At 33.5% G+C, this 65,970-nt stretch overlaps 2 long non-coding RNA genes across 2 annotated transcripts; one reads left to right on the forward strand and one right to left on the reverse strand.

Moving 5' to 3' along the window:
• The first annotated feature begins 46,659 nt into the window (after positions 1–46,659).
• On the forward strand, positions 46,660–58,126 carry LOC110006440 (uncharacterized). Its single transcript, XR_016055414.1, has 3 exons — positions 46,660–46,762; positions 46,850–47,444; positions 57,154–58,126. It is a non-coding gene; the product is annotated as an uncharacterized LOC110006440 (long non-coding RNA).
• Positions 56,803–57,933, reverse strand: LOC148782104 (uncharacterized). Its single transcript, XR_016055415.1, has 2 exons — positions 57,849–57,933; positions 56,803–57,780 (listed from the first exon to the last, which is right to left on the reverse strand). It is a non-coding gene; the product is annotated as an uncharacterized LOC148782104 (long non-coding RNA).
• Positions 58,127–65,970: the final 7,844 nt, after the last annotated feature.

Below are 65,970 nucleotides of genomic sequence, written 5' to 3' on the forward strand. Positions count from 1 at the left end.
ATTTGTGCTTATGAGCTGGTTATGATAGAGGATGAATTTTTTATTGTGGTTGTGATAAAACATATTGAGGCCTTTCATTAGTGGTCGTGTTCTCCCTTGATTTTTTGCCTTGACCAGTTCTTAACACCTGAATCCCAATAAAATAAGGAAAAATTTCGCACTCCAATAAAGAGGACATATGACTCATCTTCCCTTAACTCTCTAGATATTGTATAGACCAGACTATCCACGATTAATAAGGTGGTTAGGTGTGCGCCATAAAGTTTAGAGTTTCTTTTAAATTTGAGCACAAGTTGATTGCCCTCAATCTTATGGTTTCAAAACAGATTGTGACCTTTTCGTACAAATTAATTATATTTAATAGTTTAGAAATGGAGACTGGAATCATATACCTTTATTGATGTCTCCTTTGCCATACGAACTTCTTTCCTCTTTCGTAGTTCTCTTTAGACTCACGAAAATTTTCTATTTGTCTCCACAATTTTCTCTTGAATGTGTTAGATAAGTTCTCAATAAAGAGATTTAAATAGTTTGATTGGTAGAAATCAGGAGTTAAGGGAGGGTGAGTGAGCTATTTTTAGTTTGAACGTGTATATTATGCTCCTGCCAGAACAGGCCTAGAGGAAAAATTGAATTAACTTTTCTAATACGTAGATCTAACCTCTCAAAAAAATTAGCCATTCTTTATTCGATCTCGAGACATTATTTTTTTCAAGTGCATAGAGAGCATGATTTGAAAAAAATAAAATAAAAATAAAAAATAAAATTGTTGAGATGGTCTATGGGTTGAAGAACTTACGTCCTCAAAAATTCAGTCTTAAAATTGCTCCTCGACTGGGTTTTAACTGTGGTAGTAAATGGACAGTTTACTCCTATGGCAGTATGAAATACTTTGGCTAATGTTTTTTCAAAGAAAAGAAAGACAATGCTCATCATTTTCATATGAAATTTTGAATACTACCCAAGAATCATAGATGATTATTTTTAAAAGACAAAAAAAGTGGAAATCTTAAATTTTCTAGCACTTCAATCTCACCATCCAAAAGTTAGAATGTCTCTTTTGAATCTTGACATTATCTTTTAAGTGTACAAAGACTTCAACTTGGATTTTGGGACCTCTTTGTATCTAAAGTAAATGGTATACAATCTGTTTTTCTTTTTTATTTTATATACAAGCGTTGTTAATAGATTGAAGAGTTTCAACCCCAAAAAATCTCTGTGAGCAAAAACAAACAGCAATTCTAAAAACTTGTACAAATAATCCAATAATTTTAGTCAATTGAATCCAAACCCTAATACAAAACCATGGCATAGAGAGAAATACCATTCTCTTTAGAGAGAGAAACAAAGAGGTTCTCTAGAGAGAGAAAAAGGCATTGCTGAGATATGGCTTTCAGCAAGCGGGGACTCGGCAAAGGCGGTGGAGGATGCTTTTGGGGCATACACGTCACGTGAGATGGAGACTCCGCATCTTAAAGATGCAGAGAGGATGGGAACCACGAGTGCATTTTACAACATATTATTCACACCGTTAATTTTTAAGACTTTCGTAAGTTTATAGATCTATTTGATTTTAACTATTTTTGAAATTTAAAATTTTATAAGTAGATATAAAAATAGATTTTGAGATAAACCTAGGAACATTTTACATTAAAAGTATATACCATGATAAAATTTGAAGGTGCACCTTACCTCTACACCTACAGATGTATCTGTATGCCAACTGCACCCTTTAAAAATTGGGGTCAAACAAATAATAATAACATGATTTTTTAAAATTGTTTTATGATATTACTACAAAACCACTACATGAAACACACACATGCACATGTGTGTGCATATATATATATATATGGAATACACTACAAAACACCTATAGGCGAAAATGAACAGTGATTTCTTCTATCCTCATCACCGTCGAAAGTTAATCGCACTGCCACGATTGTCCGGTAGTGTTTATTTTTTAGTGTTTTTTTTAGTGTTTTTTTTAGAAATTGGAATGACCTGAATTTTGGAGAATGTGTTAACAAAAACTTGGAGAATCTATGAAAAATATCAAAAAAATATTTTATATGAAATAAATTGGCCAAAATACCCCTGAAATGTTTTGGAGTATTTAAAGAATTTATTTTTAGTAAATTATTTTTTTATATTTTTATTAGGTGTGCCTCCTTAAGATATATACACGTTCCGAATTTTAGATCATTTTGATTTGTAAAAATAAAATAAAAAATAAAACATTATCTAACAATCGTGACGATGTGATGAACTTTGGACGGTGATGAGAGTAGGCGAAATCAGTGTTCATTTTTTCCTATAGGCGTTGGGAAGACATTTATATATATATATGAATAATCTAAACTTCACAACCCCTCAAATTACAAAGGTTAAAGATAGAGAGAGTTGTGAAGGGTGGATTTACTAATTTTGTAGTATATTTTTTTAAAAAAATTACTTTTTGTGATATCTTCATCATGAAGTAAGGGCAATTTTGTAAATAATACTACAAGATAATAAGTACTTTTATCATCTCTATAAAGGATAAGGTTGAAACTTTTACTAAAAGACATGGGCACTCTATAAATAACATTCCAGGACAATAACTTCCAAAATACTATTGTACTTTTTGTGAAAATTTCAAATTTGCGCTTGTTTAATAATTAAGTTATTTATTAAAATAATAGAAAAATTTCCCTTTATCCCTTATTTTTAAGTTTCATATCTCATGAGACCCAAGAATTGAAAATATTACTTGTAAGAAAAAGGTCTTCATCTTTTCTATCTTACAACCCCTAGACCCCTTTCATTATAAAGTTTTGACCCAAATAAACAATAAAATGACACCCTATATAAACTCTATCCCCATCTCACATCACTGTCTCTCTTTCTCTCAAAACTCCATTTCTCTCTCTAAAACCCAAACTCTATCTGTCTCTAAAACTCAATCTCTCTCTCACATCATCATGTCTCTCTCTCTCAACTCCATATCTCTCTAAAACCCAACTCCATCTCACTCAAAAACTCCATCTCTCTCTCTCTCACATCACAGTTTCTCTCTCTCTCTCTCAAAACTCCATCTCTCTCTCTAAAACGCAAACTCCATCTTTCTCTCTTTAAAATCAAGTCTCTCCCTGCATCTCTCTGGTTTTCTACGCTTTCTTGGCCCTGAACTCACCATCCGAAAAAATATTACTGCTCTGGTTTGCAACGATTTCTTAGCCCTGAACTCACTACTCAGTTTTCTTATCCATTGATAATGGTATCAAATGTGACAAAATCAAGAGAACAAGCAAAGTCCTTCAAATTTGTTAAGAAACATCCATGCCTCACAAGCACTACAAGCCCACACAACTGGCCACTCTTGGCCACAGCTCAACAAGGAACAAAGCTCCCACTTTCTCGTTCTACATTTTGCCTCTCATGCCCCCTCACCTTTTTGCCATTACAAAATGTTGACCATTCCAGATCCAGTCCATCTACCAAGAGAATCTCATACTTGAAATCCTTGAAGTAAATCGCAGTTCTTTGCCTCTTTCGTCACCATATCAAGCACTCAATCAATGAGCCCTGCCCCCTCTGTGTAGTGGGCTTTGGCTCAGTTGTTTCTAGCACCATCAGACTTGAAGATCTGGCCGTAAGGACCAGTACGCACACTATCCATGGTTTCGGGATCAAGATCCATGAAAATGGTTCTGGGAACCAACTTTCCAAAATTTCAGTTCTTTTTCGTCGAGCCAGGAACCAAACTAGAAGAGGTTTCCAAAATTTCAATTCAAAAATTTTGTAATTTTCCAAAATTTCAGTTCTTTTCGGTTTGTTCATTGGTTTTTGTGGAATAGGTTTGGTAAACATGTATCAGCGATCTGGTCTGCACTATAATTTACAGCAAATTTTAATGTAATATAGAGAAAACACAAACACTTTGAGCAATATGCCAGATTTTTTATTATTTAATGGACCAGAATTTATTAGAGTATTTCCTAGTTTAACGACTCTAATTTTACCATGACATTCCAAATACTTTCAAGAATGTGTAAATATCATGTGATTATGAGGGCGGTAATATTATCTGCTTATATTTGAGTTATTAGAGAGGCAGTTTGCAAATTTCTTCAGTAGTTTATTCATGAGAATTGTGAAAGTCAGAGACAAAATTTGAATGATGTGTATCCAACTTCCCCAATTGGGGAAACTTGTGGCTGCAACAATAGAAAACTAGAGAGATGCAGAGAGAGACTTCATTTTAGAGAGAGCGATGGAGTTTTGAGAGAGAGAGGGAGACGGTGATGTGTGAGAGAGATGGAGTTTGCGTTTTAGAGAGAGATGAAGTTTTGAGAGAAAGACGGTGATGTGAGAGAGAGATGGAGTTTAGGTTTTAGAGAGATAAATGGAGTTTTGAGAGAGAGACAGTGATGTGAGAGAGGGATGGAGCTTTAGAGATAGAGATGGAGTTTAAATAGGGTGTCATTTTAGTGTTTGTTTGGGTCAAAACTTTATGGTCAAAATTGTCTAGGGGGTTGTAAGATAGAAAAGATGGAGACCTTTTTCTTACAACTAATATTTTCAATTTTTGTTTCTTATGAGATATGGAAGTTAAAAATAGGGGATAAAGGGATATTTTTCTTAAAATAATTTTTTAAACAAAAAATAATCATCTTTTTGATATATACACCCATCACAACCCCTTATAACTTTAACATTTGTAATTTTAGGGGTTCTTTACTCTAGACAAACCTATATATATATATATATATATATATATATATATATATATATATATATTTGTATAAAAATATATAAAATTTCAAATACGAAATACAATTGTGACCTTCAAATCAGCCCAGATTGAATTTGGAAAATTGGGCTTACACTATTCCATTTTAAAAAAAAATCTTCGCTATTTTGAAATATGTTTAAATCTCCGAGTTTTTCAAAAGATCTTCACAAAATTTCATTTGTTAGTGGAACAGATTTACATCCATATTTTATCCTTTTTCAAAGAAAACCTCTTCACTATAAAACTATTTCTTAATCAACTTAATATTATTGAAATTTGGTTTAAAGGTAAGTACATTAATCGTGGGAGTACATTAATAATCTTGATTTAACAAAATATTCCACCACAAATTTCACCAATGAGTTCCCTTTATAAAAGTGTACAAAAATATATAGAAGCAAAATATTTCTAATAAAAAAGTAATTAAAACAATCATATATCTTAAAATAATAGGTAGAATTAGAAGAAGAGTAACCTAATAAATTTTTTTCTTCTTTAAATCCACAACGTCCTTATAAAGAGCAAAAGAGATACTCAATTATAATAAAGATTTAGATAGCTAGGAATTCAGTGTAAGATTCAAATTTTCTTAAGCATTTGGTTGTTTCTTTATGTATAGAGAAGTTTGATTAATTTCATAGTTTATTTTTATTTTTATATTTTATTGGTGTATACAACATAGCATTTTGGATGGATCACTATTTCACATATTTGGGTTGTTCTTCTAGTTAGCTGCAATCCTATATTGAGGATGTTGTTTGTTTTCTTTGAAAATTAACCCTATGTCTTGGTTCACAATTCTTATTATTTGTAAATTACTTATTGCATTTAGTAATGTTGCTGTTATTTCATTTTGTGCTCCCAATAGATCTACGATATTGGAATGTGACAATAGAGTACGAGTTGTTGCAAGATTTATGGAAGAACAATTGTTTCATATGGGCTGGATTGCATTTCTACATTATGTGGTCCAGAGTTATAAAGCATGCATCTTTTAGATGGATGCAAATAGGTGGTCCATCTCTATCTAAAAACAATTGTAACTAACAGCCCAATGTTTTCTTAATATGATCTCCATGTTAAAGATTATATGCTCTAAAAATTAGGCTTAAATTATATTTAAAAAGTATATTTAGTGCCAAGTCAGCATTTCTACAATATACGGGCTAGCTGCATGCTAAGCGCGTCTTTTTTTGAAAGCCTCAACAAAAAGTTCTAACAATATCGCAAATAACCTTAAATATAGAGGGATGGTTTGAAACACCTTAGATTAAAGGCTGTAGATCTATGAGGCCTAGGCTTTATGAAAACAAAGTAAGGCCCCGCCTCGAATCTTCGTTCGGAATAAGTTTGGGCATAAAAAATTTCTATGATTGCCCAAAATCAATTTCTAGCACGACTATGAAATTCAATACTAAAAAAATACATAAGCCTTGCCGATCTATAAAACACTTATATTTTAAGATGAGGTTTTACTTATTTTAATAGAGCTACAACCTAGTCAAAGTATTCTCCTAGATTAAATGTGTACCAATTCACACCAAAGTTTGAGCTTGTGTCATCCCGAGGTCCAAAGCTCTTGATTTTTGGTAGGGAAGTCTCTATTCGAGAGTGTTTGATAACAAGAAGTTAGAAGAAGAAGGAATTTTACGTATTACTGTTCATGTTATATGTTTGATAAAAAATAGAAGATAATTTGAGAACTCTCCTTTACTGTTGAAGTTCCCACCTTTTAGGCTTGAGTAAAGTTCCATGCTAAACCATGGAACTTGAAAATGGACCTTTTTATTTTGTCCATGATATATATATATTATATTATATTTATATAATAGATATTTATAATATTATATAATAAAAATATATACAATGTATAATATATTATTTTATTTTATTTAAATATTTATATATATTATAGTAAAATAAGTAAAAAGTACAATATTATGTTATATATATATTAAAATAAAAATAAAATACAGTATATCATATATTATAGTATGTTATAAATATTATATATTTCTATTTAACTTATTATCTATGTAATTATAAATATAAGATATTTACCATATATCCCAAGAGTTATCAAACACAGAAAATATGAACTTCTTAACTTCTCAGAGAGGTTATCAAACACAAAAACTATGAACTTTTTAAGCAACTTCTAATTTACAGTTTTTCAGTAACTTCCAATTTCCAGTTCATGTTCTTATTTTTCTTATTTTGAGATTGTTTGAGGGGCCCACTGTATGTTTTTTCTATATGTTTGGAAACTCAGCTTGTAGTCAGTACCTTTACTTTAGAGAATGGGGCTAGGGTCAGGTAGTAGTACTATTTGAGCCCCAATTAAAAAGTTACAACCTCCATTCTAATACTTTAAAAAACATTTGACTCTCTCTAAAATCGGTAGGGGTGTGTAATCCCCCACTGATTTCTCAAAAAAAAAAGCCTTGCTTTGTAAATCTTGCGTCACTAAAATTCAATTCCCATTGCAATCCCTACCTTTTGGGCTTGTTGGGTTGGAGTCGGACCGGATCTACGGAATCGGTCCCCTGGCAATTCAAGCTTGATTATTATTCTAAAGTATATAGAACTGTCCCACAAATTAGTAACTAAATTAGATGGCTCAATTATGTGTCACCAGTTAGATTGGCGGCAACCTACTAAATTTATTATATTCAAATTCATGATTTTGGTAGTCGACATTATCAACCTTCAAAACTTTAGTTCCAAAATTCATAGGAAAATTCCGTTGGACAGGAGAATTGGCTGATGCTTCAAAACTAGTAAAATTTATCTTGACCAGGCATTTCGACTTGCACAACTCTATCCTTATTTCCGGTCATCTCCAACCATTTTCTCAAATCTCTTGTGATGTTTCCATGTTCATTCATTATCGCTTTGATTCTTTTTGGACAAATAGGAGTTGAAAAACTGGGATGTTCTAATATCTAGAAGCAGGAAAGATTTATATGGTATTGTGCCGTATAGCTTGACTGAAATTCTAATGGACTATGGAAACATGTGTCTAATAAAACTGGAAGTCTTCAAACATGGAGTACTCTGGTTTTGAGAGCTGAGTATTCAATTTTATTTTTATTTTTTAAATATCGGACTGAGCTAAAATTTCTATCAATACTTCTCACAATATACACCTGTAAAAAGTATATAAATAAGTCATAAATAATGTGACCAAAATACTTGCATTCTGATCATTTTCTTTTTTTAAAATTATTTTTGTCTTTTTTTAGTAGATGTGCTCCTATGAGGCGAACTCACCAAAATTTGTCTCAAATTTATTTTTATTTCTTTTAAAAATGGAGCATTGATCATCCTCCAATAAGAAGTGTGCTCTTCTTAAGAAGCTCAAGCTTTCAGGGGGCTTTTTTGGCTTCTAGTCTTGAAACTTCCAATTGATGTGCGTGGAAGCTCTAAACCCGACAGGTTAATATTGTTGCAAATAAAGTATGAGAAATAAATCATAAAACACATACAACAAGAACATGTTTATGTCCAAAGGAAGCTGAACTTTGAGAGCAAACGATACTTATTCTTACTAAAAAGGAAACCACCCAAAATCCTAATGGGAACCGCATCACCACAAGAAACAAATCTCTCAATCTTCGGGAGTCCAAAAGAGGTACCGTCACAATGTTTATGTCCAAATGAAGCTCTCTTCTCTAAGAGGAAATCGCATCTTATGCGCAGGGAGCTCTACCTCCTTCTCTCTCTAGAGGAACCCCCAATCTCATATAATGACCCAATGAGATAAAGGAGAAGCCACCCAAAATCTCAATAGCAATCGCTTCTCTACAAGAAACAAGCCTTTCAATCTTCGGGAGTCCAAAAGAGGCACCATCACCATGTTTCTATCCAAAGGAAGCTCTCTTCTCTAGGAGGAAATCATATCTTATACACAAGAGGCTCTACCTCCCTCTTTCTCTATAGGAACCACCATTCCCATATGGTGACCCAAATTGGGCACACAAAATTCTCTACACTTTCATCCCACATTTATAATTAGGAATCCACACAAAATAGGAAATTTTCTATTGATATAACATATATATCAAAAGACTAAGAGATAAATCCAAGAGTCTTAATCTTTTTGGATTGTTATTTCCTTTAGAAAACTTATCAATATAAATGTCAATCCCATAAAATATGGAAAAATCTCAATCCCACAAAATATGATAATATCTATATCAATCCCAAAAAATATGAGATTTCCATATGTGTCATCAATCCCACCAAAAATGGGATTTCCATATGTGGGTGATTTTGGATAGCACAAAATCCAACACTCCCCACCTTGATATCAAAATCACTTGTTTACCATGCCAACATCCATTGGATAGCTTCATAGATTCTTCATCTTTTCCCAAATAAATTTATTCATCATTCTTACTAAAAAATAGTGTTTCCATCAAATTTCTCCACCTTGAACTTTACATTCGAAACCTCTACTGTCATACTGACAATCCCAAGCCGGGCTCTACCGAAAACCCCAGGCTCTACCGAAATCCCCAAACCAGGCGCTGATACCACTTGTTGTGCACAGAAACTCTAAACTCGATAGGTTAATATTTTGGCAAATAAAATATGAGAAATAAATCATAAAACATATACAATAATAACTCAAATATTTATATGGTTCATCCCAAAAGGGCTACATCCACGGACATGGCAATCTGAAATCACCTATACCAATGAAAGTTAAATCAAATATCTTGGAACAAACTTCAGCAAAAACACAAGTCGCGCTAACCATTTTAAACCTGCTCTCCCAAACGACACCACTACCGATCTCTCATCTCTATTTCATAACCAGACCATTGTTAAGGAAGAGAACTTTGAGAGCAAACGAGACTTCATCTAACTAAAAGGGAAACCACCCAAAATCTCAATGGGGACCGTTTCTCTACAAAAAACAAGTCTCTCAATCTTCGGGAGTCCTTACAAATAAAAATCAAACTCAAAGGTGATTTTTAATTTGTACGACTTGTCGGAAAAGGATTGTTGGTGTGAGCATTGTAGACTTAGGAGGTGTTAAACCCAAAGAAGTAACATCTTCGTTATCTATATTTTTTGTGATCAACCAGCCTTGTAGTGGACATAAAGATTGATTGTTCACTAACCAGAGACCATTAGCTTGTCATATTCTCCACCCAAAGGACGGGTTGTGATAATGCATCGGTTTACTAAAGGTACTTAATTTAAAAGTAATGAAATGTTACTTACTCAATTTCAAGAGTAAATACAGTTTTGTAAGCATAATAAATTTAAAATCATGGAAGCTTTAAATCCCTCTCCACTTACTGGATACTTAGTCGCAATTGAAACTCTGAACGGGTCGAACTTTTTTGATTGGAAACTAAAGATTGAGATCACTCTAAGTATTTTGGATCTTGATTTAGCCTTGCGTGAAGATGAACCTCTCAAACCTAACAATGAGAGCACTACTGAATATAAAGGTAAATATGAGAAATAGGAAAGGTCTAAGAGGCTGAGCCTCAAGATTATGAAGAGGTCTCTAGGTAAGACTATATCTAGTGCTATTCCTGATAAGGAAAATGCTGAGAGTTTCATGGTACATGAACAATTTGTAGGTCCCACTAAAGCCCTGGCAATCACCTTTATGACAAAGTTACTGACCCTGAGGTATGATGATAACAGTTCTATTAGAGACCTTATTATGCAAATGATTGATATCACAAATAAGTTGAAATCTCTGTACATGGAGATTTCAGATGGTTTGCTAGTGCTATTCATTCTCAACTCTTTACCTGCGTAGTATGATAAGTTCAAGCTTACTTCTAATAATGGAAAAGTAGAGTTTGAATGAAATTCAAATTATGTGTGTTCAAGAAGAAGAAAGATTAAATCAAAATAAGGTAGAAGTTGCCCATTTAACTCAGACAGAAAAAGAACTTTTAGAGCATCATAAAATAAAGGTTATAAGACCTGTGCAAATTATCAATCAAAAGGGGCAACTCACCAGATTTAGAAACAAAATGACTAGAAGGAAAGAAACTGCAACTTTTTTAGGAAGAAAGGGTATTTGAAGAGAAATTACCTCAAATATAAGAAGTGGTTGGAAAATAAAGGTATCCAACAACAGTCAGAGTCTCATTGATGGAGAATGGATGCTTGTGATGGCAAATGGAGTTGAAGAAGCAATAAACACGATATGAGTAGTTATGTAATTCTAGATGGTAGTTTTGTAGTTGACTTGAGAGATACTCTTTATGTGCCAACTGTTGGGCATAATCTTATGTTAAGATGTTATGGAATCTTAATATCTTAATAAGGGCGTGGTTTATATAAGGTGTCAAGCTTTTTTTATTTTCTTTTTTGACAAAATTATGTAATTTTATGAAAACAAGCTAGTTATAACATTAAATCAGGGAAAACAACTCAATTTGTACATACTGTCTTGTGATTGGCTTTCCTATAAGGTGTCATCTTGTACAATCAAAGTAACACACCTCGAAATCTTGCTAGAAGAAGCGGCTTTGATGTAGTAAATCCTTATGATGACTCAAAAAACTATTTTTATCTATAATTACAAAATTCGAAGCTCTAAAAATAGTGCAAATCAAGCATATCTATAAATTCTTAAAAGTTTTCAAAATAGGCATTCCAAATAATATATTATATGATGCACTATTTTTAGGAGTTTCAAAATACTTTATATTTTCGGTTCTATAGGTTGAGTAGATCAATTGGGGGTTTTCAAAGATGACCTTTTCGGGTAGATTTTGAGTTGCACCTTACTTCTATAACATAAAGTTAGCACCTTATATGTACTTTTTAGATACTTAAATTGTCATATCACGAGATAAAATATTTAAAAAGTGCATCCCTTCGTCTCTTTTTTTTGGTAATTTAGGGGGGAAGACATGCCTCTACCCGTTTTTTCAAGTAGATTAGGAGTTGGCTTTCTTTTAAAGTATTAGCAGGATGGTGTTAGCTGAGAATGAAAACCATAACATGATAACTAGGGTGTAGGTATTTCAATTTGTTGGTAGTCAACTTTAGAATTATACAAGAAAAATCCTTTTCTATCCATATATATGTTTCTAAATCCTTCTCGAAGTAACTTATCTCTTGATTTGCAAGTAGCATATTGTTGCTTCTTCCTGGTCGACTGCATTCATTTTGGAATATATAATTTTTTTCCTTTTCATTTCTATCCTGCTGTTCTAGAGCACGAAAACAACTATTTTATGGAAAACTGGTAAGTAAAAGTATATCATAATAATATATGGAAGTATTACGTGTATTGGCTTTCGTCGTTCCCAAATAAATAAGGTATTATTTTAAAAATTCATTATCATATTATATTTGGGAATTATATATAATGAGACCATTTACCTTTGATACAAGGTTACAACCATCTGATGTGAAATTTAATAGTTTCCGCATGTCACAAAGTTCGAGAAATTTGTTTTTGAAGTTTGAGCTAGGTCAATAGAATAAATGAAGCCACCGAATTTCACATACAATGGTCTAGATTAATTGTGACCACTTTGAACCAAAGGTAAACGATTTCAATCTATATTTTTCCTTATATTTTATGTTAATAACTTTTACTAATACTTTTTTCCCAAAATTCCTCTACAGCGAAGTGTCACGATCGGAAGTAGTGACTAATGCGATGAATTCTGATCTGAAATGTCCAAATAATTTCCTTGGAGAGAAAGTTTTCTATGCTTCCCCTACAGTATAGAAGTTCTATCCTCTCTTAGCATCCAACCGTCTAATTTTGATCAAGAGAGCCAATCACCGTTTGATCGTAGATCCGTCGTCTTAAAGTATTTTATTCTTAGTTTTTTTTATACAAATTGTATGAATATGAAATTGGGTAGGTGTCATCTTCTCAATAGGGTGCACCTATAAAGAAAGAAAAAGTTTATATAAGATTGCAACCTTAAAATGTAGAATTACAAATGCACCTAAAATATCCATCAAAAAAAATTGTTTTAATGTTGAAAAACCTTCTAATTGATCATCTTAATATCGAGATATAAAAATATGAAAAAAAAAAAAGATTTTTAATGCAAGAAATAGTGTATCTTGCAACACATTATCTAGACCATCCATTTTCAAGGTTTTCATATGTTTACTTGATTTTAATGATTTTTGGAGTTTAAAATTTTATAATTAGATATGAAAATAGATTTTGAGATAATCCTAAAAAAATTTTATACCAAAATTATATATTATGGTAAATTTTAAAAGTGCGTCTTAATTGGATTGTTTAAAGTTGAAACCTTATAGAAACCACACCCCATAAAGAATGAGATTCAATTTTTTTTTTTCGTTCTTTTCTTTTTGTGGGGTGGGTGGTTGTTAGGTTCCCTAGGTTAAATCACCAAAATTTGGCATCCAATTAGTACTCCTAGCTTGAGGTTTACCCAAGGGAGCAAAATTCACAGTAAACTCATGAGGCAGTAGCAAATCTTTTGGCTTTAAATGAACCCTGTCTTTTGTTTTGTTGGGAATTTTGACCTCATGAATAATATTTCCCCCTCTAAGTCATAAAACCTACGTACATGACAGAGAGTTTACGCCCCCTCTTTCTCTCATCACATATGACAATCATCCTTCATTAAGGCTCCTTTTTTTTCCTGGTGAGACCGAGAGAGAAAAGACGACGGGCGACAATGCATGCCACGTCTCAACCTGGATTAAGAAATTAATCATATAAATATAAAAATAAGATAATGATTTTAAAATAAAAATAAATGTTTTGATTTCTTTTTAGTGCCGGCCATTTTAGATTTTGGTGGGGCCATAATCTTCCCTTTCATGATCAGGGGACGCCGATGGGTTCCCTAACGCATCAGATACGTGTTCCCCAACGCATGAGAAACGTTTCCTTCTCTAATTGACCATCCAATGAGAGTGAGGAGAATAAAATTCAAGATAAGCAAGTGCTGGCATAGTATTTTTAAAACCAAATGAAAGAGAATCATAATTATCAAATTACATAATCGGGTAAAACACTCAAACTATCCAATTTCTTAAGGACGAAACATTTACTAAATAAAAAATCTCAAAGAATTCCAAAACTGCTTACACAAGAAAATTCCCTTCCCTAGTATACAAAGTATCCATTTTCAACGGATCATCCCACGACTACTTCATAATAATAAGGCAACCAATCTCATGACCACATAAGGTTATCCAAAAAAAAAAAACAAGAAAACCAATCTTAGGAGGAGATTTATTGTTCCAGATTGAAATAGAAAAAGGAAATCTAGCATTAACTTCTGTTAGCAAACAAAGGAGTACCAGTACAATAAATTTCCAAGGGATACAAATAATGTAAAACTCATGAAGAAATGTGATAGATGGTGAATATTAATTCGATTGGATGGTGATGGAGGAAGAGCAAGATCGACCATCAAAGTCGCAACATCTTGTGGCAGGTCCTACTCTCACCATCACAATCCATCACCCATTTATTACACGGTGATGACCTTCATGACATTATATCCCATTTTAAAAGCTAGTTCCAATGCTTCTTTTTGGATATATCCCGGAGGTGTCATCCGAGGAACATAACATTTCACTCCTACGTTTGATGTGGGTGATTTTAAATGTTTTTTTTTTTTTTTTTTTGGGGGTAATTCAATCGAGAGGACAAGTTTCTATTCGTTTTTTCAGATAGATTAGGGAGAGCTTTTTTTTAAGGTAACATTAGGTGGTGTCAGTAGTATTGAAAACCACAATGTGGTAACTAAGCACAGGGGTGCTACCACCACGATCCAGCCCTTTCCCCAATGCATATCATGATATGATTTACAAAGGCTATCTTTTGATAATTTTACTATTTTCAACATCAAATTTAGTTGTAAATTTTAGTCATCAAAATAGTAACTTACTTTTGGAGCGCTTAAAGTTTTTGGTATTTACTAGTCTTTAAGGATATTTTAGGGGTTATGTTGCTTAGTTCTTAAGTTAGGATTTTTTTATGTCTACATAAATTTGTGCTTATGAGCTGGTTATGATAGAGGATAAATTCTTTATTGTGATTGTGATAAAACATATTGAGGCCTTTCATTAGTGGTTGTGTTCTCCCTTGATATATTTACTTGACCAGTTCTTACCACCTTATCCCCAATAAAATAAAGAAAAATTCGCACTCCAATAAAGAGGACAGATGATTCATCTTCCTTTTAACTTTCTGGATATTGTATGGACTGGAATATCCACGATTAATGAAAGGGTGCAGATTGCATACGGATACATCCGTGTAGAGGTAAGGTGCACCTTCAAATATTATCATGGTATATAGTTTTGATGTAAAATGTTTTTAGGATTATCTCAAAATTTATATCTAATTACAGAATTTTAAATTTAAAAAATGGTTAAAATCAAGTAGATCTATAAACATATGACAATCTTGAAAATGGACGGTGTAGATAATATGTGGTAAAATGCATTATTTCTGAGACTTAAAATCTTTTTTATTTTTCATAGTCATACATCTCGATGTCAAGATGATCAATCAAAGGGCTTTTCAACATTAAAACTACTTTTTTCTGATGGATTTTTTAAGGGTAACCGTAGGTCTACATTATAAGGTAGCATCCTTATATAAATGTTTTCCTTAATAACATGAGGTCATGATCATTGATTGTGCAATTTGTGAAATAAGGTGACTAGGTGTGTGCCATAAAGTTTTGGAGTTTCTTTTTAAATTTGAGCGCAAGTAGATTGCTCCTAGATTGGGTTTTAACGACCGATTCGACCCCAAACCAGCCAGTTTTGGACCCGATATTTTTTTGAGAGATGGGTCTAGGTATTGGTACCCCAAAACCGGCCTAACCGGAGTCGGAACCATGGCGGTTCTGATCTAACCGGCCAATTATGGTTCAAACCAGCTGGTTTTGCGAGCACTAGGTCAAACAAATGATAATAACATGATTTTTTAATATTGTTTTATTATATTACTATAAAACCATTGCATGAATCACACACATACACATGTGTGTGCCAGTGGACTCACAAGAAAAAATGAGCCCAACATTTCCAATTTATTTGAATTTTTAGACTTGTGTTCATCAAAAATAGCTGAATGTTTTAAAAATATCAAAAAAATATTTTACATGAAATAAATTGACCAAATCTGGGCCGTTGGGCTTTATCACCGCAAAAATACCTCATCTGTGGCTTTATCACCGTTCAAAGTTTATCACATGATCACAGATGTCTAATGGTGTTTGAAGCGGGTGCAAGTGACAATCTTGCATTCACTGATTGTCATTGTCGAAATCACATTGCACAAAGTCCGCAAAAGAGATTTGAAAAATGAGATATCCAAGTTGTCCTTGAATACTTTAGAAATATGCAATTTGAGAATCCTGCATTTCTCTATGCAATGCAAGTAGATGAGAATAGACATTTGACTAGAATATTTTTGGCCGATGCTAGATCAAGGATGAACTATCAATGTCTTCGTAATGTTGTTGTGTTTAACACAAAGTATTTGACAAACAAGTATCGAATGCCTTTTGCGCCATTTACAGGAGTAAACCACCATCGTCAATATGTGCTACTTTGTTGTGCTTTACGAATTGATGAAAGTGAAGAGTCCTTTGTTTGGCTTTTTAAGACATGGCTTCAAGCAATGTCTGGCGCTCATCCAACTTCAATAGTCACTGATCAAGATCTTGCTATAGGAGCAGCCATCGGACAAGCATTTCCAAATACTCTCCATCGCCTTTGCTTATGACACATTTTGATGAAAGTACCAAAGAAGTTGTCTCATGTCTATGCAGAACATGGAAAAAGTTTTAGTGATGGTTTTCACCAATGCATCCATAACTCGGAGACAATACAAGAGTTTGAATCACGTTGGCAAACAATCATTGATCGCTACAATTTAAGAGAGAATAAATGACTAATCAGAGTGTATGATTTTCTAATCTATTTAGAGAAGAAATAAGAAAGAGATCCAAGAAAAGAGATCGTAGGTCTTTGATTTTAGGGTTCCATCTCTTTTCGCTGCAATTTTCCCCTATCTCAAGATCTCTTTCTTTCACTAAATTTTATCTCCGTAGCTCCTTAATTTTCTCATTATCTCCCATCTTCTTCTTCCTAAATACGTTTACTCTTATCCCTAGATATACATCTATGACTCTCTCTCTCTATATAAGTTAGGAGATTCTCTCAATACTCTCTCTCTCCCACATATCTCTCTTGATAATAAAATATCCTAATCGTGTTTTCTTGTAACTATAGTTTGCAAGTCTCCGTTTAAAAGACTATTTTAAAAAAAAAATCTTCGCTTTTTTTAAATATGTTTAAATGTCTGAGTTTTTCAAAAGATCTTCACAAAATTACATTTTTTAATGGAACCGATTTACGTCCATATTTTATCTTTTTTCAAAGAAAACCTCTTCCCTATAAAACTATTTCTTAATCAACTTAATATTATTGAAATTTGGTTTAAAGGTAAGTACATTAACCGTGGGAGTACATTAATAATCTTGATTTAACAAAATATTCTATCAAAAATTTCACCAATGAGTTCCCTTTATAAAAGTGTACAAAAATATATAGAAGCAAAATATTTCTAATAAAAAAGTAATTAAAACAATCATATATCTTAAAATAATAGGCAGAATCAGAAGAAGAGTAACCTAATAAATTTTTTTCTTCTTTAAATCCACAACGTCCTTATAAAGAGCAAGAGGGATATTCAATTATGCTAAAGATTTAGATAGCTAGGAATTCAGTGTAAGATTCAAATTTTCTTAAGCATTTTGTTGTTTTTTTTATGTATAAGTTTGATTAATTTCATAGTTTATTTTTTATTTTTATATTTTATTGGTGTATGCAAGATAGCATTTTGGATGAATCACTATTTCACATATTTGGGTTTTTCTTCTAATTAGCTGCAATCCTATATTTAGGATGTTGTTTTTTTTCTTTGAAAAATAACCCTATGCCTTGGTTCACGATTCTTATTATTTGTAAATTAGTTATAATATTTAATATTGTCGCTGATGTGACAATAGAGTACGAGTTGTTGCAGGATTTATGGAAGAACAATTGTTTCATATGGGCTGGATTTCATTTCTACATTATGTGGTCTAGAGTTATAAAGCATCCATCTTTTAGATGGATGCAAATAGGTGGTCCATCTCTATCTAATAACACTTGTAACTAACAGTCCAATGTTTTCTTAATATATTAGTATTTCTAGTTTTTTCTTTAAAAAATTCATATTCATGATCACCATGTTAAAGATTATATATACTCTAACAATTAGGCTTAAATTATATTTAAAATGTGTATTTAGTGCCAAGCCCGCATTTCTACAGGCTAGCTGCATGCTAAGCGCGTCTTTTTTTGAAAGCCTCAACAAAAAATTCAAACAATATCACAAATGACCTTAAATATGGAGGGATGGTTTGAAACACCTTAGATTAAACGCTGCAGATCTATAAGGCCTAGGCTTTATGAAACAAAGTAAAGCCTCACCTCGAATCTTCGTCTGGAAATAAGTTTGGGCATAAAAAATTTCTATAATGGCCCAAAATCAAGTTTTAACACCGACTATGAAATACAATACTAAAAAATACATAAACCTTGCCGATCTATAAAACACTTATATTTTGAGATGAGGTTTTACTTATTTTAATAGAGCTACAACCCTGTCAAAGTATTCTCCTAGATTAAATGTGTACCAATTCACACCAAGTTTTGAGCTTGTGTCATCCCAAGGTCCAAAGCTCTTCATTTTTGGTAGGGAAGTCTCTAGTAGAGCATGTTTGATAACAAGAAGTTAGAAGAGGAAGAAGGAACTTTACCTATTACTGTTCATGTTATGTGTTTGATAAAAAATAGAAGATAATTTGAGAACTCTCCTTTACTGTTGAAGTTCCCACCTTTTAGGCTTGAGTAAAGTTCCATGCTAAACCATGGAACTTGAAAATGGACGTTTTTATTTACTTCATGATATATATATATATTATATTTTAATTTATATAATAGATATTTATAATATTATATAACAAAAATATATACAATGTATAATATAATATTTTGTTTAATTTAAATATTTATATATATTATAATAAAATAAGGAAAAAGTACAATAGTATGTGTTTTATATATATATATATTAAAATAATTATAAAATACAGTACATCATATACTATAGTATGTTATAAATATTATATATTTCTATATAAATTATTATCTATGTAAATATAAATATAAGATATTTACCATATATCCCAAGAGTTATCCAACACAAACTATGAACTTCTTAACTTCTTAGGGAAGTTATCAAGCACAAAAACTGTGAACTTTTTAAGTAAATTCTAATTTACAGTTCTTCAGTAACTTCCAATTTTCAATTCATGTTCTTGCTTCTTATTTTCAAACACGCCCTTAACGTATCTTGAAGACTCTTCCAAATTTGTCTTATTTTGAGATTGTTTGAGGGGCCCTACGTATGTTTTTTCTATATGTTTGGCAACTCAGCTTGTACCAGTTGCTAATTGCTTGTAGTAAGTACCTTTACTTTAGAGAATAGGGCTAGGGTTTGGTAGTAGTACTATTTGAGCCTCAATTAAAAAGTTACAGCCTCCATTCTAATACTTTAAAAAACATTTGACTCTCTCCAAAATCGGTAGGGGTGTGTAATCCCCCACTGATTTATCAAAAAAAAACCGCCTTGCTTTGTAAATCTTGCGTCACTAAAATTCAATTCCCATTGCAATCCCTATCTTTAGGGCTTGTTGGGTCTGAGTCGGACCAGATCTACGGAATCGGTCCCCTGGCAATTCAAGCTTGATTGTTATTCTAAAGTATGTAGAACTGTCTCACAAATTAGTTACTAAATTAGATGGCTCAATTATGTGTCACCAGTTAGATTGGCGGCAACCTACTAAATTTATTATATTCAAATTCATGATTTTGGCAGTCGACATTATCAACCTTCAAAACTTTAGTTCCAAAATTCATAGGAAAATTCCGTTGGACAGGAGAATTGGCCGATGCTTCAAAACTAGTAAAATTTATCTTGACCAGGCATTTCGACTTGCACAACTCTATCCTTATTTCCGGTCATCTCCAACCATTTTCTCAAATCTCTTGTGATGTTTCCATGTTCATTCATTATCGCTTTGATTCTTTTTGGACAACTAGGAGTTGAAAAACTGAGATGTTCTAGTATCTAGAAGCAGGAAAGATTTATATGGTATCGTGCCGTATGACTTGACTGAAATTCTAGGGGACTATAGAAACATGTGTCTAATAAAACTGGAAGTCTTCAAACATGGAGTACTCTGCTTTTGAGAGCTAAGCATTCAAATTTTTTTTTTTTTTTAAATATCGGACTGAGCTAAAATTTCTATCAATACTTCTCACAATATACACCTGTAAAAAGTATATAAAAGGTCATAAATAATGCGCCAAAATACTTGCATTTTGATCATTTTATTTTTTAAAATTAGTTTTGTGTATTTTTAGTAGATGTGCTCCTACGAGGCGAACTCACCAAAATTTTGTCTCAAATTTATTTTATTTCTTTTAAAAATGGAGCATTGATCATCCTCCAATAAGAAGTGTGATCTTCTTAAGAAGCTCAAGCTTTCATGGGGCTTTTTTGGCTTCTTGTCTTGAAACTTCCAATTGATGTGCGTGGAAGCTCTAAACCCGATGGGTTAATATTGTGGTAAATAAAGTATAAGAAATAAATCATAAAATACATACAACAAGAACATGTAAATAACAATAACACAAATATTTACGTAGTTGACCCCGGAAGGGCTACATCCACGGGCATGACAAACTGAAATCCACTATACCAAGGAAATTACATCAAAGATTTTGGAACAAACGTCGACAAAAACACAAGTCGATCAAACCTTTTTAAACATGCTATCACAAACGGCACCACTGTCGATATCTCATCTCTATTCCATAATTAGGCCATTGTCAAGGAAGTGAACTTTGAGAGCAAACGAGACTTTATCTCATTAAAAGGGAAACCACCCAAAATCTCAATGGGAACTGCTTCTCTACAAGAAACAAGCCTCTCAATATTCGAGAATAAAAAAGAGGCACCATTACAATGTTTATGTCCAAAGGAAGCTGAACTTTGAGAGCGAACGATACTTTATCTCACTAAAAGGGAAACCGCCCAAACTCAATGGGAACCACCTCTCCATAAGAAACAAGCTTCTCAATCTTTGGGAGTCCAAAAGAGGCACCCTCACAATGTTTCTATCCAAATGAAACTCTCTTCTCTAAGAGGAAATCGCATCTTATGCACAGGAGGCTCTACCTCCTTCTCTCTCTAGAGGATCCACCATTCTCATATAATGACCCATTGAGATAAAGGAGAAGACACCCAAAATCTCAATGGGAGCCGTTTCTCTACAAGAAACAAACCCTTCGATCTTCAGGAGTCCAAAAGAGGCACCATCATCATGTTTCGATCCAAATGAAGCTCTCTTCTCTAGGAGGAAATCATATCTTATGCACAAGAGGCTCTACCTCCCTCATTTCTCTATAGGAACCACCATTCCCATATGGTGACCCAAATTGGGCACACAAAAATTCTCTACACTTTCATCCCACATTTATAATTAGGAATCCACAAGAAATCGGAAATTTCCTATTGATATAATATATATCTCAATCAATCCCACAAAATATGAGATTTCCATATGTGTCATCAATCCCACCAAAAATGGGATTTCCATATGTGGGTGATTTTGGATAGCACAAAATCCAACATTCTCCACCTTGATATCAAAATCATTTGTTTACCATGCCAACATCCATTGGATAGCTTCATAGATTCTTCATCTTTTGCCAAATAAATTTATTCATCATTCTTACTGAAAAATAGTGTTTCCATCAACTCCACCTCGAACTTTACATTCGAAACCTCTACTGTCATACCGACAATCTCAAACCGGGCTCTACCAAAATCCCTAAACCAGGCTCTGATACCACCTGTTGTGCACAGAAACTCTAAACCCGATGAGTTAATATTTTAGCAAATAAAATATGAGAAATAAATCATAAAACATATACAATAATAACACAAATATTTATATGGTTCACCCCAAAAAGGCTACTTCTACGGGCCTGGCAATCTGAAATCCTCTATACCAATGAAAGCTAAATCAAATATTTTGGATCAAACTTCAGCAAAAACCCAGGTCCAGCAAACCATTTTAAACCTGCTCTCCCAAACGACACCACTACGGATCTCTCATCTCTATTTCATAACTAGACCATTGTCAAGGAAGAGACCTTTGAGAGCAAACGAGACTTTATCTCACTAAAAGGGCAACCACTCAAAATCTCAATTGGAACTCGTTTCTCTATAAGAAACAAGTCTCTCAATCTTCGAGAGTCCTTACAAATAAAAATCAAACTCAAGGTGGTTTTTTATTTGTACGACTTGTCGGAATAGGATGGTTGGTGTGAGTACTGTAGACTTAGGAGGCGTTAAACCCAAAGAAGTAACGTCTTCATTATCTATATTTTTTGTGATCAACCAGCCTTGTAGTAGACATAAAGATTGATTGTTCACTAACAAGAGACCATTAGCCTGTCATATTCTCAACCCAAAGGAGGGGTTGTGATAATGCATCGGTTTACTAAAGGTACTTAATTTAAAAATAATGAAATGTTACTTACTCAATTTTATGAGTAAATACAGTTTTGTAAGCATAATAAATTTAAAATCGTGGAAGCTTTAAATCCCTCTCCACTTACTGGATACTTAGCCGCAATTGAAACTCAGAACGGGTCTAACTTTTCTAATTGGAAGCTAAAGATTGAGATCATTCTAAGTATTTTGGATCTTGATTTGGCCTTGTGTGAAAATGAACCTCTCAAACCTAACAATGGAGCACTACTGAACATAAAGCTAAATATGAGAAATAGGAAAGGTCTAACAGGATGAGCCTCAAGATTATGAAGAGGTCTCTGGGTAAGACTATATTTAGTGCTATTCCTGATAAGGAAAATACTGAGAGTTTCATGATACGTGAACAATTTGTAGGTCCCATTAAAGCCCTGACAAACACCTTTATGACAAAGTTACTAACCATGAAGTACGATGATCACAATTCTAGTAGGGACCATATTATGCAAATGATTGATATCACAAATAAGTCGAAATCTATGTACATGGAGATTTCAGATGGTTTTCTGGTGCTATCCATTCTCAACTCTTTACCATCATAGTATGATAAGTTCAAGCTTGCTTATAACAATGGAAAAGTAGAGTTTGAATGAAATTCAAATTATGTGTGTTCAAGAAGAAGAAAGATTAAATCAAAATAAGCTAGAAGTTGCCCATTTAACTTAAACAGAAAAAGAACTTTTAGAGCATCATAAAATAAAGGTTATGAGACCTATGCAAATTATCAATCAAAAGGGACAACTCATCAGATTTAGAAACAAAATGAATAGAAGGAAAGAAACTGCAACTTTTGTAAGAAGAAAGGGCATTTGAAGAGAAATTACCTCAAATATAAGAAGTGGTTGGAAAATAAAGGTATCCAACAACAGTCAGAGTCTCATTGATGGAGAATGGATGCTTGTGATGGCAAATGGGGTTGAAGCAGAAATAAACACGATATGAGTAGTTATGTAATTTTAGATGGTAGTTTTGTAGTTCACTTGGGAGATACTCTTTATGTTCCAACTGTTGGGTATAATCTTATATTAATATAAAAATTAGATATTTATAGTTTTAATTTAATTTTGGCAATGAAAATTACTTCTTATTTCATTATAAGTGTGTTGTGCGTTCTGGAAAGTTATATGATGGTCTCTATAAATTGAATTTGGATTCTATTCTTTGTTGAATCTCTTTTATCCCGTCATATTGAAACGTGAAACATGCAAGTGTGAATGAGAATTGTTCTACCTTGTGGCATGGGAGGCTAGGGCATATTTCAAGAGAAATGCCTAACATATTAGTCAAATAAGGAGCATAGTTTGTAACTCAAATTTCAATATTTCTATACCAGGAGCCATGAAGACTGTTGTTTATATAGTGAATCATGTTTTTAGTAATAATAAAAAAAAGGGCTATACTAAAGGCCTTGTTTGAATTATGGATTGGTAGGAAGCATACTTCAAGACATTTGCATCTATGGGGATGCCTTGCAGAAGCCAGATTTGATAAGCCGTGTTTTAAAGGAAATTAGATTTAAGGTCTATAAGTTGTTACTTTTTAGGTCTTCTAGATTTGTGGAGAATCTTGTGGACAAATGCATTTACATCAAGTTTAGTGGGAATATATTCACTATTTTTGTTCTATATGTGGATAACATTCTACTGCCCTTCAGTGACTTTCATATGTTGCATGAAATGAATATTTTAAGATATTTAATATGAAGGACTTGGGTGTAGCTTAATTGGTTATTAGCCCAAGTGGGAGAATGTTAGAAAATATACCCAATTTGTGGTCTAAATGATCAAATTAGAGACTACCTTCAAATAGTGTTTAGAAATGTTATTTTAATATTAAAAATCTTTGTGATAGCCTTAAAATATATTTTCATTTTTGTTTATAAACTTTAAAGCTTAAAAAATAGTGTAGATCGATAGGTCAATGAAAACATGAAAATCTAGAAAATTGACGGTCCAAAAATGCATTACAAAATATATTATTTCCAAAACTTGAAATCAATTTTTTCTCATAGGATATTTGCGCATTAAAACAACCTCTTCTAGTGACAATTTTGAGGTAGGCTCTAATTTGATTGTTTAGAGCCTCAGCACTATATAAACGTTTCTCTTATTTTCTAATATGTTTAGAGAGGAAATAAGAAGAGATCCAAGAAAAGAGATCGTAGGCCTTTGATTTTAGGGTTCCATCTCTCCAGTAATTTTCCCATATCTCAAGATCTCTTTCTTTCATTAAATTTTATCTCCATATTTCCTTAATTTTCTCATTATTTCCCATCTTCTTGTTCCTAAATACGTATACTCTTATCCCTAGATATACATCTACGATCTGTCTCTATAAATAAATTAGGAGACTCTCTCAATCTTTATCCTCCACATGGAATTCTCTCTCCCTCTCCCGCATATCTCTCTAGATAATAAAATATCTTAATCGTGTTTTCTCATGGTGCAAATTATAGTTAGCAAGTCTCCGTTTAAAACACAATTTTTTTAAAATTTTTTTAAATCTTTTGAAATACTTTTACATTACTAAGTTTTTCAAAAGATCTTCAAAAAATTGCATTTTTTAATGGAACCGATATACATCAGTATTTTATCTTTTTTCAAAGAAAGCCTCTTCCCTATGACTCTATTTCTTAATTAACCTAATATTATTGAATTTTGGTTTAAGGATAAGCACATTAATCGTGGGAGTAAATTAATAATCTTGATTTAACAAAATAGTCTATCAAAAATTTCACCAGTGCGATCCCTTTATAAAAGTGTAAAAGAAAAATAGAAACAATATATTTCTAATAAAAAAGTAATTAAAACAATTATATATCTTAAAATAATAGGTAGGATTAGAAGAAGAGTAACGTAATAAATTGTTTTCTTCTTTAAATCCACAACGTCCTTATAAAGAGCAAGAGAGAGATTCAATGATACTAAATATTTAGGTAGCTAGGAATTCAGTGTGAGATTCAAATTTTCTTAAGCATTTTGTTTTTTTTTTATGTATAGAGAAGTTTGATTAATTTCATATTTTATTTTTTATTTTTATATTTTATTGGTATGTACTAGATAGCATTTTGGATGGACCACTATTTTATATATTTGGGTTTTTCTTCTGATTAGCTGCAATCCTATATTGAGGGCGTTTTTTTTTTCTTTGAAAAATAACCCTATGCCTTGGTTCACGGTTCTTATTATTTGTAAATTAGTTCTTGTATTTAGTAATGTTGTTGTTATTTCATTTTGTGTACCCAATAGATCTACGATATCTTTTGCAATGCGACAATAGAGTACGATTTGTTGCAAGATTTATTGAAGAACAATTGTTTCATGTGGGCTGGATTGTATTTCTACATTATTCTGTCCAGAGTTATAAAGCATCCATCTTTTAGATGCATGCAAATAGGTGGTCCATCTCCATCTAAAAATAACTGTAACTGACAGTCCAAATGTTTTCTTAATATATTATTATTTTTATTTTTTATTTTTTAAAATTCATGTTCATGATCCCCATGTTAAAGATTTTATATTCTCTAAAAATTAGGCTCAAATTATATTTAAAAAATATATTTAGTGCCAAGCCCGTATTTCTATAATATTCAGGCTGGTCGCATGCTAACTGCATCCTTTATTGAAAACCTCAACAAAAAGTTCAAACAATCTCGCAAAGGACCTTAAATCTGGAGGGATGGTTTGAAACACCTTAGATTAGTGGCTGCAGATCTATAAGATCTAGGATTTATGAAAACAAAGTAAAGCCTCCCCTCAATTCTTCGTCTAGAAAGAACTTTGAGTATAAAAAATTTCCATGATGGCCCTAAATCAATTTTTACCACCAATTATGAAATTTAATGCTAAAAAATTATATAAACCTTGCATATCTATTAAACAATTATATTTTGAGATGAATTTTACTTATTTTGATAGAGTTATAACCCTGTCAAAGCATTCTCCTAGATTTGAATGTCTACCAATTCACACCAAGTTTTGAGCTTGCGTCATCCAGAGGTCCACAGCTTTTGATTTTTGATAGGGAGGTCTCTTTAACATTTCTCGAAGACTCTTCCAAATTTGTCTTATTTTGAGATTGTTTAGGGGCCCACTGTATGTTTTTTCTATATGTTTGGCACATCAGCTTGTACCAGATGCTAATTATTTGTAGTCAGTACCTTTTGTTTAGAGGATGGGTTAGGGTCGCGTTAGTAGTGCTACCTGAGCCCCAATTAAAAGGTCACATCCTCTTTTCTTATTGATACTTCAAAGACATTTGACTCTCTCCAAAACAGGTGGGGGTATGTACTCCCCCACTGATCTACCAAAGAAAAAAAAAAAAAAAACACCTTGCTTTGAGGCTCAATTATATGTCATCAATTATTCTAAGGTATGTAGAACTGTCCAACAAATTAGTTACTAAATTAGATAGCTCAATTGTATGTCACCAATTAGATTGGTGCAACCTATTAAATTTATTATATTCAAATTCTTGATTTTGGTAGTCGAGATTAACAACCTTAAAAACTTATAGTTCCAAAATTCATCTTTAGGGTAGATATTTGAAGGAAAATTCATTTGGACAGGACACAGGAGAATTGGCTGATGCATCAAAACTACTAAAATTTATGTTGATCAGGCATTTCAACTTCCACAACTCTATCCTTATTTCTAGTCATGTCCAACCATTTTCTCAAATCTCTTGTGATGTTTCCATGTCCATTCATTATCGCTTGGATTCTTTTTGGACAACTAGGAGTTGAAAAACTTGGAAGTTCTAGTATCTAGAAGCAGGAAAGATTTATATGGTATTGTGCCGTATAGCTTGATTGAAATTCTAAGGGAAAACATGTGTCTAATAAAACTGGAAGTCTTCAAACATGGAGTACTCTGGTTTTGAGAGCACGTCTGAGTATTCAATTTTATTTTTATTTTTTAAATATCGGACTGAGCTAACCATATACACCTGTAAAAAGTATATAAATAAGTCATAAATAATGTGACCAATATACTTCTTGAAATATTATGTCTGATCATTTTATTTATTTTAAATTATTTTTGTATAATTTTAGTAGATGTGTTCCTATGAGGCGAACTCATCCTCAAAATTTGTCTCAAATTTATTTTTATTTTTTTTAAAAAAAGAGCATTGATCATCCTCCAATAAGAAGTGTGCTCTTCTTAAGAAGCTCAACCTTCCATGGGGCTTTTTTGGCTCTAACACATTCTTATAACTTAGAAATGGGCTGAGGCTGCAGTGGTATTACCTTCGATGATCCAGAAAGAGTTACCTGACTCCATTCCTATATGGGTAGGGCCCCCAATCCCCACTGGAATACACCTCAAAAAAAAACAAAAACAAGAAAGAAAAAGAAAAATGAGGTTCTTATAACTATCTGAGTTCATAGATTACACACTTTTAAAATATATATAATCTGTTTCTTTCAGCCTACCTTTGTAAACACCAAACTTTTGCATCAAATGCAAGTGAAATTACTCGAATTTGTTCTTCATAAGAAATGTTTTTTTTTTTTTTTTCTTGCCACATTCTAAGAAGTGTCTTTTCCCTTGAAAAAGCGGTTTTCTTAGTGGATGGGGTTTCCCACTAAAATTAATTTGAGAAGATTTTTCTAATTTGTTTTTGGAAATTCATCATCTAGGCCAAGATGATCATAAATATGAAAAGAAAAATAAACTTTTAAAATTAAAAATATATAATTTTTAGTATTTTTATATACACCTTCTATTTTTTATTTATGGACAATACACTTTAGATAACGTCCATAGGATAGACGTTTGTAAGTCAGTAGGCTCTTGCGCCCTAAAAATGGACATTTGTAAGTCAGCGTGCTCTAGCGCGACTCATGAAACAATTTTCCTTTCTTAATTTTCTGTTGCAACAACTTAGATATAATTGGGACATTAGGTTCAGACCCTTGCTGTGTGCTCTACTCATAAAAAAAGTGGTTTTCATCATAGCCATCACAGCGATCTTATCAATTTCACAGCGGTGTGGATTATATAAGCCAGAGACCCTAAATAATCAACGTAAGTTGCACCTTCAAGCAGTGTCGAAAGATGTTATTTTAATATTGAAAATTTTTGAGACGATTTGAAATTCTATTTTTATCTCTAATCATAAAATGTAAAGCTTTAAATAGGGTAAAGTTTATATAAAGCTTAGGCTCTAAACAATCAAATTAGAGCCTATGTCAAAATTTTCCCTAGAAGAGGTCGTTTTGATGCCCAAGTACCCTCAAATTGATTATCTCGACATCAAGATACATGGACTTGAGAAAAAACGAATTTTAAGTTTTGGAAATAGTGCATCTTGTGACATATTTTTGGACCATCAATTTTTAATTTATTCAAGCTTTCATAGATCTGCTTGATCTACACTATTTTTAAAGTTTCAAATTTTATAATTAAAGATGAAAATGTATTTTAAGGCTAGTCAAATATTTCCAATATTGAAACCACATTTCTTGACACTATTTGAAGGTGGGCTCTATTTTGATTTTTTAGAGCCTCGGTTCTTGTGGGTGTTATTCTTTCTCTTGTGTTTATAGTCCCGTGTCGGAATACTTGTATTCGCACGTTTTGTTCTTTCTTTTTGTCATTTCTTTCATATTTTTTTATTTCTCTCTCTTAAATGCAGTTGTCTTTATCGATTTTTTATTTCTCTCCCTTAAATGCAGTTGTTTTTGTCGATTTTTATTTCTCTCTCATAAATGGAGTTGTCTTTGCCGGTGTTATTTGCCAATAAATTTTATATTGCGTTACCCTGCCTCTCACGCACACAGATATATGCACATGAGCACTCTATTTTCTCTCACAAATATGCAACCAAACATATAACGACGTAGTACATTTCTTGTGTGAGAAGCATCTTCTAATGAATATTTATATTAGCAAGTGCCACACCAGAATAAATTGAGTTTTAGCTAAACTAATCTACTCCAATCAACTAATGATAAGAGAACTAAACATTTAAACCATTTATTGGAAGAGATCCAAGGATTTGTGATGATGTTTGGTATGTTGTTTAGCATCCCCCACCTCAATTTCTCTCTCAGAAGAAAGACCCAATGCGTGGAGAGATTGGTATAACCATTTATGTGCTTTAATGCAAATATGAGAGAGAGAGAGTCCAATTGATGGATATCACTTTTTTTACAATTGATCGATATTTTTTTGGGAAATTCTAAGAGTCAAGTTTTGCAATTAGTGTATTTTATAACGTATTTTTTGACCATCAATTTTCAAAATTTTTAAGTCTTCATAGATCTGTCGATCTACACTATTATTTAAGCTTTGAACTTTATAAATAAAGATAAAAAAATATTTTAAGGTTATCACTAGGATTTCCAGTATTGAAACAACATTTCTCCATACTATTTGAAGGTAGGCTTTAATTTGATCTTTTAGAGCTAGGCTCTATACAAACCGCACCCTTTCATTAATAAAGGAAGTAACTTTTGGGTTTATGTTGCCTTTAATGGCCTTATGAGAGACTGTATAAAACACATTTAATAGATGAAACATAAACTCAGTAGGAGTGTGGTCCTTTTGTGGACCATACTAGGCAAATGATATTTGTTGATACTCGGACTAGGCTCGAGCTAGGTCAGCTGAGGTTTGGAAAAAACCAATATACCTGGGCATAGGGATCTGCCAAAAAGGGTTTAGTGGGTTATCCCTTGATGTGGTCGGAGTATGCTCAGATCAGAGCCAAGGGACTGCGTGGCCCTTGCGTGTGATGAATAGCTTTTAGAGACAGGGCTAAAACCTCATCGTTATATCATCACACGACATGTATATAGATAGCCATTTTGATATTCGCCAATGAGGGTGAAGCGTGTACATGTACGAAAGATTACCCCTATCCACCATAAAGTCATGGTTGCATCATGGTCTGGAGGACCATGATTTTTGTCTCTAGGGGAGAACCTGAAATTTATAAACTGGGATTGTATCCCCTAGTTTATTGGCTGACTTTGGTGGTCCAATCATGAACCCCTGCAGTGGACTGTGGGTCATGGGAACTGCTGGGTCAGTTTGAGAAAGCTAGCCGGATTGTGATTCGCAGTTGAAGGTTGAGCGCTCCTATGTATTACTAATTTCCTAAATCTAACAGATCCGATTTCCATCAAAATTAATTAATTTTATATTATGTGAGTTTTAGAACGTTTATTTGAATTTTTAGGAATCTTCTGATATTTTATTTTTGTTATTTGAATTTATAAATTAAGAGAAATTAATTTTTTAATGTTTTAAATAAAATATAATATTTAAAAAATTCTAAATATGAAATAAAATATTTTCTAAAAAATATTTGAGATCTATATAAAATATGTGGACCAAAATTTTTAAAAATGTGGATTAGGTGGGCCCACACGTGGCCACTCAAAGGGTGTCACGCCCCCACCCATTCACGTAACATAATTGGGAAGTTTATCCTCGTGGTTGACTTATCTTTTTAGGTATAGCCAACTTATGTGATAACGTTGAATATTTGAGATATTTACTAATTTTTTAGATATTTACTAATTTTTTGAATCCGATTGATCAAATAATTAAGGACTGGATATATTAAAATATAAATTTTTCTTATTTGATGGGAATAGATTTAAGAAATAGAGGATAAGACTCTAGCTCATCTCTTTGAATCTTGATGGTGAATCAAGGAGATGGATGACTCAAGTCTCTCTTCCCATAAGTCTCCCTAGATCGACGGTTGAGATTTGATCCTACGAATTGAGGCAAAATATATGGCATAGAAAATTTATAAAAAGAGGTCTCTCCCTTCATAAAATTACGTATGTATTGTCTCTGTCCCTACCCAGAATTTCGCTCTCTTTGGAAAGGGCTTTAGATTACCGAAGGGAGGCAAGCCCAAATTTTGAGACTCTCTCCCTCTTCAAGTTGAAAGTTGTTTTGGGTGTCCTTTTCTCTTTCGGGAATTCTCTTAGACAAGCCCCAATTTTATATATCTCTCTCTCCAAGTTGAAAGTTGTTTTGGGTGTCTTTTTCTCTTTCGGGAATTCTGTTTGGGTGGCACGCCAAAGCCTAGGTGGTGTTTTTATTTGTGGGTGACAAAGGGGTGGAACCCCTTGCTTGTAGATCTCTCCCTCTCTCTTGATATCCATCTCTCATCTCTAAAATCAAGCTAAGAGGCATGATGAAGATTAAGCCATTCAGTGGATTTTTACCATAGTAGGGAAATCAACATATTGATCATAGATCTCGAGCACCATCAGAAGGAGAAGACTCGACTTGAGGTGTACTAAGTCTGGTTAAGGTAATATCCTACAATTTTACCTTTTTAAATACTTAGTTATGTTTTGATCATCTTTTCCCATAAAGCAATAAAAGTCTAGTTTTGTTTGTTGAATAAAGAATTGTATTTGAAGAGGTAGCAATTGTGAACCGCTTTTTTGTTTTTTTTTTAAGAGTTGTTTGATTGTAATTGGACATTGTAAGTGATCTTGCCTGTGTAGGAATAATTTTTTTTTAAATATATACACCGTGCTTTACCATAAAGCCCTTTTAGTAACCTTCAGATTACAATTACAAAGAAGAAGAAAATGAGCAAGAAAGGGCTGGCCAACACTCCCAAAACACAACCAGAACCTCGATGACCCGGCACTATCAATAAATTTAGGATCCCCATTGACCACTTGAAGCAACTCAAGCCCAATCCTTTACCGACTCTCAACCCAAACTACTCACCACCATAGCTAATGTTCATCCCTTCGACAATAACTACACGAGCGGAGGTTGGGGCAGCACTTAAAACTAACGGCACCTCGACCAAAAACATCAATGTGAAAAATGGTAGCCTCTCAAGAATATCGGTGCAACCAACGATTCGGAAGAAGGGTTTAAAAGAAAGGCAAGAGAGAAGTGGATAGCAGGAGAAACCATAGAAGGTGAAAGTCAAGAGGAAACAATCGTAAGCGACTCCTCCAGGACACTGTATAAGGCCCGAAATAAGGAGATTGTATTCTCATAAGAAGCGCAAATCTCCACGATAGGGCAATGTAAAAATAAACTACAGATTTACATATTTAAGAACCTGAAAAACATATAAATCTTTTTTGGATCGTTGTTCATGATTACTTAAATACAAAAATAAAGCAGTAGTTGTAAACATACCTTCCATGATCCAACAATGAAAGAAAACATCTTGCTCTGAATGAGGAGATCAACCTTCACCTCTTTTCTCTTCCAAGCTTGATGAGAAACTTCCTTATGAAGAATGAGCAAGAGCTGGGACCGTCACCTTATATCATTTCCTTACATTGTTTCTTTCCTTTATCCTAACCCATCACAGGTATATTTCTTTCCTTTATCCTAACCCATTATAGGTAGTTATCTTTAAGCGAGAGTGGGGGAGATGATTATCACTAATCCTTAGCTTCAGTTTGGATAATCGATTCACTTAAATTACAGATAATATTACCCTTATACAATTATCGTTAGACTATAAATTGGAGATATTTTCTAACATTCTCCAACTTGGGGTAATAATAATTGTAACTAAAAATACATCATCATTTTAAGCAAATGCAAAATACTCTATCAAAATAGAGACTTTGACAAGTGAAACTATCAATACCAAATCATGACGGCTAATTGTATTCTATAATGACACATTGTCATTCCATGGTGTTATAATATTAGCACTAACACTCTTTATAGTCTCCAACATTTAACCTTTATGGTGGACAAAAACTTTATGATGTGGTAAAATCCATATCCCACCTAAAAACGGTAAAAAACTTTTTCTCCTATTATCCTTATGTATACTTTTAAAATAATAACTTTGATGCATCCAATATACATAAATCAAATTGAATGAATGTCACATACTGTATACCTTCCAAAAGGTCTTTGGTATACCGTAGGTTTTTAGAAATATACCTTTAAAACATATACACATTAAATATATAGTAGGATTTTAGAAATATACCATTCAAAAATTGTCATTGGTGTGTCTCCAATATATATCTTAGAAATATAAATATATCGAATTTTAGAGAAACTACCGAAAAACTATATAAAATTTTTAGGGCGAGAAACTACCTAAAATTTTTTAGAAAGATAAAGTATCTAAAATTTTTTAGAGAGAGAAACTATCTCAAAAATTTTGGAAAGAAAAACTATTGCAAAATTTATGTTTTAGAGAGAAAAAGCATATTAAAATTTTCAAGAGATAAACTATATCAAATTTTTAATAGAGAAAATACATGAAAATTTTAGATAGAGAAATTATCTCAGAAAATTTTAGAGAGAGAAACTAACTCAAAATTTAAGGTTTAGAGAGAGAAAATATCTCAAATTTTAAACTCTAGATAGAGAGCGAGTATATCAAAGTTTAGAGAGACACTATCAAATTTTAAAGAGAAACTATTTCAAAATTTTAGAGAGATTAATTATCTCAAACTTGAAGGTTTAGAGAGAAAAAGCATCTTAAAATTTAAGAGAGTAACTATATCAAATTTTAGAGAGAGAAAGTATATAAAAAATTGTAGAAAAAGAAACTATTGCAAACATTTTAGAGAGAAAAGTATCTCAAGTTTTAGCTCTTAGAAAGAGAAAGTATCTTAAAATCTGAGAGAAAAACTATATCATGTTTTAGAGAGAGAAACTACTTAACAATGTTTAGAGAGAGAAACTATCTCAAAATTATTGAAGAGATGAACTATCTCAAGTTTTACGTTTTACATAAAGAATCTTAAAATTTTAGAAAGAGAAACTAAATTAAAGTTTAGAGAGAGTAAAACACCTACAAACTTTATAGAGAGAAATTATCTCAAAATTTTTAGATGGACAATTAGAAATTTTAACTTTTGGATTGAAAGTATATTAAATTTTAGAGAGATAAACCATATCAAATTTTAGAGAGAGAAACTATCCCAAAATTTTTATAGATTCACTATCCCAAATTTTGAGTAATAGAGAGAGAAAGTATATACAAATTTTAGAGAGAGAAATTGTAAGTTTTGTTACCCAACAATGGACATAGAAGTGATTGCAAGGAATCCATGAATTTTGTGTAGTTTATCCAAACAAGAGATGTGACAAATCCATGAAAAAAATCCTTGATATTGAAAATCCATATATTTCTTTGGATTTCAAATATCTAAGATTCCTAATTTCCCCCTATCCAAATGGGCTCTTAGAGAATTGGGGATTCCTTTCAATATGGAAATCCAACTACTGGTCGGGTAATTGGGTTTTTTCCAGTAGAGCTAAAAGGAAATGTACGTAATAGTGGTGTATATTATAAGAGTGCCCATACCACTGTATATTAACATTTGAAATGCCATTAAATTCACTGACAATTATAGAAATGCCCCCTATTCTTTTTCTGTAGAAGAGTATGTGGTTTCTCTTATCCTATTTCTCTTTTTTATGGCCTTCTATTGGTAACGTAATTGTGACTTTTTTTGTACCAAAAATTAAAAAAATTATCGTGTAGAGAGAAGGATGATCATATGAGAAATATGAAATGTGAAGATAGAGAGAATTGATTATATGAGAAATAGGAATATGTTATCTTCAGATTATTTGATAGCGAGTGAGAGGGAGAGGGAGAGGAAACCCAGCAGTATGCGATTATAAGAGAGAATCAATGTAGTAGAATTGGGTTACATGGGGAAGGAACACAAGTCAAATAGTCTGAACTGAGGAATTCAGGTCCAGGATATTTTTTCAATGATCTAAACTGCACTCAAATGGTGACCTATGTTTGAAGGCCATTGTGAAATGGAAAAAACTTATATATCAGTGAGGACCTAAACAATCAAATTAAGGTGCACATAAAGAAAAGTCACTAGAAGTGGTTGTTTTGATGTCAAAAAAGTTCTCAAATTGATCATCTTGACCTCAAGATGTATGGACATGAAAAAAAATAGATTTTAAGTCTTGGATTCAGTGCATCATGTAATGCATTTTTTGGACCGTCAATTTTTAAAATTTTTAGAAGTGTTCATAGATATACTCGATCTACACTATTTTTAAAGGTGTGGTTTGTATAACGGGTCTTTCTTTCTCCATACGATATCAAAGATCACAATTTTTCCATTAACAAAATTCAATCTCCCTTTACATCGTCTTTTATACATTTAAATCACGTTCTCACATTAGAGATAACCCTTGATATATCTCTCTACTAAAAAACTGAAAACCATAACTAACCAAAATAAATCTATCTCTAGATTCTTTTCGTATTCTTCCATCCAACTTCTTAAAAGATTAGGACATCTCCTACTTCATCTTTCCCACTTACGTCAACTAGTTTCATCCCAACAAGAAAAGATAACACTCCGTTTAAAATAGGAAACAAAATATATTTTCTTAAATGTAAAGATAAACACCTTGTACCCCCAACTACTTTACCCCAACTAATACAAGAGATAAACTTAACTAAACGAACTAAAAGATAACCTTCCTCCCAAGCTAACCCCATCGTACTTACCTTTTTATTTCAAAAGAAGACTCAAAAGAAATACCGTGACTTTCCTAAATAAAAGCCCACTTAGAAAATACGGACACTAAAATACAACTAAAGTCTTATATTTTCTGAAAAAAAAATACTTCCTAAAATATGGACTTTATTAGACTAAACTAAAAAAATCCCTACCAATCCTATTTTAAAAAAATTAACCCTAATAAAAAAATAAAAGTATGCTCTCATCTCTAAAAATAAAATTAGATTTTGAATCAACCCGTTTTGTATCTACATGCTCAGCCTACAATATCACAACCAACAGTAAGAAAATCAATGTGCAATCACTATTCTTCTATGTCGATTTCAATTCAATCTAATGGTTATCCAGGAAAGAAAGCTCATGTGCATCCGATATCAGAACAATAAGAACTCTAGATTATCCATTTATCAAAAACAACATCAATAGATGCAGAAATTTTGATGGATGAATAAGATTCATGCTTGAATAGACAATAGATGGTAAAGATTTAAGTCAATATTCAACAAAACAAATAGGAAAAAAATGTTTCATATATAAAGATTATTGGAACCAACAAAAATCAAATACATACAAATCTGCCGATGCCACTGGTATACACTGCTTGAATCCTGAATTTTTATAACAATCCATGATTGTCGGGTTTATGTGGCATTTAAAGGCCTTATGAGAGCTTGTATGAGCATTTTATATGGTGAAATATAAACTCAGTGAGAATGTGTCCTCTTATGGACCAAACTAGACAAATATTATTTGCTGATACTCGGGCTAGGGTCGAGGTGCTAAGCCCAACGAGTTGGAAAAATCCAACGTACCTGAGCATAGAGCTAAAACCAAGATGAGTTTAGTGGGTTAGCCCTTGATGAGGTCGTAGTATGCCCAGATGAGAGTCAAGGGACTGTGTGACCCTTGTGTATGATGATTGACCTTTAGAGACATGGCTAAAACCTCATCATAGTATCATCACACGGCATGTACATAGATAACCGTATTGAGATAGTGATCCACCATTGAGGGTGAAGCGTGTACATTTGTGAGAGATTACCACTATGCATCATTGAGTTGTAGTTGTATATCTCAAGGGAGAACTTAAAATCCATATACTGGGATTACGTCCCTTAGACCATTGGCCAAGTATGCTGCTTCAATCATGACTCCTACAGTGGACTGTGGGTCATAGGAACTACTGGGTCAGTTTGAGAAAACTAGTCTGGATCGTGGTCCATAGTTTAAGGTGGAGTGCTCCAGTGCATTGATAAATTTCTAGACCTTGACGAATCAGATTCCCATCAAAATTAATTAGTTTTAATTAATTTTATGTTATATTATTTTTAGAATATTTATTTGAATTTTTTGTGATTCTTTTGATATTTTATTTTTGTCATTTAGATTTATAAATTAAGAGAAATTCATTTTCAAATTTTTAAAATAAGGAAAAAGATTATTTAAGGTTGCTACCTTAAAACTGTAGAATTATAGATGTACCTCAAAAGGCATCGAAAGATGTTGTTTTAATGGTGAAAAAATCTCTAATTGATCATCTCGACATCGAGATGTAGGAATATGAGGAAAAAAAAGATTTTGAGTCCCAGAAAAAGTGCATCTTGCAACACATTATCTAGATCATCAATTTTCAAGATTTTCATTTGTTTGTAGATCTACCTGATTTTAACATTTTTTGGAGTTTTAAATTTTATAATTAGATATGAAAATATATTTTATGATAATCCAAAGAATTTTTTACACCAAAATTGCACGTTATAATAAAATTTGGAGGTGCGCTTCAATTGGATTGTTTAAGGTTACAAATATAGAAACTACACCCTATTATTGTTGCCTATTAGGTGACTGGGATTACATCTCGTAGTTTGAGGTGCGCCTTAATTAGACTGTGGGTCATTGGAATTGCTGGGTCAATCTAAGAAAGCTAGTGTGAATTATCGTCCATAGTTGAAGGTGGAGTGCTCCAGCGCTTTAATAAATTCTTAGACCTAGACGGATCTGATTCCCATCAAAATTAATTAATTTTATATTATATTATTTTTAAAATATTTATTTGAATTTTTTGTGATTCTTCTTATCTTTTATTTTTGTAATTTAGATCTATAAATTAATAGAAAATCATTTTCTAATGTTTTAAATAAATTAAGAGTTTTAAATTATAAAATCAATATTAATATTTTCTAAATATTATATGGGACCTTCCATAGAATATGGGTGCCCATTTAACAAATGGGTGGGGCCCATGCGGGGCCACGCAAGGGTTGCACGCCCCCACTTAAAGAGATTTCTCTCTCTTGCCAAAAATGGTGAGAGGCACCCCATGCTAGTTGGTTTTCTATTTTGTATGAAGCCTACTTGCATAATGGAATTAAAAATATTAAGTTTTAGAATGTCTTGTGAATCAAGATTGCTTGATTGATTGAATAAGGAATGAATATTTTATAATTGAGAAAGTATAAGTAGTATTGTTTTTATTTAAATATTTGATGGCAATAGTTTAAGAAATGGAGGATAAAGTTCTAGCACATTCTTTTGAATCTTGATGGTTGATCTAAGGAATGGATGACTCACATCTTTCAGCCCACAAGTCTCTTTAGATCAATAGTTAAGAATGGATCTCACGAAATATTACAAACCTTAAGGCATAAAAATTTATAAATAGAGGTTCTTCCACCTCATAATTTCTACACCTCTTCTCTCTCCTCTCTGAATCTCTCTCTCTCTAAGATCTCAATGGGGCCACACCCCACCTAGCTTTTCTCTGTCTCCCTAGTTGCTCAAAATGGGGCACGCACCAATCTCTATTCTTAGTGGGTTAAAAAGGGGGCACACCCCAAGTAGTAGCTCTCTCTTTCTCTCTCAAGTTGGTAAAGAAAAGGGAGCAAATCCAAGCTAGCTGGGTTGCAAAGGGGGGTAAACAAAACTACTAGATCTCTATTTTTTATTTCTATCTCTTATATCTCTAAAGATCAAACCAAAGGGGCTTACGCAAGACTAAGTCATTCAGGCTTTAGGTAGTTGGTTCTAGATCAAGATCCATATGTATTTGAGAAAGTTTTGCCACAAGTATGAGAATCAAGAGACTGATCATTGATCCCGAGCATCATTGGAAGGAAGAGACTCGGTGTGACGTGTTCTAAGCTTGGTTGAAATAATCTTTGGTAAATTTATTTCTTTAAATTTTACTTTTGTGTTGAGCTCTTTTATTCCTATTAAGCAATGAATCCATGTTTTGATTTAAAGAATTCTATTTAACAATGGTAGCAAGGAAGAACTATATCTCTTTTGATCTATTTATTCATTTCAAAAGTTATTTAATCATATTTGGACATTGGAAGTGGTCTTGCTGGTGTAAGAATAAGAAAAATTTTAATTTATATACATCGTGCTTGATCACATACTCCACCTTTTATTGCCGTGAAATGTACTTGCTACTCTATTTCTTTTATTTCACTATTTTTTGTGAGTTGGAAATGTGATATAAGAAAGCCAAAGACTTTTGTGATCAAGTGTTACACCTCCAGAAGAATTATTGATATGTTCAAATACCGAGAAGGCATCCTGCAAAATGAGATATTTTGTGCTATTTTGGAGCAGTGATATGAGAAGGTAATGGGGGTATTTATTTATTGACTACTTTAGTGATATTGTGTATTTTTGAGAGTAGGATCTACTTGAAAAATTTCAGTGAGATATCCTGAAGGGGATTAAGAGTTATGGACTCATAAATGAAGGGTATCAGTTTTGACTTTACAAAATCCAGGAATTTTCCATGGAGCTCTTTGAATATTTTCACCATTCTGATTTTATTTTTAGCTGAAATTTGATTGTAACTCATCAAATTGAGTCCACCTTAAAAAAAATAGTTTAATTAATAAAATCCTTATGGTTTGAAAGATATGGTTATTTTATTGAAAAGTGCACCAATGTTGTTTTCTGCAACGAAAATTGTTTCAATGACTTGGAAGTCGTGATTTTATTTTATTAACAGAATGTTTTAAGGTACACAATCGGCCATGAGTTTGATTTATAACAGTAAAACTTCAGATAGAGGTAATACAAAGTTGGCGAGATATGATACTCTATGTAAAGACTGCTCAATCTGGAAATTGCAGAATGTAGAAGAAACACGATGTATGTAAAAACATCTTGGTTTCTTCGCAATGAAAAGATATATAAAGAGCCTTGGTGGAAGTAAAGATACTCTAATAAGGGAAGAATTAAATTTGTGATCTTCAAAATGATGGGATGAAGAAGAGTATTTCTTTATATATGTATGGAAGGATCTAAAGGTTGAAGAGGTGGATGCTTCATTGACGTGTAAAGGATGATGACCAATTATTTCTTCATTAGTTGTGTGTTCTTCCAAGTTCACAAAAGTTCGTCACCAAGTAAAAACAAAGCATCCAGATAGCCCAGGTACCACACTATATGGTTTTGAAATATGAAATCTATCTCATATTACATGGTAAGGTCATATATGGAAAGAAGATTTAATATCTTCTTTTATTTTATGTTTTTTATACTTTTTTGACTATATTTTGATTGTTTGTTTATGAAAATGAATGGAGTGTCTGGACATTAGGAAATAAGTGCTAACAAGTTTGAATGAGGTAGTTTTTTTTATGTCATGTGTTTTAATACCTCATTGTGCTTATAAGAACTACTTAAGGTAGTGATCCACATGAAGATGTAGTTTGATCAACAACTATGAGCCTAAGTATGAAATATGAGAGATGGGTGTAGCTCATTTAAATATGTAAGCACAAAGAGAGTGTTCCAATGGAACCCAATCTTAGTAACCATTCTCTCAATAAAGATATAAGATGGACTTTATTTAGTGACCATTATTTAGTCATGCTTTATTTTGAATAAAGATATAAGATGGACTTTATGATTTGTTTTGTGGCTATAAACATGACTTGGTAAGTAATTAAAGGTGAATGCAGCAAAACGATTTGTGAAGACTAAGCATGTATTTTAAAATTAAATTGGATCATTTGTGAAAAACCTAAGTCTATGGATATGGTTTTGAGAAAAACCCCATAGTCTTGCGAGGTTCACTAAGTATGCTATTTTATAACTATTGTTTGTGAAAATATACAAAGTCAAGAGTTTTTGATACAAAGAAAAAAAAACAGTGGGTTTTGAAAGTATTTTATGTACATGTGAAAAGGTGTCATTAATCTATGCATTTCAAATACCCTCATGTCTTGTCTCATGTTTTCATAGTACCGATTATGTAACCTGGATTTGAGTTACTTAAAATCATCGATTACCTAAGACTATGAACTATAGGATATGTCATAGGATGACCATCTTGCTAGGTCTCTTTGACATGTGTTGTGTGGGTTAGATAACGTGGTTTATATGGGTCTACTACCAAGAAGACTAGTGTGGTTGAACTTTTATGGTTCAAGATGGTTTAGCTTTTTGGGAAACCAAATGGTCATTGAGTCACTATTTGGTATGATACTTGCTCTACTACCTCATGACATATGCATGAGAATGCTGAGATGATATTTTTTATGTGTTATGTTTGAGTGGGAACTCTTAATAATCCCACAATTATTTTTAGCAGCTTGGATATTCAGATAAACTCAATATTCTAATGGGAGCACCTTCTTATGTTTGACGGGCTAGTTGAAACAACAAATTGTTTTTCACCCATGGAACCTGGATGCGTGGCGCTAGTTATATGACTATAGCAACTTGATTGAAGAACAACTTTAAGCCCCCTAAAGATTCGACCCCATGCGATGAGGGTACGAATGATTTTCTATGACAATAAGTCCATGATTCGTAACGCAACATGAAAGATGGACTACGATCTTATTCGGGATGATATTCGAGCAGCAAAGAGAAAGAAGCGCTGCCCCCATAAATCCTTTGTGAATGGATTGATGGCGAAAGCCATGATTATTGTAAGAAGAGAGAATAGTGAAAAATTCTTGAGAGAGATTGAGATTGTAATTGGGGGGATGAGAATGTGAGAAAAAGAGCTTGTAAGGCCTCTAAAGGCCAAGTGGCATATGTTGGGTTTATGTGGCCTTATGAGAGCTTGCATGAGCATTATATATAGTAAAACATAAACTCAGTGAAGATGAGGTCCTCTTGTGGATCATACCAGACAAATGTTATTTGCCAATACCCAGACTAAGCTCAATATGCTAAGCCAGTTGAGTTGGAAAAACCCAAGGTACCTAAGTATGGAGTTAAAACCGATAAGGGTTTAGTAGGTTAACCCCTGATGAGGTCAGAGTATGCTTAGATGAAAGCCGATGGACTTTGTGACCTTTATGTGTGATGATTGGCCTTTAGAAACAGAGCTAAAACCTCATCATAGTATCATCGCACAACATGTGAATAAATAGCCATATCGAAAAGGTGATCCACCATTGAGAGTGAAGCGTGTACATGTGCGAGAGATTACCCATATTCACCAGAGAGACATGGTTTCATCATAATATGGAGGACCATGGATTTGTCACTAGGGAGAACCTGAAATCTACGTACTGGGATTATATCCCATAGCCCATTTGTTTACTTTGGTGGTCTAATCATGACCCCTGTAGTGGACTGTGGGTCATGGGAATTGCTTGGTCAGTTTGAGAAAGCTAGTGTGGATCGTGATCCATAATTGAAGGTGGAGTGCTCCAGCATATTGATAAATTCTTAGACCTCGACGGAATCCGATTCCCATCAAAATTAATTAGCTTTAATTAATTTTATGTTATATTATTTTTAAACTATTTATTTGAAATTTTCGTATTTCTCCTGATCTTTTATTTTTGTTATTTGGATTTATAAAGTAAGAGAAAATCATTTTTTAATGTTTTAAATAAACTAAGAGTTTTAAATTAAAAAATCAAAATTAATATTTTCTAAAAATTATGTGGGAACTTGCATAGAATATGGGGGTCCATTTAACACATGGGTGGGGCTCATGGGGGGACCACCAAAAGGATGGCACGCCCTACCCATAAGGGATTGCTCTCTCTTGCCAAAAATGGTGAGAAGCACCCCATGCTAGTTCGCTTTCTATTTTATATGAAGCTAACTTGCATAATAGAATAAAAAAGTTAAATTTTAGAATGTCTTGTGAATCAAACTTGTTTGATTGAATGAATAAGGAATGAAGATTCTATAATAGAGAAAGTATGAGTAACATTTTTCTTATTTAAATATTTGATGGGATAAGGTTTAGGAAATGGATGATAAAGTTCTAACATCATCATTTGAATTTTGATGGTAGATTTAAGGAATGGATAACTCACATCTCTTACCCCACATATCTCATTAGATCAACAGTCAAGATTCGATCTCATTTAAGATGACAAACTCTAAGGCATAAAAAATCTATAAATAAAGACATTCCCACATTATAATCTCTACACCTCTTCTCTCTCCTCTCTCAAAGAGTTCTCTCTCTCTCTCTCTAAGATCTCAAGAGGGCCATGCCCCATCTAGCTTTTCTCCCTCCCCCTAGTTGATCAAAACGGGCCACGCACCAATATAGCACACGTACCAATCTAGCTCTCTCTCTCTCTCTCTCTCTCTCTTGGTGGGTTAAAAGTGGGGGCACAGCCCAAGTAGTAGCTCTAGTTTTCTCTGTCAAGTTGGTCAAGAAAAGGGAGCAAACCCAAGCAAGGTGGGTTGTAAACGGGGCCAAACAAAGTAAGTACATCTCTCTTTTTTATTTCTATCTCTTATCTCTTTAAAGATCAAGCCAAGGGGCTTGAATAAGACTAAGGTATTTAGGCTTTCGTTAGTTAGTTATAGATCGAGATCCATATGCTTTTGAGAGGGTTTTGCCACAAGTAGAAGAATTAAGAGACCAATTATTGATTCACAACACCATTGGAAGGAAGAGACTCAGCATGGGGTGTATTAAGCCTGGTTGAGACAATCTCCGATAACTTTACTTCTTTAAATTTTATTTTTGTGTTGAGCTATTTTATTCTAAGAAAACAATGAGCCAATGTTTTGATTTAAGGAATTATATTAAATAGTGGTAACAAGACAGAACCATGTCTCTTTTGTTTTATTTATTCGTTTCAATAGTTATTTATTTGTAATTGGACATTGCAAGTGGTCTTGCAGGTGTAATAATAAGAAAAAGTTTAATTTATATACACCATGCCTGATCACATAGTCCACCTTTCAATGATTTCATAGAATTGTACCATGCATCATAATAAGAAGTTGGGGTTTGAAACCAAGAATCCATCCTTCTAAAAGAACGACCTAAAAGCCATAGATAATAAATGAAATATACAAATGTAACTGAGAAAAAAAATCAATTGAAGGCTTGGGATCTAAGAGTTTCCACTGTATCTAGTCATCCAAAAAGAATATGGCACCTTGAAAGATAGACTACTCGAAATTACTCATACCCCGAAGTAGTTACTCTATAAATCTTTGGTAAACCAGAGTAATTACTCTGTGGACGTAGGCACCTTTATTGAACCACGTATATTCCTTGTCGATGTCCTTCTTTCTCTCTCTTCTTTATATCTTTACTTATTTTGTTTCTAACTAGTTATGTGCATGATCCTAATACGATCCAACTTTTTGGGATTTTTATTTTCACATCTAAGAGAGTTCTTAAATCCTAACAAATGGCATTATAGTCATCAATTATCTTTTCAAATATATTAAGACACTAAACGCACATGTCTGCTTCCGTGCATGCAAGGCACGCATAGTTGTGCATGTCATTCTAAATGTGAATGTGTTTTGTTTTGGTTTCAGTATTAACCGTTTGAAAAATTGCTCAGCAAGGAACTGGGCTTGCGTTTGAGTGTCATCAGTTTACTTCAAACATTGCTATATCTCAAGTTCGATTCGAAATACCCAAAACTAAAAAAAAATAATAATAAAAATAAAAAATTGCCAAACAAACTCTAGACTAGAGAGGTGGGACCCAACTTAGCCTCGTCATAAAAGGGAAGACTCGCTTTCCCTTTTCTATGAACATGCTTTGAAGGTTCGTTTTACAGCTCTCCCAATCCAACCAAGTTGATTTATCTCCAGACTTTGTGGAGCGTAGATCCGATTCAATGGTTTCAAACCATTGTTATTCTTAATAAAGGTTGGGGTTCAAGTGTGAGCACTAGTTAAAATGAGTCTAACCACCAAAAAACTTTCTTGGGGATGGATTTGAATCCAAAATTTTGCATGTCCATTATCGAACCCACTACGATCATGAACATAAAAACAATAAATAAATAAGTAAAATTTGAGCTCTAAATGGGTCTATTTTGTATTGTTTTCGACTATTCTTTTTAACTCTTCTGAAGTTAACTAATCAATGTTTTTGGCGCTCCAATTTCTTGGATCTGACGCACAAATGAAGTTAATAGTGTGAACTCATGCGTAAGCCGGTTCACCAAATACTTTTCTTTCAAAACATACTATGATCCATATGACCATTGAAAATCTTAGATGGCAAGCGTAATCACAATGCCAGATACATCCAATCGATAGATATCCACTGGAGCCATAATGAGATATCATGAGATGACCAAGCAGGAAGTCCATTTCTCTTTCCATCACCATCCATTCATCGATTGGACAGCTCTAGATGCTCATGACCATACATTTCTATGATCTATGGATCATGGATTCGAGTATATGTTTCCATTTAGCTCAGTAAGGTAAAGAATTGGTCTCCATGATTACGCGGGTTCTAATGTAGACTTGATCCCCTCTTATTGACTTGTACAAAATAATGGAAGATGCTATACCAAACCCTATGATGTTATTATATTTTATGACGAGAAATGCCATAGCATGCTCGTTGACATGACTATTGATCATATTATACTAGTGATAGATCATTTTATGAAAACAAACTTCCTCACCTAAAACTCAGAGCAACTTTTATGTCTAAAAAATTGGGGATGTAACTTCTTTGAACAACCCCCTAATCTCAATGAAATATGATATGCATATATTTAAAAATAAAAAATAAACAAAAACAATTATATTTGTCTAATATTCGATAGCTCAAATTCAATCTGGCCTGATAGACATACAAAGTGAGGTATTCTAAGTGGTATACATCATCTCTCTCTCTCTCTCTTTTTATTATATATATATATATATATATATAGTGTGAGACTTTAATGAAAAGTAGGCCAATAATAACAAGAAAATGTGGTACGACGATTGTTGACTTGATAGATATTTCAAGATTATATGCTCCTGCGGGAGCACATCATACACTAACTCCCTTGATTAAAGCCTTGATGCATTGTCAGGATCTCAAACTTTGGAGTAGGAACCAACTTCAACAGTTAAATAAACAAGTAAATAAAAAGATGCACATTATATATATGCGTGGAAAAATAACCTAGTTAGGCCGGAAAAGATTTGCAGCATTGAAACCACATTTATGACACTTTTTGAATGTGCATTTTACTTTTGATTGTTTAGAGCCTAGGCTTTGTACAAATTGCACCCCTCACATAATGCTTCTAACGACGATACCAAAACTTTAGATTAAAAAGAGAGAAATCTTCTATGTAGATATTTTGCAGGTGGGAGTATGTACATAATGTGATCCAGCAGGGTACACTAAAGCCCATCTTATTTTAAAAAGTAAAAAGGACTTTAAAATAGGAGGGCCCTTCAATGCAAGTTCCCCTGAAAATTTCTTAATATATAAGAACCACCGATGAGTTCCCTTGCATTGAGACTGCAATGGCTTCAAATTTCAGTCCATTTCTCAATTGCAAGGACTTGGGACCATGAGAAGCATTTGTGACTCTGAGCAATGGAGACCTTCGCAGCTTTTACTTTGGCATTTTAGGTACATTTGTGGATAATATTATGGATCTTCTGTTAATTTTGATTGATTGTTCCATAACTATTTTTTTCAATTTGTTACTGCAAGGAGGCTTCACAGCTACTGGTGGGAAGTTCAAGTTGTTAGCTTTTTTTGAGAGAGAGACGTTAAGGGAGTAAGAAGTTTGAAGTTGAACTTTTTTGAGAGAGATATGTTAAGGGAGTAAGAAGTTTGAAGTCGAACTAAAAGAGATTAAAGCTCGTTTAATGCATGCTATGGAGTAAAAAGAGTATCTACTGCACACTTTTATTTTCGGTACATTTCAAGTCTTAGAAAATAGTGCGTTTTGTAATGTTATCTAATAAAAAAATCGGCATAAAAAAGAACATCCCGAGTCGTCTCTCTCTCCACTCTTCCCACCTTCATCCCTCCTCCGCCTCTCTCTTAACACTTTCTCTCTCTACTCTTCCCACCTTCATGCATCCTCCGCCTCTCTCTAATACTCCCAAAGATAGCACAAAATACCTCAATGAATATTAACACAAACTGCCAATACCATGAATTGGAGTAGAAAACCCCAACCTGGTACCTGTGTCAACAAATTTATATGAATTCATAAATCTAGATCTTGTGTCAAGACGGCGAATTGGGACTCCAAATGCTTCCAAACAACACAAAGCATGTGCAATTACCCAAAAAACACAAGGTATGTGCTCCTTTGAACTCATCCACTGTGAATCATTAAATTAGAAAAAAAAAAAATGGATTCACAATTAAAATGCTCAGGTATAAGCAAAATCAGCATTGATATGAATTTTTATAAGATCCAAGTAAGCTTCTCATAAAGTTAAATCATTCTATGTAGGCATGTTTTCTCTCTAACGTTCATGTTTTCTATGAACCCTTTGCGGATGCTTGCTTAGGCCTTCGTTATAGACGTAGAGGGATGGCAGAGAAGAGAAGGGTTCATGTTTTCTATGAACCCTTTGCGGATGCTTTCTCTCACACCCATGCACTCTCTCTCTCTATGCACTAGGGCTCTCATACCGCTGTACTCTCTCTACATAGGCTCTCGTACCCCGATGTTTTATCGCTCTACAAATTCCTCTACCCCAATTTGTATTGTAGCCCTCTTACCATCAACTCTCATATCATTAAGTCCTCACTCGTCAAGCCCTTGAAGCTATTTCATGTATGTTTTTTATTGTTTTTAATTTTCTCATCAATCCAAAAGGGTTTTGGATTGATGGGTTGTTGCAGAAGATTTTTTAGATCAATATTTTTTTAGGATAAATTATCTGTAAATGATGGATTTTTCGGTTTCTTGTTTCTTTTTCACTTGATTTGGTTTCTTATCAGTTTTGGTTTCTCTCTCTTATGTGTCCTTGTTTTTCTGTGGTGCTCTGATTTTAATGCTCTCTCTATGATGCTTTGATTTTTCATTTAGCATCAGTAGCTCTGTAAATCTTTGCGTTAAGCTTTTTTTATTTTTCATTTACCGTTTATTCATGCAAGATCTCTGATCAAATGCGATATAAACCTTGAACAGTATCTGAACGTTGTTATTATTGATCAAATGTGATTGACACTATAGAAATCAATGAAACTATAGAATTTAGATCAATGGATTGATTGTTTATGACTAGTTGTTGTTCCTTCTTAGGAATGCACATTATTCATTACTCAAGTAGCTATTCCTTACTCAAATAGCTATTCCTTCTTAAGGATGTAACATGGAGCATTGTTGTGGTATCAAAATTGCTGTCGTTAGAAGGCACTGCTTTCTCATCCAGCAGGTTAGCAGTGCAGTTCATAACTTGGGGGTAAGAGCCAAGTTGCTTTGAACCAATGTTTGTTCACAGGATTGCCTTGTGAATACCATCAGGAACTGGAAATCTTGCCAACCAACGAAATGTCATATTCTCACAAGCTTAATAGAGTTGGAGTTATAAATCCATTTTAGGGTATTATTATATTTCTTTTGTTGTGGTTTTTACTATTTCATTGGATTGATAGAGGTTGTTATTTGGTTTAAGCAATGAATCTGGTTTAGCTATTTTAATTGGCTTGGAGTTATTTGGATGATTGTTTAGTGGAATTGGCTCCTCTTTGGGTGATGTCTTTCTTTAGATTTTTGATTTGTAGATGAAATCTTAGTTATTCTTTTCATTATTTCCATCTTGAATTTACTGGAGCCATTTGGTCTTGATTTTCATGGAAGAATTGATGTGTAGTTCACATAAAACAAGAGTAGGCAAAGTGATTGGTTAAATTCATATCTAAAACAGCTTCCATTTAACCCGTTCAAGTCATTTACTTCATTGGATATGTAGAAGTTCTATTAGGTATTTTTTTCTTCTTTATGTTTTAATGTTGTTACTTTTCTTGTTAAATGTTTTTAATTGTTAGTATGATGAAAGTTTCAATTGCTATTTCAAGGATAAATAATCAGGGAGTCAATTGCCTTAGAGCCAAATGGGCCTCCATGACCTTTTTGTCTTATGAATGGGAAAATATCCCCTGAACTTCATCTCCTAAAAAGCATCAGTCAAGTTCACAATCTTGTTATTGTTAATCAGTGAAAACCGTTTTTAGTACATCTTATGGCTTGATTGTTCTCTCATTGTATACAAGGTCCTATTTACCCTTGTGTTTTTGCTATCAAGTTCTCCATTTCTTGCGAAGCTATGTGAATGTGAGATTATACTAGTTTGTGTTTTAGATCATTGTGGAAGAAGACTTGCTTAATGAGGTGTGGCAATAACTTCCAAAGAGAAGCTAAAGCTTCAGGGTAGTCTCAATATGGAAGTATGAAGATTTGTTATCTGTTTATTGCATAATGCCATTGAGTAACGGCTTTTTATTGAATTTCACTAGGCATGCCTGCTGCTCCAGCAACTCATTGTAATTTTCATCTGAATGAGTTGCGTTTTTTTTTTTTTCATTTTATATAAATTAAAGTTGTGATTTCCACCTTTAACTAGGAACTGATCATCTCTGGTTTGTAGGATGCATTATGATCTATCTCATGATGAGAGGCACTTAGTTACATAGACCTTGCATTCTTTATATATTTCTACAGAAGGCCTCTATTCTGAAATGCCTAGATTTCAAAAGTTGAGCTCTGTGATGTTGGTTATATTGTATCTGAACCTGTTACCCTCGCAGTAGTTTTACTGGTTAGAAGAATATAATGCAAGATCGTTAGATCAAAATGCCCAAAAGGAATTGGTTAGTACCCATTTGTATGAAGAGAAATTGGTTACATATATCATTTGGCATTTTGATAATTTTGACCGTAGTATCTTTAGACTTGATCATGATTACTTATATGTTAAGGGACTAATAATTATCCTAGATTACTTTCTTTGGGCATTTAAAATAGAAAATTATATTTTTGGTAGAGCATTGCAAGATTCTGGTGATGGAATAACAATAGTGCTTGCTGGTTTCCTGAGTTTGTAAACCTGAATTCTGTCAAACTAAGAATTCACCGTATTAGAAACAATTGTTAATATAGTATTTTAGTTCATCACTATTGGTCAACATTATTTGGTGTTGGAGTTTTATGGGAGCGTTACAGGAAATGCTTGCATGGAGGTCCAGAACATTGAGATTGGAGGTCCAGAACATTGAGATTGAATACCATAGTCATGTTGTCATGAACGATCTTATCTCTAGAAAAATATACTTGATAGGTATGTCCAATTGCTTTTTTCACATAGAGGTATTTTCCCACTGATGTTTACCATGTACTTGTTGTATGATTATAGAGACAAATGTAAGTATTTGCAAAAATATGTATGTTTATGTACATGATCAAGTGATTAGAAGGTTCTGGAGATAATATATGTCTGATGACTTTAGGCTCTTTATGTTCTCTACATACCGGTGATGGATGGCTGTGAAATCCATAAAAGCCCATAATAGGGTTCTGGGCACCATATTGATTGATCATGATGCATCATCTTGTTATAAGGAAAATCACATAACATCAATTTGTATTTTCACTAGTAGATTGTATAATATTAAGACAATTTTGTTAGGTCAGCAATGAAATTTAAACATTGGGACATTTTGTTGCGGCCCTCAATGCCCCAACCACCAAACAATGAGCCCAAATCCCTTGTAAATTGTATATATTCTTGTGTTACTTCATGAAAAACTATAGGTTAGGAAATGCTCATTGTTTGATACTTTAAAATCATGACTTACTTCGAGGTATTCTGGTTGGCAATCCAGGTACTTAGAACTTACTTAACATTTCAGGAGGTTATCAAACGCAGAAACTAGGAACTTCTTTAACTTCATAGGAAGTTATCAAAAACAGAAACCATGAACTTCTATCTTCCCAGCAAGGAGGAAGTTCCAATTTACAGTTCATGAACTTACTTCTAGTTATCAAACAGGCCCTTATAAAACCTTTACATGGGAACTCTTTGGCCTAAGTACTCTTATAAAACCTTTACATGAACTTTGGTTACTTAAGGTATCTACTAAAATTTAAAATAAGAAAATATCATGTATGTGTGGTAGTTGATATTGTATGGTGGGTGTTCATCTTTAACAAAATGCTTGATCTTCAATAAATTGCTGTTTGCTTTTATATATTTTTGGTTAGTTTACAAGTGTTGTTCAATAAAATATCGATCAGTTGTGTTGTTCAAAACCTGAGAATTTTTTTAATTATTTTATTAAAATGATGGTACATTTTGTTATATTGGATTTTGGAATAAACTTACATAGTAAGGGAGATATTTCTTTGTTAGTTTGTAAGTTTGATACTATGATGTATTTCGTTCCTCTAAGAAGGCTCCCTGTGTATTAATCAATCTCTACAATATAAAACATTTATGGAAAATTGTTCCATATGGCCTGGACCACATTTCTACAATATGCGGTCTGGAGGTTTAAAGCATCCATCTTAAAGATGGATGTAAATAGGCTGTCCATCAAAAAACAAGTGTAACTAACGGTCCAACTGCTTTTTTAGGACAATTATTATTTTAAGTATTGGTGTGGTTTCTATAATGTTGCAACCTTAAACAATCCAATTAAGGCACACATCCAAATTTTTGTTTTAACATGTAATTTTAGTGTAGAAAATTAGGATTAACTGAAACTCTATTTTTTAAGCTAATTATAAACTTTTAAACTCCAAAAATAGTCAAAATAAAATAGATCTATAAATATATGAAAATCTTGAGAATGGACGGTCTAGATAATATTGCAAGATGCACTATTTTTGGAACTCAAAATCTTTGTTACTTTCGTATTTATATGTCTTGATATTGAGATGATTATTTAAAGGTTTTTTCAACAATAAAACAACACTGTCCGATGGATTTTTGAGGTGCACCTATAATTCTACATTTTAAGGTTGCAACCATATATAAACTTTTTACTTTAAGTATTCAATTTTATTTTATTTTTTCATATTCATGATCTCTTTGTTAAAGATTATATATTTTTTTAAAATTAGTATTCAATTATATTTAAAAAATATACTTATTGCCGAGCTCACATTTCTACGATATGGGGGATGGCAACATAGAAACCCTGTCCAACACACACACACATACACATATATAGGTGCCTCATCTTGTAGGTGCCTAGTTAATTCATCCATAACTAAGATAAAGAGGTAGGGGTTCAATGCTGACCTTGATATAGACCTATTGTCACCTCACTTATCTCTCCACTAGTTGTCCGTACACTAGGTAGTGCTCCATCGTAGTTATATCTTACGAAGTCGATGTAGTGACTAGAGACAATTTTCTTTTTTAACACCCATCAAATCAAATATCGAGGTGCTCTATTATAAGCTTTCTCCAGATCAATAAAGACCATGTGGAGGTCTTTTCCCTTCGCCCTAAACTTCTCAATCAGTTATCTAAGTAAGAAAATACCTATAGTTGTTGACCTTTCTAGCATAAAAGCAAATTGGTTTTTATATATACTAGTTTTATGCCTTAGTCATTGCTCAATGACTCTTTTTCAGAGCTTCAGAGTATGACTCATAAGCTTGATCCCTCGATAATTTGCATAATTATGTATGTCTCATTTGTTCTTGTAAAATACAAGAACATAAAATATTAAACATAAAATACAATATACTAAATATATATACAAGATATTATACCTTGCGTTCCCTTACATATGGATTATACATTCCATGTCGATTACATAATTTCCTTAGCAAAACAAATGGTCATAATTGGGTCCTTCCTCTGTCACAAAGCCAACGACAAGTGTTTGTTTTCTATATAGTGAGGACAATTAGAACACCAACCTAAAAATTGACCTCTGAGTGTCATATTTTTAGTGTGTCGACACCCGCCAAAAACCATAGCATATTAATGTTACCTCAAGTACTATTTTAAGGAAAAAACATGAATTCCTTTGTGGAGATAGTGGAAATAGGGCAAGACTGGCTTGAGCCCACCTCAAATCGTTTTAAGGCTAGGGCTAGTTTGGGCTTGAAACCTTTGTGTTTAGTAATGAGCCCGAGCCCCCCATAAAACCAAAATCTATTTTATTCCAATTATTTTTTTGGAATTAGTTTATAGGTCAAACTTGCCCAAGCTTCAAATCACGAAGAAATTCTCTAAAACTTTAAACATCCAACCATGTGATGCTATGATCTCTCCAAGAAAATAAATGAAAGAGAAACCATGAATCTATAAAATTAAGAAACTAGATAAAATTAGGGGCACAATTTACAGGGGAAAAGAAAATAAAAAATAAAAAAAAGCACAAGATAAAATAAAAATCATGGTCTATTCGAAAGTTGGACTATGCAATCAAGCACAATGTATATATATTAAACATTTTCTTATTTTTCTTATTCTTACACCGGTAAGACCACTCACAATGTCCAATCGCAAGATCATTCACTTACTACCACTATTCAATAGAATTCGTTAAATACAAACCTTAACTCATTGCTTTATCGGAATAAATAGCTCAACACAAAAATAAACTTTAAATAAGTAAAATTGCAGGAGCTTACCTCAACCGGGCTTGGTACAGCCCACGTCGAGTCTCTACCTTCTGATGGTGCTTCGGATCTATGATCGGTATTTTGATCCTCCTACTTATGGCAGAACCCTCTCAAATGCATATGGCTCTCGATCTAGAAGCAATTATCGAATACCTCAATGCCTACGTCTTGCTCAAGCGATGAGAGATAGAAATCAAGGACAGAGGGAGAGATCTACTAGCTAGGGGATGCCCCCCTTTGCTACCCACAAATCAAGAACCAATCCTAGCTTGGGAGTGTGCCCCTTTAGAAACTCAAGAGAGAGAGAGAGAGATACTAGGTAGGGGCATGTCCCTTAGGTTTTCTTGAGAGAAAGAGATATTGCTACGTTGGTGCGTGCCCCTCTTGTCAATTAAGGAAGACAGAGAGAGAAATCCTAGGTTGGGGCACGCCTCCTGTTAGATAGATCTTTTAAAAGAGAGAAAGAATTCTTAGAGAGAGAAGAGGGAAGAGATGTAGAGATTTAGTAAAGGGGGAGAGTCACCTTTTGATAGATTTTTTATGCCTTAGGGTTTGCCTCAATTTATAGTGTCAAATATTGACCGTCAATCTAAGGAGACTTGTGGGATAAAAGATTTGAGTCATCCATTTCTTAAATCCACTGTCAAGATTTCGAAAAGATGCTAGAATCTTATCCTCCATTTCTAAACCTATTCCCATCAAATACTTAAACAAAGAAAATACTTATTAGACTTCTCTTTTATGAATATTCATTCCTTATTTATATAATCTTGTATAAAAATCTCTTACACTTTTCATCTTGAATTTTCAACCTTCTTTCAATTTAAAACTTCCCAAAAGATAAACCTCAATTTCGATGCCTTGAACTTCAAGGAAATTAAAAATAGAAAGCAACACTCCTCTGAGTGGGACGTGCCTCCCATGGTGACCATGGGAGGTCTCCACAAAGTCCCATGTATTTAATTTAAGGTGGGTCCCATTCCTCATGGTGGATCCCCTATTTATTTATTAAATATTAATTTGATTTTAGAATATTTAGAAATAGAACTTTATTTCTCTTGTGTTATTTAAAACATTGATAATTGATTTTATCCTATATTATAAATTCAAATGACAAAAATAAAATATCAAGATAAATTCAAATAAGTATTCTAAAAATAACATATAATATACATTGATTAAAACTAATTAATTTTGATGGGAATTGGATCTGTATAGGTCTAGGAATTATCAATATGTCTAGGAATTTTCAATCTACCGAAGCACTCCACCTTCAACTATGGACCACGATCCACACTAGCTTTCTCAAACTGATCCAGCAGTTTCCATGGCCCACAACCCACTATAGGGGCTCATGATTGGACCGCAAAAGTTAGCCAATATGCTTGGTGACATAATCACAGTATGTGGATTTCAGGTTCTCTCGTAGAGACAAACCATGGTCCCACGACCATGATGTAACCACGATCCTGTGGTGCATAGGGGTAATCTCTCGCGCATGTACACGCTTCACCCTTACTGGTAGATCACTATCACTATATGGTTATCTATATACATGTCGTATGATGATATTAAGATAAGGTTTTAGCCCTGTCTCTAAAGGCTAGTCGTCATAAGTAACGGTCTCACAGTCCCTCAACTCTCACTCGGGTATACTTTGACCTCATCAAAAGCTAATTCACTAAACTTTTCTTGGTTTTATCTCTATGCCCAGGTACCTTGGGTTTTTCCAACTCGACTGACCAAACACATCGAACCTATTTCGAGTATCGAAAATTCTCACGTGCTTACCATATTTGAATGAAGCAAGTCCAGTCCATTTTCACTTCCAATAAGATCTTCTGGCCAAAACCCTAACTAACCCTAGTTATTTAAGAAAAAAAAGTAACAACTACTTAATTAAAGAAATCTAACCTTCTAAAACACCAAGAAAACTATCCTCTAAACAAAACAATAAAAATATAAAATAATAATAATAATAATTGTGAGAGGTAGGAGGAGAGGGAGTGAGAGAGAGAGAACGAGCTTCAATTGAGAGTAGAGAGATAGGAGAATCATAGCGAATTGGAAAAGAGAAAGGTTCATTTGAGATGAGAGAGAGAGAGAGCTTCAACTGAGACTAGATAGATAGGTCCATAGAATCATAACCAGTGGCAAGAGAGAGCTTCATGAATGAGAGAGAGAGAGACAGAGAGAGAGAGAGAGAGAGAAAGAGAGGGTTTAGATTAGTTTTATCGAGAGAAGCTCACGCGCCTAGGGTTTCAGAGAGAGTGTGAGAGTCTCAGGCGGCTATAAAGTTAGAGTGGTAATTGGACAACTGGACTGCAGTTATATCTAGGGTTTTGAATGTGAACATTGCAGATGCAGCTCTTGATCCTGCAGTTCAAAATAACTAGCAGAGCAAAGCCTTTCTACATCAAGGAACACACCCATAATAAACTAATAAATAGAATAAGGAAAAGCCATGAATCTGTGGTCGAGTTTCTTCTAACCCTGCAATGTTGGGGCAGTAGAAGAGGCACCAGCAAGCAATTTGGAGAAGTAAAAGAGAATATGAGGCATTCAATTAATTTTTTAGCACGTATAGGATGCTCCCGAACATTATACACTTGTACTTGGGCAAAAGAGCTACTTCCGAGGATCTTTTTAGGTCTTACATTTTGCAATCTAGTTTAATACTAAACACAGATCTGACCATACAAAAATTTGAGAGTCTTTTGTCATTCTAACTCTACATACGATTTTACCCGAGGGAGTGTACAAACAATATGCTGCCATGGTAGCATTTAGTCGGTGGCTTTAATCTTATGTCAATGTCCAAGTATTTGTTGGGGATACAGAGAGCTTATCTCTTGATATGAGCCCTAATTCCATTTAAGAATATTGAAATTATTGCTCGTTTGCAGTAACAGACTACAAACATAGAAAGATACACCGAGGATAAGAAAAAAATATTAAAAGACGAGAAAAATAATGCAGAAAATTAAAAAAAAACAAAACACAAAGATTTACATAGTTCGACAATATACCTAAGAATTCATAGATTTCAACACACATAAAGTAACACACATGGAAGCCAATAAATCATAGATTTCACTGTGCTCAAACCAACAGTCCAACTTATTCAAAGCACTCCAGCATATAGAAAATATAGATGTAAAACATGGATGATAAAGTCTCTCAAGAGTCTTCATACTGCACTCAAACAGCACTTAAAGGCTGGAAACACACCTCTCTCTCTCTCTCTCTCTCTCTCCAGCATAAAGAACACATAGATGAAGAACACAGATGATAAAGTCCATCAAGTGTCTTCATACTGCACTCACATAAAGCTTAATCCTGGAAACACCCTCTCTAACACACACTAACTCTCTCTCTCATACCTCTATATTCTCTCTTTCTTCTTTGGCAGCTCCTTGGACCCTCATAGTGAGATAGAATAAGAAGGCAGCCATGAATACAGCTACCCCACAAAGCAGGCCGACGAGCCAGGATATGTTATGCGGCAGAGAAAGCAGCACTTGAAGTGGGAAAGCCATGGCAAAAAGGCCTATTCCAGACCTAGGAGGCCCTTCATGACCACCATTCCTGTAATGGAATGGGGGATGAAGACTATAAGAAGAACAAGCTCCACTGATATCATAAAAATGACCAGGTAAATATTCAGTAGCGCCGTTAAGACATATATCTGGTTAGATTTAAGTGGAAGTCTCATGGCCAAGGCAAAGGCGGATGGTGCCATGGCTACGGCCAAGGGGGCTATAGCTTTGTATGTGGGCTTTATGTCTACCGGAGCACGCATTTGGTTGGTAGATTCAGGAGAAAATGGTCCAGATTCTGGGGACGATTGGACGGAGTCTGACCCAAAATTGTGGTGGTTGTCGACGAAGTTCGGAGGCTTGCACTTATCTGAGGGATTAGATGTGGTGGCAAAAATCTTGGTTGTCAGATCATCATCAGGAAACGCATCATGGCTTCTGAATCCTTTGGTTTTGGGGCTCGAATTGGTCGAATCCGGTTGTGTAGTGGACTCATCCTCCTGCAAGAAGAGTGAGAGAAGAGATTGAAGAGAGAGAGAGAGAGAACGAGAGTGAATTTTGTCAATACCTGTTCTGGTGGAGGAGTAGAGAAAAAATGGCGCAACGCATGGAAAGCTGAAGCCATTGGATCCGGTGTTAAGAATCTGAGGACTGTGTTGTGTTAGATTGTGAAGAAGTGCGGAGATTGGAGGAGGTCCAAGTCTTTTTATATGTAGTTTCCCCCCGAGAGTGTGAATTTGGAGGAAAGACTTTTCCGTTTGGTTCGCGCACGTAAGATGAAAATCAACTGTGAAAATATCTTTACATTAATTAATTGTCAATTAGTATGAAAATATGCATTAAAACTAATTGGTATGAAATATTCTCATGCGTGACAGTAAAAGAGAATTTTTCCATGTGAAACTGTTTCACGCGAATCAAATGTTCTTTTGTTATTTTTTTTTTTTAAGAAAATTTTGGGATATAGTTTAGAATCATCAACCATTATTTTGGGGGGGAGGGGGGCGGGGGCGGGGGCGGGGGCGGGGGCGGAGGGGTAAATTCAGGGTGCCTTTTCAATTTTCCAATTTTAATTCAGGTTGGTGGGTGTTACCTATGTGGAAGTACTTAGGCGACTGACCGAATAGAAAGCCAGGAGAGAGTGATTGAATCTGTGCGTGCCCTCGCTTTGCCTTGTACATTGCCCTGCCCTCTAGGGACAGTGTCCTAAAAATATTCCTAGGTTGGTTTTTGCTTGAGGGATCAAATGTACATTTTGTCCCATGAAGCACAAAATTTTATAGTTCTCTCCTGACATTGAATGTTTTCCATAGTATATATATACTTTTATCATCGACCGAAAAAGACCAATGAGGGGATTGTTTCCTTTTCCCTCATTTTCTATTACATTTTAATGATATTAAGAAATGGATGGCATCATTTTATTGTAATTTATTGGATCTCGTTACAACAATCATCCTCAATCTCACCCCAATGTTTTCATCTCTCACCAAGAATGTGAACATTCCCCCTCGCCCACCAAAACGGAGAAATTATTAGTATATTGATAAATATAATTAAATCTTATTAAGTTTTGAAAAGTATGTTAAGATGTTATGGAATCTTAATAAGGGCGTCGTTTATATAAGGTGTCAAGCTTTTTTTATTTTCTTCTTTTTGACAAAATTATGTAATTTTATCAAAACAAGCTAGTTATAACATTAAATCAGGGAAAAAAACTCAATATGTACATACTGCCTTGTTGATTGGCGTTCCTATAAGGTGTCAATCTTATACAATCAAAGTAACACACCTCAAAATCTTGCTAGAAGACGCGGCTCTGGTGTAGTAAATCCTTATGACGACCTAAAAAACTATTTTTACCCGTAATTATGAAATTCAAAGCCCTAAAAATAGAATCAGGCAGATCTATAAATGCTTAAAAGTTTTCAACATAGGCATTCTAAATAATATATTTTATGATGCACTATTTTTAGGATTTTTAAAATACCTCATATTTTCAGTTCTAGAGGATTGAGAAGATCAATTGGGGTTTTCTAAGATGACATTTTCGGGTAGATTTTGAGTTGCACCTTACTTCTATAACATAAAATTAGCACCTTATATATACTTTTTCAATACTTAATTGTGATATCACAAGAAAAAACATTTAGAAAGTTCATCCCTTACTCTCTTTTTTTGGTAATTTAGTGGAAAAGACAGGCCCTACCCGTTTTTTCAAGTAGTTTAGGAGTTGGCTTTTCTTTAAAAGGTATTAGCAGGATGGGGTTGGCAAGTGAGAATGAAAACCACAACGTAATGAATAAGGTGTGGGGTACTACCACCACGACACCCGCACCTTTCCAAGAGTGCATCCCTTCAAATGCATATAAACGCCATAGCCCCAAAAGACAACACAAAAATACTTCAATTTGTAGGGAGTCAAGTTTAGAATTATACAAGAAAAATCCTTTTCTCTCCATGTATATGTTCCTAGATTCTCCTCGAAGTAACCTATCTCTTGATTTGCAAGTAGCATATTGTTGCTTCTTCATTTTGGAATATATAAACTTTTTCCTTTTCATTTCTATCGTGCTGTTCTAGACCACGGAAAATAACTATCTTATAGAAAGCTGGTAAGTAAAAGTATATCATGATAATATATGGAAGTATTACCTCTATTGGCTTTCGTCTTTCCCATATAAATAAGGTATTATTTTAAAAATTCATTATCATATTATATTTTGGTAGTATATACAATGAGACCATTTACTTTTGATATAAGGTTACAACCATCCGATGTGAAGTTTGATAGTTTCAGCATGACACAAAGGTCAAGAAAATTTCTTTTGAAGTTTGAGCTAGGTCAATAGAATAAATGCAGCCACCTAATTTTACATCCAATGGTCTAGATTAATTGTGACTACCTTGAACCAAAAGTAAACGATTTCATTCTATATTTTTTCTTATCTTTTATTTTAATAAATTTTGGTGATAAGTTTTTCTGAAAATTCCCCTACAACGAAGTGTCATGATCGGAAGTAGTGAATAATGCGATGACTTTTGTTATGGAATGTCTAAATAATTTCTTTTGAATTTCCGACAAATACGAGCATTGGACCTTGAATGTCCAAGGTCAACGCTTACCTCTCAATACATAAGTTTTGCAAGGTGAGGGTCTCGGCTTTGGATCGTCAAAGTAACCGATCATCAGGCTTTCAAGTCAAAAAATGAGTTAGAATATTCAAGGTCCGAAGTTATAATTTAAAACTATTTTCTTCAAATCTACTAGACCTCATCACATTAGGTTTTGCTCTAGAGGTTGAAATTCAGCATTTTGGAAAAAGTAGATAATTGAAAAAATTAACCTAAGCTGGCAATAAAAGTATATCGGCAAATTAATAAATTGGTAGTTAATGTCAAAACATTTAAGGCAAGAACTCCAGACAAAAATGTAAATTACGAGATTAGTCAAGTTAAAAAAAATCTTGATTATTTATTTCAGAATTGACTAAAAAAACAAGGACGAAATATGGGGTATGTATAAAAGATATAAATAAAATTACAATTTTCTGTTATCGTGAAACTGCACTCCGTACACGTTCTCTCACTCTCTCCCGTTAGAAAATCATATCTTTATTCATCGCTATTATCAATTAAAAATAAGAAAGCGAGCGGCAATGCTCCTGTAGGAGCATACTGTAGAACAACTCCCCCACGTACAAGAACTGCTTGGTAGGATTATTTTTTATCCAAAATCTTAGGATTAACTCAACCGTGTACATATTTTCACACAATTTTAAAGCTCGAATTCTTAAACACTTCAATCTTAGTCATAATAAATTCGATTATTCCTAATCAGTTAGTCATAATAAATTCTAATATTCCTAATCAATCAAGGGATGCTACTTTCGAGAAAACATAAAAGAAGAAAAAGTTTATATAAAGTTGCAACCTTAAAATATAAAATTACAGATGCACCTTAAAAATCCATCAGAAAAAAATTGTTTTAATGTTGAAAAACCTTCTAATTGATCATCTCGAAATCGAGATATAAAAATATGCCAAAATAATAATATTTTGAGTGCAAGAAATAATGCATCTTGCAACATATTATCTAGACTATCCAATTTCGAAATTTTCATATATTTATAGATCTACTTAATTTTAATCATTTTTGGAGTTTAAAATTCTATAACTAGATATGAAAATAAATTTTGAGATAATCCTAAAAATATTTTACACCAAAATTACATATTATAATAAAATTTAGAGGTGCGCCTTAATTGGAATGTTTAAAGTTGCAAACTTATAGAAACCACATCCCATAAAGATTGAGATTCAATTTTTCTTTTTGTTTTTTTTTTTTTCGGTCTTTTCTTTTTGTAGGGCGAGTGGTTGTTAGGTTCTATAGGTTAAATCAGCAAAATTTGGCATCCAATTAATACTCAGAGCTTGAGTTTTACCCAAGGGAGCAAAATTCATGGTATACTCCTGAGGTAGTAGCAAATCTTTGGCTGGAAATGAACCCTGCCTTTGGTTTTGTTGGGAGTTTTGACCTCATAAATAATATTTCCCCTTAGTTTTCCACACTAAATTATAAAACCTACGTACATGACAGAGAGTTAACGAAAAAAAGAAAAAGAAAACTCAAAAATAATTATTTTATTATAGATGCATTACTTCGATAGTGTTCTAAATACGAAGTCACATACGAATATGGACATTGACCGTCCTCTCTTACTCTCGTCCTTCACCAAGCCCCCGTTTTTTCCAGGAACGGGTGACACCGAGAGAAAGAAGGATGGAGGGCAACCATGCATGGTCCCACCCATCTTCAGGGGACGCCAATGTGTCCCCCCCCCCTAACGTATAAGCATTCTCTTCTCTAATTGACCATCCAAATGAGAGTGTGGAGACTAAAGTTCGAGATAAGAAAGTGCCGGCTATGCATTTTTAGAACCAAATGAAAGAGACTCATAACTATCAAAATTACATAATCGGGCAAAACAGTCAAACTATCCAATTTCTTAACGATGAAACATTTACTAAAGAAAAAAACTCAAAGAATTCCAAAAACTTCATACACAAGAAAATTCCCTTCCCTAGTATACAAAGTACCCATTTTCAACAGATCATCCCAGGACTACTTCATAATAATAAGGCAACCAATCTCATGACCACATAAGTTGTCAAAAAAAAAAAAAGAAAACCAATCTTAGGAGGAGATTTATCGTTCCAAATTGAGAAATAAAAAAAGGAAATCTAACATTAACTTCAGTTAGCAATCAAAGGAGTACCCGTACAATAAATTTCCACGGGAAACAAATAATGTAAAATTCATGAAGAAATGTGATAAATGGTCAATGTTACTTCGATTGGATGGTGATGGAGAAAGAGTAAGACCGACCATCAAAGTCGCAACATCTTGTGGCAGGTCCTATTCTCACCATCACAATCCATCACACGTGTATTACACGGTGATGACCTTCATGACCTTATATCGCATTGGTCATGAAGATTGTAGCACACTGACCACATTTTAAAAGCTAGTTCCAATGTTTCCTTTTGGATATGTCCCGGTGGTGTCATCCGAGGAACATTACTTTTCACTCCTACGTTTGATGTGAACTTCTTTCCTCTTTCGTAGTTCTCTTTTGACCCACAAAAATTTTCTATTTGTCTCCACAATTTTATTTTGAATGTGTTAGATAAATTCTCAATAGAGAGATTTAAATAGTTTGATTGGAAGAAATCAGGAGTTAAGGGAGGGTGAGTGAGCTATTTTTAGTTTGAACCAGCAGGAGCATAATATACACCTATACCTTCGCCTAGAGAAAAAATTGAATTATTTTCAAAATAAAATTTGAATTCAAATTTTCTAATACGTAAATCTAATCTCTCAAAAAAATGGCCCTTTTTAATCAATCTTGAGACATTATTATTTTCAAGTGCATAGAGAGCGTAATTTGGAAAAAAAAATAAACTGATGAGATGGTCTATGCGTTGAAGAACTTACATCCTCAAAATTTCAGTCTTAAAATTGCTCCTAGATTTTTAACTGTCGTAGTAAATGGACAATTTACCCCTGTGGCAATATGAAATACCCTGGCTAATGTTTTTTCAAAGAAAAAAAAGGCAGTGCTCATATACATTTTCATATGAAATTTTGAATACCACCCAAGAATCAGTAATGATTATTTTAAAAGACAACAAATTGAAATCCTGAATTTTATGACACTTCAATTTTACCAACAAAAAATTCGAATCTCTTTTCAATCTTGACATTATATTTTCAAGTGTAAAAGAGCCCAACTTGTACTTTGGGATTGTAGAAACGAAAAACAATCCACGAAAACAAGAAAGTAGAAATAAATACAAAAGAAAGAGACAACCAACCACAACACAAATATATACGTGGTTTCGCAATGTGCCTACGTCCACGGGAGATGAGAGCTTATTGAATGGCAATGGAGAATAGGGTTACAATGGCTCTCTCTTCCTCATGCTTCTTTGTTCTCTCTTATTACAAAGACATCTGCATTTTTCTCTTAACTCTAAATGAACCCCCCATTGTAATAATATATATCGAATCGTAACAATGTATATCGGGCAATAATATATCGAGTGCCAGATAGATAGTATAAATTACTGAAATACTCCAAGTACAAATATATATCGAATCCCATGTACCAATATCCAAAATTTTCTTCGAGGGTTGCCACCCCCGAACCCCCGCATGGGCCAAGTCAACCGAGTCTACTTGGACGGACACTCCTTTGGGCCTTCGGCCATCTGGAGTCGTCCTTTTGACTCTACATTGACATATCTATTTCCTCAAAATACAAGACATCAATCATCAAGACTCCTTGTACCAAAGGTAAATGGTGTACAACCCTCTCTTTTTTTATTTTTGTCATGTACGACGCTTGTTAATAGATTGAAGAGCTTCATCCCAAAAATTTCCTATGAGCAAAAACAAACTTCAATTCTAAAAATTGCACAAATAATCCACTAATTTTAATCAATTGAATCCATGCCCTAGAACAAAACCATGGCGTAGAGAGAAAAACCATTCTCTTTAGAGAGAGAAACAAAGATGTTCTCTAGAGAGAGAAAAAGCATTCGGACCTATTGCAAGCCCGTTGCAAATGGGGTGTAGGCAAAGGCAATGGAGAATGCTTTTGGGGCATACACGCCACGTGAGATGGAGACTCTGTTAAAATAGTAATTTGTCCCTCTCTCTGTAGAACACTCTCTAATCACCCCCATCTCCTCTCTCTCTCTCTAACTGCCTCTCTCTCCCTCTCTAGAAAACTCTCTCACCTCCTCTTTCTCTATCTTTTCACTCTATCTCTCTAGAAAGGTGGTAGTAGTAGGGCGGTGATAAGCCCTATAAAGAGGGGATGCGTGTGAGAAAACCAATAGAAGAAAGAGGAGGTAAAATGAGTGTTGAGAAAAAGAGGGTTAGAAACGGTAGTCACTCAGTCCATTTTATTTTATTGTATCCATACTATTCTATGTCATAGTGAAGTATTTTTGAAGAAATATTGCTTCCTCTTCATCCCTATCATCGTTCTTTCCTATTTTCCAATTAAATTACCATATCCACGCTCCCTAAATTCCCAAAATTTGGTATCAAAGTCATACCCCTGTGTTGTCTAAAAAAAAATATGGCATCCACTTCGGGTATGAATTTTACTCAACGCCTATTTGCTATTTTAGATGGAGAAAACTATGAGCCATGGAGTCTCCAAATAAAAACTTGTTTTATCTCAGAAGATTTTTAGGATATTGTGAAAGAAGGCTACGTAGTGCTAGAAAACGTAGCAGCATTGGAATCATGATCGCATGCAAAGCAGAGCGAGTACAAGGAAAATAAGAGGAGAGATGCAAAAGCCCTAGTCTTAATCCGACAAGGGGTAAGTAAAACTATCTTTTCTTGAATAAAAATAGCTTCAAAATCAAAAGAAGCATGAGAAATTTTGAAAAATGAATTTCAAGGATCTGAAAAAATAATTTTTATCAAGCTCCAAAATTTATGGAGAGATTTTCATAATTTGATGATGAAAGATGGTGAAACAGTTCATAATTTCTTCACTAGAGTTACATGAATAATAAATCAGATCAGATGTTATGGAGAAGATATTTCTGAAAAATTTTAAGAAGTCTACCTACAAAATTTGACCATCTTATGGCTGCTATAGAAGAATCAAAATATTTATCTAAACTATCTTTACAAGAATTAAGTGAGTCTTTGGAAGCACATGAACAAAGGATAAATAGATTTTCAAATCAGAATATAGAACAAACTTTTCAGTCAAAGGTTACAATTTCTCAAATGAAAAATTTTGAAGAAAAAAAAGATATGGGGATATTTAAAAATTATCATAGAGTTTATGGAAAACAAAATTTTCAAAGAGATCAAGAAATAGGAAGAAGCAAAAATATAAATAGTCAAAGAAATTCAGATCAGAAAAATAGATATGAATCATATTGTATTAATTATAAAAAAATCTGGGCACGAATCAAATAATTGCCGATATAAATGTCAAAAATACAGAATCCCAAATCACTCTCAAAGGGATTGCTGGTTTCAAAAGAAAAATCAAATTTAGAAAAATGAAGTAAATTTTTCTGAAGATAATAATACAGGTCATATGTTCTATTCATACATGAATACCCAACAAAATTCACAAGATGTTTGGTAC

The sequence above is a fragment of the Amborella trichopoda genome, chromosome 5 (assembly GCF_054954075.1).
Source record: "Amborella trichopoda isolate Santa Cruz 75 chromosome 5, AtrichopodaSantaCruz75HAP2 v2.0, whole genome shotgun sequence".
Taxonomy (NCBI): Eukaryota; Viridiplantae; Streptophyta; class Magnoliopsida; order Amborellales; family Amborellaceae; genus Amborella; species Amborella trichopoda.